This window comes from Barbus barbus, assembly GCF_936440315.1.
Source record: "Barbus barbus genome assembly, chromosome: 3".
Lineage (NCBI taxonomy): Eukaryota > Metazoa > Chordata > Actinopteri > Cypriniformes > Cyprinidae > Barbus > Barbus barbus.
The window spans coordinates 42,918,660-42,990,748 of NC_136731.1; the positions used below are offsets into that span (position 1 = coordinate 42,918,660).

Below are 72,089 nucleotides of genomic sequence, written 5' to 3' on the forward strand. Positions count from 1 at the left end.
GTGGTGAGAGATAGAGGACCAAAAAGCAAGATTAACGATAATTCAGTCTTTAATGGAAATGAGAAGTGAATCTCTGAATCAATAAGGAACATAAATCTTCTCAGGATTCTTAGGTAACAGTCCAACAGAAAACTTCGCTCGTAGAAATGGAACATAAACTGCAGGTAGCAAATAACTTATTACTGGAACTCTTGATGCGCAGCAATGCGAAGTTGAGGTCCCAGTGGAGACTGCAGAGAAAGGCTAAGCCCGCCGAGAGCGAGGGTACCGTAGACTGGGTACCGCGTCTGGTCAGGAACTCAGCGTCTGAATCGGCAGGAAAGAGTTCAGTGAGCGAGTAGAGAATGGATAAATATACCGGCTCGAGGAGAGGCTTCCACACGAATCACACAGGGCAGGACAGGATAGGGCAAGACTCGATTCGACTCAACAAGAGAGGTAAGAGAAGCGTCATCTGCATTGATAGCTTGGAATAAACTGACAAAGAGAAAGAGAGGGTTAGAAATAGTAGGAAGCATCAGGGGAAAATGAGAAACAGGTGAGAGGATAGAACGGAGATTAAGGTAAATGGGAGCAGGTGAAACGGATGAGGCTAAAGAGACGGTGTAGTGAATGAGTGTGATGTGCGGCCACAAGAGGGAGAAGCGAGGAACCCGGATCATGACACACGGATCTTAAAGAACGTTGTTCTACCTGTAGACACACTTGTGTCTACAGGTAGAAAAACCGGTGTTTTCGTGTTTTTTGTCTTGTAAGTCGCAATGTTTTTGCACATCTTCGTCTCGTCTACCTGTCTTTAAGCGCACATACAGTCGTGAGTTTCTGCTCGATGTCGGCAGAACCACATTTTTAGAGTTAAACTCCGCGCACGCTGAAGAGCTGCGGGACCTCGGTCTGCTCCGAAGGCCTTCTCCATCACCGACCCCCACTACTGCATCTTGCCCACAGCGGAGGCGCTACAAGCGGCATGAGAGGAAGCAGAAGAGGGGTAAGCGCGGAGGTATCCGAGCTAGGCTAGCGGCCAACCCACACAAGCCAGCTATCCCCACCATCGTACTGGCGAACGTACGCTCTTTGGACAATAAACTGGACTACATCCGACTACTCCGCTCTACTCAGAGGACTGTAAGAGACTGTTGTGTTTTTGTGTTTACGGAAACATGGCTTAACAACAGCGTACCGGACTGCGCCATACAGCTCGACCAGCTAACATGCTATCGAGCTGACAGAGCTCTCGTCGAGGGAGGTAAGATCCGCGGCGGCGGGCTTTGTGTTTACATCAATGATGCATGGTGTCGCGACGCTGTTGTGGTCTGCAAACACTGCTCACCCCTGGTGGAGTTTATGATTATTAAGTGCCGGCCGTTCTATCTACCGAGGGAATATACAGCCATACTGCTCGTTGCTGTATACATCCCCCCCAGCTCCAGCAACAACAACAGGAGTGAGGCACTAAATGATCTGTACCAGCACACCAGTGAGCAGCAGACAGCCCACCCAGATGCCTTTCTTATCTTGGCTGGGGATTTCAATCACGCAGACTTAAAGAGTGTGTTCCCAAAAATTCCCCAACACATAGACTTTCCAACAAGGGGAAAAAACACTCTGGACTTTGTTTACACCACCCAGAGAGGAGCTTACAAGGCCCTCCCCCTCCCCCTCCCCCACCTCGGAGCCTCAGACCACATCACTGTCATGCTAATGCCTGCATACAGACCGCTCGTTAAAGTCACCAAACCAGTTCACAAACAGATTCAAGTGTGGCCGGAAGGGTCGTCAGAGGCACTTCAAGACTGCTTTGACACCACTGACTGGAATATGTTTAAACAGGCTGCCACATACAACAATACTACAGACCTCCAAGAGTACTCAGAGACTGTTACTGCCTACATCTCCAAGTGCATTGATGATGTAACGGTCACAAAGTCCATCACTGTCCGGGCCAACCAGAAGCCGTGGATGACAGGGGAGGTCTACAGACTTCTGAAGGCTCAGAACGCTGCCTTTAGAGCTGGAGATGAGGAGGGCCTGAAGACAGCTAGGGCCAACCTATCCCGCGGCATCAAAGAGGCCAAGAGACAGTACTCCAGGAGGATAGCCCATCGTTTCAGCGACAGCAGAGACACGCGGAGCCTGTGGCAGGGGATACAGACCATTACGGATTACAAGCCCCCACCACAGACCTGTGACAACACCATCCCCCTGCTGAACGAGCTGAATGCCTTCTTTGCTCGCTTTGAGGCACAAAACAGCACCACTGCACAGAAGACTCCACCTCCTCCCGGTGACCAGGTGATGTCGCTGTCCCCAGACAGTGTGAGGAGATCCCTCAGCAGGATCAATGCACGCAAAGCTCCGGGTCCTGACAACATTCCTGGGCGTGTACTGAGAGACTGTGCAGTGGAACTCACTGAGGTCTTCACAGACATCTTCAACATCTCACTAAATCAGGCTGTTGTCCCCACATGCTTCAAAGCTACCACCATCATTCCAGTCCCTAAGAAGTCGTCTCCATCCTGCTTCAATGACTACCGTCCAATAGCACTCACTCCCATCCTCATGAAGTGCTTTGAACGGCTAGTCTTGCACCACATCAAGTCTGTCCTCCCCCCCTCCCTGGACCCCTTCCAGTTTGCATATAGGTCCAACCGCTCGACCGATGATGCCATCACCACTGCCCTCCACCCAGCCCTCACACATCTGGAGAAAAAAGACTCATATGTCAGCATGCTGTTCATAGACTTCAGTTCAGCATTCAACACAATCACCCCTCAACAGCTCACTCACAAACTGGCCCAGCTGGGGCTCAATACCTCTCTGTGCAACTGGCTGTTGGACTTCCTGACCGGGAGACCTCAAGCAGTACGGGTCGGCAGTAACACATCCAGCACCATCACACTGAACACTGGGGCCCCCCAAGGATGTGTGCTGAGCCCCCTCCTCTTCACTCTGCTGACCCACGACTGCACACCATCCCACAACTCCAACATTTTCATTAAGTTTGCGGATGACACGACTGTGGTGGGTCTCATCAGCAACAGAGATGAGACAAACTACAGGAGCGAGGTGAGCCGCCTGGCCGGGTGGTGCAGTGACAACAATCTCTCTCTGAATGTGAAGAAGACGAAGGAGATTGTTGTTGACTTCAGGAGAGTACACACTCAGCATGCCCCTCTGACCATCAACGGTGCGACTGTGGAGAGAGTGAGCAGCACCAAGTTCCTGGGTGTGCACATCACTGAGGACCTCTCCTGGACTAACAACACTGTAGCACTGGCCAAGAAAGCACAGCAGCGTCTCTACTTCCTCCGCAAACTCAGAAGAGCCAGAGCCCCGGCCCCCATCATGTGCACCTTCTACAGAGGCACCATCGAGAGCATCCTAACTAGCTGCATCACTGTGTGGTATGGCGCTTGCAACGCATCCTGCCGCAAGTCACTTCAACGCATAGTGAGAGCAGCTGAGAAGATCGTTGGTGTCTCTCTCCCCTCCCTCCAGGACATCTACAGCACCCGTCTCACCCGCAAAGCCCTCCGCATTGCAGGCGATCCCACCCACCCGACACACAGCTTCTTCAGTCTGCTGCCATCAGGGAGGAGACTGCGGAGTCTCCAGGCGAGGACCAGCAGACTGAAGGACAGCTTCATACATCAGGCTGTCAGGAAGCTGAACTCCCTCCCGTCCTTGCCCCCCCTCCCAATTTCACCCCCATTTAACACCGCAACACACTAGGAACTCTGACTCTGTGACACCCCCCCCCCCCCCCCCCCCCCCCCACCGACCAACAAACTGTGACCGGCACCTGTCACTTGTGCAGCATTGGCTGATCACTACCTATCCAACATTGACTGCAAATTACCTCTTCGGATAGTCTGACAAAAATCTATCCGAACTTGTCACTTTAACAGACTGATAAGCTCTTCTTGCACTACACTCATAACAAAACAAAACAAAACAAATCTGCACAGTTTTGTTATTGTACATTCAACTGGTTTGCACTCCATCTATTCTGCGATGTGCCTTATGCACTTTATCTATCTTTCTTTTTTTATTTTCTACAATGTCCTCAGACTGATAAGCTCTTTTGCACTACAAATATATCTACACAGTGTTGTTTTTATTTAACTGGTTTTGCACTCTATCTGCCATGCGCCTTATGCCACTTATCGATCTAATTCTTATTCTTTTTCTACAATATCCTCATTTGTATATTTGTATAGTTGTATGTACATATGTTTAAACTGTATTTATCTGTATCTGAACGTGTTTAATGTTAACTGTATGCACCAAGGGTCTGAGAGTTATGCAATTTCAATTCTCTGTATGTATGTGCTGTACATGTGGAAGAATTGACAATAAAGCTGACTTGAACTTGAAAAAGTGCATATGTTGCCTTGTTTATTTAAAAGTGCACTTTTATTTGTTTTAAACCTAGCCAAAAAGCCTGTGAAACACAGTAGACTTTAATTATATCTATTTATTCTGAAATTACTACATTTCCATGTCAATCCATGTTAATTTTTACCGTGAACAAAGTGCTGTCACTTTAATTCAGCGCGTGCAGCACAGAAAACATAGACTGAAAAAAAATAAACGATCGCTGCACTGCTGCAGACACATTGCTCCTGAAACGCACAGCCGGATCGCAACAGCATGCAGTGTGAACGCTTTAATCCGTTAACATGGGTGCAGAAAAAATACACATCGCAAACACACTGCAAATGGAGTATGTGTGAAACAGGCGTTAGAAAGTATAAGAGGGGACATTACGCTGTCTCCTGAGTAGCGAAGAGGTACACCAGCCCCTGGCCAAACACTCTCCAGGTCTACTTCACTACCTTGGGGTGAAGCATCCATTCCCAGGGCCTCAGCCCCTGCCTCGACAGGATGTCTGCTCCCATATTGAAATGCCCAGGAATGTGAACTGCTCCGTGTGACACATGGCGATCTCTTAGGTCTGGGAGGAAGTGTTTCAGTGCTCGAAACGCGGCCAACATCCCCAGACAACTGATGTGCCACGTGAGCTGGCAACCACTCCACAGACCGCGGGTAGGGTGGCCACTCATGACCGCTCCCCAACCGGTGAGGGACGCGTCCATCACTAGCGTTATGTGGCGACAAGGAGCTCCCAGCACCGGGCCCTGAGACAAGAACCAGGGTTGTCTCCACATGTCTAAGGCATGTAGGCACTGCCACGTGACCTTGATCATGCGAAGCGGGTTTCCCCTCAGGGAAAATCCCCTGGTCTTGAGCCACCACTGTAAGGGTCTCGTGTACAGCAGGCCAAGAGGTATCAAGTTGGATGCAGCTGCCATCAGACCCAGCAGCCTCTGAAACTGCTTTACAGTGAGTTACTGGCCTTCTCTCACTCTCGCAACTGCAATGAGGATTGACTCGATCCGAGCAGGTGATATACGTGCCTGCATTGTGGTCGAATCCCACACCACATCCAGATAAGTGCTTCTCTAAGCCGGAGAAAGCACACTTTCCTTGGCGTTCAGTCTTAACCCCAGCACTTTCATGTGAGCGAGAACGTCATCTCGATGTTTAACAGCCATCTGCTCCAATTGAGCGAGAATCAACCAATTCGTCGATGTAGTTGAGTATGCGGACGCCTTGCAGCCACAATGGAGCTAAGGCAGCATCCACACACTTTGTAAAAGTGCGGGGTGAGAGTGCTAGCCCAAAAGAAAGAACCTGATATTGGTTATTGCTTTGCCCCCGAAAGCAAACCTCAGGAACTTCCTCTGAGTGGGAAGGATGGCGATATGGAAGTATGCGTCTTTTTATTCTTTTTCTATTCTATCTGTCTTCTTTTTTTTTATTATATAATAATAATAAAAAAACCTTGATACATGTACTGCGTTATGCTAACTGTGACTTGTTATAGCACTTGTGTATCATTCCTTTTTTGTTTATTTTGATTGCTTCCATTGTCCTCATTTGTAAGATAAAAGAGTCTGCTAAATGATTAAATGTAAATGTAATATAAATGTAAAGGAAACACAGCACGAGTGGCAAAAAGAGTGGCTCTTTTGCATATTACTGTGCTTGAACATTGGATTCAGGAGAAATGGGCATGAATAGACCTCTCAATGCTTTTGACAAGGGCCAAATTGTTATGGCAAGGCAACTGGGTCGCACTCTGCTGCATATGGGGAGTAGCTTCAGACCGTATGATAACCCCCAGTCCACCCTTTAAAAGCAACTTCTATGGGCATGCAAAAAAAAAAATATTGATGGTCACAAATCATGATGGTCATGAATATTGATGTGTTGATGTGTTTTACGATAAAGGCACAGGTGATAATGGTTCAATGTTGTGAGGAAACTAAGAATATGAAAGATTTTTAGAGGTTTCTGTTCATCATGAAAAAATTTATGTGATCATGGTTCCTATTCAGTGGTCCTTTGTCATACAGTGAGAGAGGTTCAAAGATGGCCATGTCAAAGTCTTGTGACCAAAGATAGCCTACGCTAATTTGTTGACAGTGTTAGAAATTTAGCATGATCATCACACAGTGTGTTTGCTGCTACGACCCAAGTTTGCTGTCCAGCCAATAAAATGCAACATGAAATCAATGCTACATTTTTATCTTGGAATGTTACAAATCTGCATCCCTAGAATGTTAAGTTGGTAGTTAAAATCAAGCTGAAAGAATGTTTCAGGGACATAATTTTAATTTGTAAAAATCCATTCCACTTACATTAACCCTGTGCTGTTCGGTCATCTTCGACCGAAAAAAAAAAAAAAAAAAGTTTTGAATTTTTAAAAATTGCTACTTCATCGGAATGGTACAAAACTTGGTGACTTTTATGGCAGTCACTATGTGACCACAAAAAAAAGAAATTGTGGACTTGATTCAAAAAAGCCAAATGGCCGTAAAAAAAAAAAAAAAGTCACACTTGTGTTGTTCGCGGCTAAAAATACGAAAATACAGAGAATTTTTTGTGTACAATCTACAAATAATTCACGATGTAGAAAAAGAGTGCACAGCAATAAAGGGGTAACACTCTAAAATATCAAGAGCGCAAAATATACACACTCTAACCACCCCCCACATATATGAACTAGTGTGACTGTAACACAAAGCATGTTTCTGCAAATGCATGAAATAAAATCAATAATTCGGCCAAAAATGCAGTCAAAACACCGACACCAAGGAAGGGGTTACACACTAAAACATCAAGAGTACAAAACAGACACACAAACACACACTCACAGAGACACACATTGTTGAAGTTTGATGTTATGTGTAACAAACTGCCTTTCTCTGTGCTCAGGATTGACTCTAGTACAATTAATGCAAAAACTGACATTTCAAACAAAAAAAACAAAAAAAAATCTAAATCTTTACAAAAAGTTGTCTTTGAGAATGTCTAAATATATATCCAGATCCACAACTTAATAAAAATAAGTCTTTATGCCTAAAAACTGCTAGAGATTTTATAGGCCTTTTATATAGAGCTATATAGGAAACTGTCCCTTACCAAAAAGTATACTACTTCAAGTTTATTTTATTAAGTATACTAAAGTAAAGTTCAAGTATATTTTTTAAAGTATATTTTATGTAGTAAGTATACAAATATCAGTGTACTAGTAGTATACTTGTAAGTGTACTATTTCAATACTCCTTGAGACTAAATTGGCCCACTTTCTAGAATATAAATGTATACTTTTAAGTATACTTTGGGTACACAAATATTTTCAATGTAAATCAATGTTTTTAGCTTGTACTGCAGCTATACTAAAAGTTAACTCATAGGAATACTGGTAGTTTACTAATTAAACACTTGTACATTTTTAGTACACTTTGAAGCATAGTCTCAGTAAACGGTTACACTTTATTTCGATAGTCCACTTTAGACATTCTACTAACTATAAGTAACTTTGTAACTACATGTCAACTACATGTCAACTAATTCTCATTAATTTGCAACTACATGTCTACTAACTCTCAGAGTAGGCTGTTAGGTTAGGTTTAGGGTTAGTAGAAGAAGTTGACATATACTTGCAAAGTTTCTAATAGTCAGTAGGTTGTATGTTGTGGACCCATCAAAACAAAGTGTTAGAAAATATTAAGCAGACAGCCTACTAATACTCTAATGACTGCTAGTTGACGTGTAGTTGCAAAGTTACTTACTGTTAGGAGAATGTCTAAACTGGACTATCGAAATAAAGTGTTACCCAGTAAACTACTAGTTTAGTTTTAGTTTTATACTGAAATTATACTCGTAGGTTTTCTATAATTAAAGTACATCATACTTTAATTATACTACTGTTCCTATTTAGGTATTAATTTGTATATATTTGCTTATATTATTGTCTGAACATACAACATTTCATACATAATTTTTTTAAACACTTGAATGTGGGTTTCATAAATAAAGAAATAAACAACATTTTGAACAAAAAAGCTGAAAAAGACTATGAATTGGATTCAGAAATCAAGACGTAGATGGAGTTGATCAACACCCCAAAGCTTGACAGTCATTATTACCTCTTCATTGGTGACATTTTATTCCATAACGTTACACAGTTTTGATGCTGTTTTATGTCTGATTATCATGTTAGATAACGTGGAAGCATCTGTTGTTTGGGTTTCTTCTTCACTTGTGTTTTTGTTTTTGGAAATTCTGTACAGAAGATGTGTACTACCATATTACAATGAAAACACGGATTCTCGGAGCACAAGTATAGCTCAAATATATCTACTTTTTCTAAGTATAAGTCAAGTATACTTAAATGTAATTTTAAGTATATTTCTGAGAAGTACATAAAGTACTAAAAGTATACTTTCCTATTTTTAGTCTAAAAGAAGTATACTGTCACGGTGTGAGAGATAGAGGACTCAGATGCAGAGTTAGAGCAGGAGAAACTTTTATTTTCGCCACCAAAACACAAAGTAACATAAACAATATTTAACTGCTGCTTAAGGAAGTGGAGATTCCAGAGCTGGCCGGCAGCGTCTGCGAACCACACAAGCTGCTGGATCTCCGTACTACGAGTCCTGCAGCACAAGGGAACAGAGGGTCAGAATAAAGAAGCGAGATTCTCACACAGAACACTAGCAAGGACAATTTACTCACAACGAGGAACAGAAAAACAGGGACATATATGGGAGTGGGGGAATGAGCGACAGGCGGGGGAGAGTCAGCTCGTGATCCGTGCCCTCCTGCTGCACGATCAGCACTGATTGCCCAGACCACGAGCTGACGAACATGACAAGACAACACAGACAGCATGAGGAGTCGAGAAGGCACCCTGAACCGTGACATATACTAATAGCACACTTGGATAAACTTCTTTTTCGCAAGGGGTGACCAAGCCATAGAATTGCAGATGTTTTTCTTTTTTTACTCTGACCAGATGGCACTAATCTGACTTCAAAAAATGGATTTTAAAGACATTGTCTCTATTTTAACATGAAATAATGCCATAATTGAAAAGTAATACCAAAATCTTAGAATTTATTATTTTTATTTTTTTTTCAATAGGAAAATATTGATCATAATTATTAACATAAATGTTAATCAGTACCATGAAATTCTCTCAAAATACAAAAGAAAAAACAAAAAATATTATGGAACAAAAATATATTTTAAAATAGATTTACCCTAAAACACAAATGAGGAAATACTTTTTTTTTTTTTTTGAGGAAATACTTTTCTAAAGAAACTAGTTTTTGTCAAAACTAGTTTCTCTGCATTTCATTCTAATTAAACATTTTTGAGATTTATATCCTCTCTAACATTCTGTTCATATCAATAATTAAAAGAGTCATTACATATAGTCTGTGAATTATTAAAATCATAAAAATAATAAAGACAGAAATAGCGGAAATTAAACGTACACATCTTCACAAAAAAAAAAAAAAGAAAATGTTTATCTCAGCTCAAAGACATCCCCACCAAAATAACACAAAAACTTTCACTTTTATTGCTGCCACGACAGGGGATTTTAAGAATGCACAACAGTTTCCGCATCACATTGTATATATAGACATCAGCTTACAGAGTAGTTTACAGATGGAGGTCAAGATGGAGATGGGGAACTTCAATACTCAGGTTTGACTTTATTATTTCACAACTAAAAATAGTAGTGTTGTATTTTGTGTTTCTCTCTCTCTTTCTCAGAGTGGGTTTACATGAGTGGATGTGTGTGAGAGTGTTTCTAACTGTTAGATATATTGTTGATTTTCTACTTTTTCTTTATTTCTGAAACACATAGAGAGTGTGTTTCTTTTTTCTCATCTTTGTTTTCTTTTAAGTTTATGTTGGTTGTGGGGGAGGGGGTTTCTACATGTGTCCTTTTTGGCATCTCCCATTGAGGGAACGATGCCGTTTTCCCTCCAGAATGTGTTTAGGTGTGTACTAGAGGCAACCGCTTTGACTGAGGATGTGTTGGTTGTAGTCGGTGATCAGGTTGGTCACGAAAATATAAATTCAGCTTCATGAATGAATAAAGCTGTTGTGTTTTTTTCAACTTGTTAATCATATACAGTCATGGCCAAAAATATCGGCAGTGTAGGCTGTGAAAATTATTCTGCATTGTTAATCTTTTTGATCTAACCTTTCATTAGAGAATAAGAATTTAAAATGGGGGAGAAATATCATTATGAAATAACTGTTTTTCTCTAATACACATTGGCCACAATTAACGGCACCCTTTTATTCAATACTTTTTGAAGCCTCCATTTGCCAGTTAACAGCTCTAAATTTTCTCCTATAATGCCTGATGAGGTTAGAGAACACCTGACAAGAGATCAGAGACCATTCCTTCATCCAGAATCACCCCAGACCCTTTAGATTCCCAGCTCCATATTGGTGCTTCTTCTCTTCAGTTCACCTCACTCATTTTCTACAGGGTGCAGGTCAGAGGACTGGAAAGGCCATAGCCACAGCCATATCACCCTGCAGCCCAAGACTGGTTGACCATTGAAGCTAAGCAGGGTTGAGCCTGGTCAGTACCTGGATGGGAGACCTCCTGGGAAAACTAGGTTGCTGTTGGAAGAAGTGTTAGAGAGACCAGCAGGGGGTGCTCACCCTGCGGTCTGTGTAGGTCCTAATGACCCAGTATAGTAACGGGGACACTATACTCTCAACAAGCACCGTACTTCGGATGAGATGTTAAACTGAGGTCCTGACTCTCTGTGTTCATTAAAAATCCCGTGGCACTTCTCGTATAAAGAGTAGGGGTATAACACGGTGTCCTGGCCAAATTCCCTCCACTGGCCCTTGTCAATCATGGCTTCCTAATAATCCCCATCCATTGAATTGGCTCTCTCTCTCTCTCTCTCTCTCTCCTCTCCACCTGTATCTGGTGTGTGGTGAGCGCACTGGCGCCGTTGTACTGTGGCTGCCGTCGCATCATCCAAGTGGATGCTGCTTACTGGTGGTGGTTGAGGAGAGACCACCCCATATGATTGTAAAGCACTTTGGGTGTACAGCAATACACAATAAAAAGCGCTATATAAATGCCTCATTCATAGCAGAAGCTTGGTTTTGTGCTCAGTGACCCATTGTTGTGTTGTTTTTGAGGTTTGTGTTTGGATTATTGTATGGTTGGAAGATCCAAACATGTCCCATTATAAGATTTCTATAAATGTCTGATAAATGAATATGCTGGAGTTTGTTTTTGGATGAGCTAGGATAATTTTTCTTGAAACCCTCCCAAAGAACATGTGGTGATGTAGGTGCTGTTTGACAATTTTTTTTAAAAAGGGTTTCTAACCCCGAGACTATTTTCTGCAATTCTCCAGCTGTGGTCCTTGGAGAGTCTTTAGCCACTCAAACTCTCCTTCTCACCGTGCATTGGGATGATATAGACTTCCAGGAAGATTCATAACATTTTATGTTGATTGGAAAGTTTTAATTATTGCCCTGATGGTGGAAATGGGAATTTTCACTGCTCTAGCTCTTTTCTTAAAGCCACTTCACTAATTTGTGAAGCTCAATTATCTTTTGCTGCACATCAGAAATATATTCTTTGGTTTTTCTCATTGTGATGGATAATTTAGGGAATTTGGGCTTTGTTTTCCCTTATATTTATATTTCTGTGAAACAGGAAGCAAAGGCTGGATAATTTCATGTCCATAATCACCCTGGAGTGCTCAAAATTGTGAATATGAATGGGAATATACTTCAGAGATATTTTACTCATAAGAATTTCTAGGGGTGCCAATAATTGTGTCCAATGTGTATTTGAGAAAATTTTTTATTTCTTAATGATATTTCCCCCCATTTTAAATTCTTATTATCCAATGAAAGGTAAGACTTTTGTTAATCTTTTAAATAAAAGATCAAAAGGATTAACAATGCAGATTAATTTTCACAGCCTTCTTTGATCAAGGGTGCTGATATTTTTGGCCATGACTGTAATTGAAAGTGGACTTTGGGTGAAAGAAATATTTATGCCGGTGACTCCATTGTGTGCACCGGCAATCAAAGTCACAACTTCAAATGTTCCTCCATTTATTAAAAATTAAGCGATTGACCCTTAAAGACCCAAATATGGGGGAGGGGGGGACTTTCACCTATTAAATGTTCTTGTAGGAGGTCTCTAATGGCTCGGCACGGCTCAGAACGGCACGACACGGCTCAGTTCGGCTCGTTTTGTGTTTCCACTGCAGTTTAGTACTACTTTAGAATGGGCAGGATTATTCACGTGTCGAAACTGCCTGTAATTGACCATAAAAACTCATGCTAAATATTTTTTAAAGTACATATGAAGTTATAGTGAAACTACACGTTTATTATTATCATAATTTAATAAATATCATACATTTTGAAAAATTGCCAGTGTAGGCCACAGTTGAAAGTGGGTGGGCCACTGCCCACCAGGGCTTCGACACTGACTTAAACCTGAAAAATGTTGTGTATTGATGTTTTTCCATGGTTGAAATAAAATACGATCTAATGTTCATTCATTCATTCATTCAGTAACAAATTCCTCGTATGTGTAAACATACTTGGCCAATAAAGCTCATTCTCATTCATGTTTATTTCAGTGGCGGCTTGTGGGTTTTAAAATAGATGAGGCACACTAATTGGTCTGGGGATCCCTGCCGATTAATATTATTAATGTATTTGCTTAACCACTTTAAAATGGCTTTTTGGTTGCTTTTAGTCAGAAAACGTAAAGAAATTGACTCATACAGCAACATAATATAATTCCACATACCTGGCTTATCACTTGAAGCAAACATCCATCCCCTCGGCCATTTAATTAAGCCAATGAATGTCACATGGAACAAAGTGATAACTGATCAGAAAGCAAGCTGATGGAAGATGAAAGCATTACTCACCTCCAGCTGTAACATGTAAAGACCATGATAATGCCATCTGTACAACTTCATTCAAACCTTTTTTTACTCAAATATTCTGTAAGAAGTAGTCCAAACATTATTATCGCCATTCATTCTTGCCCATTTTACTTGTTTGTTTACTCTAAAGTCGCATTTGACGACAAGATGTTTTGCAAGATTTCACAGCTGGGAATGTTTGTTTGTGAATGGAATCTGTTATTGTGTGGTGTGCTGTCTTGGACACATCATGGTATTCCACACACTATCGGGCCAAAACTGTTTTTTTTTTTTTTTTTTTTAATCATCATGTTTGTTGTCTCTCTTATTTTTGAAAATCAGATAAGGCTATTTAGTGTGGGCCAGCCTTTACATGAATCCTGAACAGCTTGCAGATCGTTTAAAACTTTAATCATGTGCTTTCATGTGCTGTGGTTTGCCTGGAAGCCAAAGAGAAATGTCTCAGTGATTATATTGGGAGTGTATTGCTGTACGTTAAACACAGGTGATTTTGCTGTGCATAAACCATAAATGAATCGAGCGGTCCAACCTGTTTTTTAGAGACTGAATTCAAATACACTACCATACTATTTTTGAAAGCAATGTCTACTGAAAGTGTGATTTTTGTATGGATATATATGGTTCAGATCACTCAAATTATGTGGGAGGTGGGTGTCAAAGTCTTGCTCCAGATTTTCTTTTATACTTCTGTCATTTCTGCAACATTTTCCTGTTCCACTGTTAGAACTTTTTTCATGTAAACAATGAATAATAATCTGCCAAGTGTCTTACCTCAAAAGAGTCCAAAATTAGGTCTCTACTTCAAGGCATTCATGATTTACAAGCATTTGAGTTGGATATATTATTCCCAGGTCTATGCTCAGAAAGTGGCACTGACACTAAATCCTATCAGACATCTAAATAATCAAAATGCTATCAGACATAAAATGTATGAGTGTACAATTATTTAATTGTTTGAAACCAAATTAAATAATAAAACTTAATGAAATTTTTATTTCTTCAACAGGCAGAGAACAGGCACCATGGAAAATCTGAAATCAGTACAGATCAACACAGACAACAGGAAGTGTTGAATAAAAAAAAAAATCTATTTCACAGACTTAATCTTGAAGTCACACATCACAATAAACTGAGAGCTGCACATGTTCTTCAGTTAACATCTGCACATTTATTACAGTCCCATAAATCATGTACTGAAAACAAGCTGGTTCAGACTTTCATACAAAATCTACTAATGATGAACTACAGAGCAAGACATATTAAAACTAAAGACAACAATAAGGAAGGTCACAATAAGCAAAGTGGCGATGATTCGTTACAAAAAAACACTGATTTTCAAGATTTTTTCTTCAATTCAGGGTCAGTGTCTGATGAAGGAAAAAGCCAATCTGAGAAAATTCACTCGATGGATGTTCAGATGGCTGTGTTTCATTGTGCTGATAGTTTCCTGAAGCAGCTGATGGTGACTAAACTGTCCCAGTGTCAGTACGCTCTGCCTCTGCTTGTTCCTGATCCATTCACACAACAGATTGAGTTTCCTCTCTGGACATTCAGACAAATCAACAAGAGCTGGAAGATGAGAAACACCAACAATGACATAATCAGTCAAACCCAGCCAATCTATAAGGCAGAAACTCCAATGGTGTTTTTCTTCAGGTTTGGCTCTGTATCTTCATCCAAGTCTCAGCTGATAAACAGTCTGATCAATGAGAAGCACAACACGTTCTTCCACAGGAACTGCCCAGGCAGCAGTAGAACCAGAGTCCTGATGGATGGAGTGGTGGAGATCACCTGGTTCTGCCCCTCTGGATCAAATGATGATAAATTCACTGACTGTGTTGCTTTCTGTAATCTACACGGTGATGCAGGAGACCATGAGAAACAGCTGCAGATCCTCACTAAAATGGCCTCAGTCAATGTTGTTTTTCTGCCACACACAAATAACAAAAGCATGATACATCTTCAAGAACTCTATAACATCTCAAAGCCACTCATTTGTCTTTTTACTGAGGATGTTTCAACCATTACTAGGAGACAGAAAGGACCATTCAAAATAGGGTTGAAAGACAGAAGTCAGGCTGATGTATTTGAGGAACTCAGAAGAGCTATAAAGCTTTGTCTCTCAGAATCAACTTCCACTTTCAGGCTTGAAGATGTGTCCAAAAACTCAGACATCAGAGTAGATGAAGTAGATGATGATGAATGCAGGAAAGGAAGAGAAGCAGCACAGCAGATGATGAGTTTACTGGACAAGAAAGATCTGAGAGAAATCAAAGAATCATTTCTGCCTCATCAGGGGAAACTGTGGCATCAGTGGAGTCAGAAGAACAAAGAACTACATCGACCTCAAGCAGATGAGACAGAAATGGACATCAGCAGAAAACAAACAGAAATGAAGAAAATCCTTGAGCAACAGTATGAATCTGATATAAGTGAGTTTATTAAGTTATTCATCGAAGAAATGAACTTAGATACTGGACATAAGATGTTTTTCATAAAATGGCTCATAATCCTCCTGGGTGAATATATCTCAGATGACTTTGCTGCTCTACATCAAAAGTATAATGAAAAATGGTCAACAGTCTTAAGACTGAAAGATAATAATGAAAAAGCTGAACAACTCAAAGCTGAAAAAAATGAATTTGAGAGAATATCTGAACTTCAAGCCGCATCCTTTGGTTTGGAGCACATAATGAGGGAGATCAGTCAGATTTATGAATCATGTTCATCTGTGAAGAAGAACAAGCGAGACCTGCATGTTCACTTCTCTTCTCTCCCGAGTCTTGCAGCAGAGATGATGATCTCTGGATTTCCACTGGAGCTGATGGATGGAGATGCTGCTCATGTTCCTGTGATCTGGATCTCTGCTGTTCTAGATCAACTCATCCAGAAACTGGGAGACCAGAGAGTCTTTGTGCTGTCAGTTTTAGGGATTCAGAGCTCTGGGAAATCCACCATGCTGAATGCCATGTTTGGACTCCAGTTTGCCGTCAGTGCTGGCAGGTGCACCAGAGGAGCTTTCATGCAGCTGGTCAGAGTGTCAGACGATATGAAAACACAGATGAACTTTGACTATATTCTGGTCGTTGATACTGAGGGTCTTCGTGCTCTAGAACTTGCTGGAAGATCTACAAGATATCGTGACAATGAACTGGCCACATTTGTTGTTGGTCTTGCAAATCTGACATTAATCAACATCTTTGGAGAAAACCCATCTGAGTTGCAGGACATTCTTCAGATTGTTGTTCAGGCCTTCATGAGGATGAAGAAGGTCAGACTGAATCCCAGCTGTGTGTTTGTGCATCAAAACGTTTCAGACGTCACAGCTGGAGAAAAAAACATGGAGGGAAGGAGAAGACTGCAGGAGAAACTGGATGAGATGGCAAAACTTGCTGCTGAAGAGGAAGAATGTGATGCAGAATGTTTCAGTGATGTGATTACATTTGATGTTCAGAAAGATGTGAAGTATTTTGCTCAGCTCTGGGAAGGCAGCCCACCCATGGCACCACCAAACCCAAAGTACTGTGAGAATATTCAAGAATTAAAGGAAAGCATTATGGCTCAAGCATCAAAATCACATGGAATGGTGCTGTTAGATTTTAAAGACCGTATTAAAGATCTCTGGGAGGCTTTACTGAATGAACAATTCATCTTCAGCTTCAGAAATTCTCTGGAGATTTCAGCCTACAGGAAACTGGAGACCGAATATAGCAAGTGGTCCTGGAGTCTTCGCAGTGCTATGATGGAAACTGAGAACAAACTACACAACAAAATAGAAAATGAAGCAATTCATGAGGTTGAGGAAACTGGTCTTCACAGAGAACTGAAGGAGACAAGTGAAGAAGTGGCAAAATCAATATCTGAATTCTTTGAGAAAGACAAAGATAAAGATATACTGATTCAATGGAAAACACAATTTGAAATCAAAATCAAAGAGCTTCAGGAAAACATTGTGAGAGAAACAAAGAGGAAATTGATTGCGATTCTTCAGCAGCGAAATCTGAAGAAAAATATTGATGCTCAGAGGACACATAATGAAAACACTCTCTATGAAAAGAGCATAGACTTTCCGTTAAAACTCAAAGACAAAGCAAATAACGAAGAAGCACAGAAGAAACAGTTTGATTTGTTTTGGGAAAGCAGCATACATAAGATTGCCTCAGACACACTTCCAATCAATGACATTGACATAATGAGAGATGTGACAAAAATCCTCAGTGAGGTTTATAAGGGGCATCTTCTTGCCGACTACAATAAAGAGAACAGTGAGTACATCAATATTTTCACAGTTTGGAGTTTTTTTGATTATGTTATTTTTAAGAAGTCCACAAAAAAAGGGTTTAAAGGGGCTGTGCAGGATGCTTGCAGAACAGTGAGAGGAGCATTTAGATATGATCGAACTCTGTCTCCAGAGACTGAAGCTCAAATAAGTTCATTAGTCACAGATGTTGACCAGCAGACAGACAAAATGATTCAGTCATTTAACATTTCAAAGATGGGCTACAACACCAGTTACATCCAACAACTCATACACTACATCATCAAGAGAGTAAATGAACATGAGAAAGAATCAGTGAAATATGAGTTCAAGAAGGAATTCCTTATTGATTTGATTCTTTCCATTTGTAAGAAAGCAAACAAGATGATCACTGACCAATACAGACTGTTCAGAGATGCCAATGATCCTGTAATATATGTTGAGAAGAAGAGACAAGAGCACTATAGTATCATCCAGAAATGCTGTCATGGAGCACCGTCAGCTTCCATTTTTGGTGAGATCATCTGCCAGAAACTTAAAAAGCCCATTGAGCAGAGTCTCTACAAGAAGACTGCCAGAGATTTGGCAAATGAAATGAGAACAAAATGTGAACCACTGAATGGAAACCGATCAAATCTGGAGAAACACATCCTGAAGACACTGGCAGAAGAGGAGGATTTTGTCAAATACATGGATTACATGAATTATCCCAGGCATCACTTCAAGAGTTTTATCAGCAATGAAGTCAGTCGGTACATCACTGATAAGTTTAGTGTCAGTGTTTCACCAAAGATGAAGGAGAACATTAAACTCCTGCAGCAGAAGATCATGAAAGCAGCTCATGAATCTACTGAACATGTTCAAGTGAACAGAGGAGATGTTGGTTTGTGGTTGAAGCGTTTCACACAGCAGCTCTCAGATGAGCTGATCTTCTCTGAAAAAGACCTCAGTGGAGTCAAACATGATGATGTTGATGATTTCAGCCTCCTAGAAGATGTGATAAAACAAGAACTTCCTGCTATAATGTCTGACATCAGCAGTAGATTCAACACAGAGACATTTCCAGCAAATCTGGACTATAAATTCAGGCCAAATAATGTTCTGGCTGATCACTTTTGTCAGTGCTGTTGGGTTCAGTGTCCGTTCTGTAAATCCACATGTACCAACACTATAGAAAACCACGATGGAGATCACAGTACTCGTTTCCATCGTAGTATTGGTCTGAATGGGATATATTACAATAATACATCCAACTTGTCTACTTATATCTGCACATCAGCAGTAGCAAACAGCAATCTGTATTTTTATACCAATGACTCGGATGATGAAGTTCTCTGGAGAGATTACAGAAGAGCAGGAGGAGTTTATGCAGACTGGAGCATCACCTCTGATCTCTCTGAACAGCCGTACTGGAAGTGGTTTGTGTGTCGATTCCAGGAATATTTGGAAAAATACCACAATAAAATATTTGAGGGAGAGGGTAAGATACCAGATGAATGGAAAAAATACTCAAAACTGGAAGCTATTGAGAGTTTGGATATTTTCATTTAATTGAACAAGCAAAAATTAGGTTCTTTTTTCAGTGAGTCTGAAATCAACTAAACCTCAATTCACAGAATACATCAGAGAGAGGAGTTAATGATTTAAAGTTTTCTGTTTTAAGTATATTCCTTATACCGCAGCATGTGAACCGTTCTCTAATTAAATGCTCCATTCCAGATGTACAGCTCTGAACTCTAAATTTTCCCAGTTCTTCAAAATAATGTGAAATGTAGCTCAATCAACCCAGACTTCCGTCAGAAATGTAATTTGATGTAATTGTAAAAAGACAACCAATTAGCATAATTTTAACGCTTAAAATGTTTTTTACTTTTTTTGTTGTTGTTGTTGACTTTTTGTTGGCTGTTTTTAACCCTAAAAAAGCATTTTGTGTTTATTACTTTTGATTTAGTTAGCTTAAGAACACAAAATGTTCTTGCTGAGTTATGGGAGCATACATGTGACTGTGATGTGTGACTGAAAGAATCATTGACTTTAGATGTTGGAAATTTGAAGTCAAATATCTCACCTCCTACTTCATCAGGAACACTGTAGAAGAATTGTGAAGAAAACAACTAAATGATTTTGAGTTTTATGTGCTCAAATCAGTTTTATCATTATCTTCTATTTTTGTTATATTTAGCTTTGTTTTAGATTTAATATTTTATGGGTGCCAATTTAATTGTTTAAATCAAGTTCTTAACAAAAGTTCGGGAGGAATATTTGAATTGAATCCAAGCAATCGGTGCCAGAATAAGTGTATACTCTATAAAACCATTCCGGTATCCCAATGCCACCTTCTTAGGTGGTTACTACTAAACCAACCAAGGTAGTCCAGGGGTACTTCAGGTTCAGCTCAGGTCAATTCTCGAGCTTGAGCCCTCCACCACAGCCAACAAGCCAAATTTACACTCTCTTCAATTCAAACATTCAATTATATGTTGTCATTTTTATTTGCTTTGTGGTGATTAAAATATTTTACTAATTACTTTAGTTTGAAGTTACTTTCTAAAAACACAAATATAATACCCAATAGTGCTTTCAGTATGATCCAGTAAATTCCTGCAAAGGTGTATCTTTGAATCTGCCCATCAAAACTTACTATTGGATTTAAATGTGTGCAAGTTGTAGACCACGTGTTTGTGAATATGCATAAGACAGAAACAAAACGAAAGAAAGAAAGAAACTTATTGTATCCATGTGCATTTATTTATGTTTACCTCTGTGTGTGTTTTCAGTTATGGGTGTTCATGTAAAACAGTAATGGAGTTGTTTTTCAATAAATTCAACAAATTTACCAGTAACAGACATTATGGAGGTTACACATTTTTACAATGACACCAAAGTTATTCATTAGAGTGTGTTTTGAGCCTACCTAAGGGGTTAATCCATGAAGCTGTTTTAGGTGGCTAGCAAGGTAAATTTCAAGCTAGTTTGTGCTATAACCCTGGGTTTTTGGAACCAAGGAAGTAGCTCAGCTTTTACTAGTGTCCATCGCCACGGTAACTTGTGCTCCATGGCTAACCAGGTCCAGAGCAGGTAAGAAGCATGTTTGACTTGAAGTGGTGCTACAGAGACCATGGGAGTGATTAGGCCATGTGTCCACCAAAAGCATTTTAGCCAGCTGAAAATGCCAGGTGCTCTGCTGAAAACTCTTAGCTGTGTGTGAGCACTTGAGAGCATTTTCTTTAGAGACGCTGGTTGCTATGATTAGGAATATATGCTTGTAACGCAGTTCGTAGGTCGGGAAGAAGGAGGCGGGAACCGGCAAACGTTTAAAGATTTAATAACCAAAATAAACAAACGTAAAAGTACAGCGGCAGCCCCTCACGGACGACTGCCGCACACAAAACATAAAATAATATCCAGGCCTGGTCCTCTCTCGTCTTCCACTGTCGTCACTCCTCCTTTTATCCTTCCGGAGCTCCTCCGTGGGACTCGAGACCGGTGAGTGTCGCAGGTGTCGCTCATTATCATTAACTCCACCGGCCTCGCTCCGTTCCCACGGCTCTCGGCCCCGCCCCACTCACCACAATGCTTAAGTTATATGGCAGACACACTGCAAATGAAAAGCTTCAACAAACATTATTTTTCATATCAATATTGTAGTACTCTGGGAATAGTGTGGTGAAGACATGAATACTCAGAATCAAGCAATATTGCTCATTTGTAATACAAGTAGGGTGTGATGGTTGGTCAGTGTGTTATTAGTCCCGCCCCTCCTCCACTGTCATTGGTTAGCTGACTAAAAGTTGACAGTGATGAGCATTGCGTTTTACCCAGAGTTGAACACTCTTCAATTCTCAATGTTGAGCAAAAAAACTCTCAGTGCATCGTCACGCTCCTGGTGTTGTAAAAAAACAAAAAAACAAGGTGCTCCTATTGAAAACAAGTAGAAAAAATACGTTAGACTTGGGATACACTTTGGTGGACATATGGCCTTAGAGCAGACAGCTCCAAATTATTTTGAATCGCTCTTGTAGTGCTTTGATGTCATGCACCAATCGATCTGCGCAGTGTCATTTCAAGTCAAACACACCTTTTGTTCTGGGTAAAGGTCATTACTTTGACGTTTGGGGGGCAAACCAAGCCAGTTGATTTGGTCAGTCAAACTTTTAAATCCATTTTAGCATTTCTGTAGTAAACGTACAAAGTCACAATCCGTGTACCATTAAACATGGTTTTACTATGATTAGAGCATCAGCAAGTGCATGAAGTTGCCATGGCAACCAGATACATTGCACGCAAATTACTTGTAAAGACTGCGCTGTCTATTTCTGCTGCACTAGCAATAAACACATTGAATATATGCACCTTAAACATGTTTGCCAACAGAATCACAAAGTAGATTTTAAGCAAATCAACAAGTGAATTACCCACTGCTCTAAAACAGATATCTGTTGGACATTATTCAAGTTAAATGTGCAGGCACACAAACACATCTAGTAACGTTAAATCTTACTGAAAATGGCCGATTAAGCAGTTTATATTCTGAAATATATTTCTAGGTTTTGTTCTGTGCATTAAATTACATTTGGATGCAAATGGTCCTTTTCCTGAAATAAATGTAAAACACTGAGCTGCTAACGAGCGTCCAGTGGATCACCTTTATGAGGCTGTCCGGTTCTGGGGTCGGGCATCTAGCTTCATCTCTCTTTATTTTGGTTAGGTTCAGATTCCTCTGCAGTTGTTTTATGTTGTAAAAGAACCCGCTAAATATCCAACAGCATGCAACAAGCAAGCATAGGCTATTATCTGCCAAAATTCAGATTCGTCATGCGCCAACTTCTTATGCAAATAAGATTGGGAAAGCCTATTAGTAAGTTTGATTTTATTTATTAATTTATTTACAATGAATAACAGTTAAATATATTAAAATTACTACATTATGTGCATATTTACTTTTGAGTTGAAAACATTATTAATTAACAAATATTTAGAAAAATCTTTCAATCGTTAGGGGGGCAAGGCCTCCCTGGGCCCCCGTAATCTCCGCCTATGACTGCGTCCGAAATTTACATCTGAAATTTTCGCACGTTAAAAAATAACTACAACCTCACGTTGTGTCAATCACGTTTACACATTGGTTCCAAAACTTTCGTCCATCATAAAAAAAATTGGATTGGGTTCGACTTTCTGCATTTTCGCATCTGTAACAAGCCTTTTGAAAGCTGTTTTGACAGTTCAGAGCCATCGTACAAGCCAAAAATACAGAACACAAAGCGCTGTAAAAGGTCTTTCACACTGAGTTCCCAAGTTGGTGGTCTTCTTTTTAATATTGGCTCCAGTAACACTAGCAAAGCATCAAAGTTTACTGACTTCCTGAAGTAAACTTTGAATTGCCTGGGACAATCCTGCAGCTCCTTCAAGTCTGTGTGAACCGGACGTTTCTGCCGATTTTATCAAAGCCACTAGAAGGCAAGCCTGCAACCATCAGCCAAATGAACGTAACGGCTAATGCTAACGGAAAGGAGATCAGAAGCTTCTTTTTTTTTTTTTCAACGCATGTCAATGGAGGATAGGCTTCACTACGCTGAATAAACAGCTTTTTAGAGAAAAGAGTCCATTTAATGAATTGACAACCTATCAGCTATTCTTCAACATGTTTTACACTAAATTTAAAACTAAACTAATACGTTTGGATTGAACCGTTGTTACAGTTTACCAAAAAGTAAGTTGTTTTATAAGAGAATATTTCATCTGGTGTTATAAAGATGTGTTGTACTGTATTGTAGACAATATGTTGTGCTTTGGAATTGTTTTGAGTTAAATGTTTTATGAAATCATTTTTATTTTATCTTGTAGAGAAATCTTTTTTGTATAAATAAAGAGGTTTTGAAATCTAAAATCTCTCTCTCTCCCACACACAATTACATAAAGAAGACTGTCATAGGATTACATATAAATACATAAAATGAATGCAATAAATAAATAAATAATATATAACACATACACAAAATAGTTTGCGATAAAAAAAGGCAATTGAAGGATGACATTCATGGGATAAAATCGAACAGAATATAAATGTTATAAAAAATATTAAAAAAAAATCATAGAGAATGAGAATGAGCTTTATTGCCGGGTATGTTTACACATACGCAGAATTTGTTATAGTGACAGAAGCTTCACAGTGCAACAGAAAGACAGCAACAGGACAGGACACATATAATAAAAAGAATAATATACAAAATAGGCAATGTACAAAAAAGGCAAAAACACTGTTCACCGTTCTGGTGCTCAGAGCTCTGTAGCGTCGACCAGACGGTAACAGTTCAAAGAGGGAGTGTGCTGGATGTGAGGGGTCCAGAATGATTTTACCAGCACTTTTGCTCACTCTGGATGAGTACAGTTCTTGGAGACTGGAGAGGGTTGCACCAATGATTTGCTCAGAAGTCCAGACTACCGTCCGTAGTCTTCTGAGGTCAGATTTGGTAGCTGAGCTGAACCAGACAGTTATTGAGGTGCAGAGGATGGATTCAATGATGGCAGAGTAGAACTGTTTCAGCAGCTCCTGTGGCAGATTGAACTTCCTCAGCTGGTGAAGGAAGTACAACCTCTGCTGGGCCTTTTTCACAATGGACTCAATGTGATTGTCCCACTTCAGGTCCTGAGAAATTGTGGTGACCAGGAATCTGAATGACTCCACTGCAGTCACAGTGCTGTTCATGATTGTGAGTGGGGGGAGTGCAGGGGGGTTTCTCCTGAAGTCCATGATCATTTCCACTGTTTTGAGCGTGTTCAGCTCCAGGTTGTTAAGACTGCACCAGACAGCCAGCTCCTTAACCTCCTGTCTGTAAGCAGACTCGTCACCATCCTGAATGAGGCCGATGACTGTGGTGTCATCTGCAAACTTCAGGAGCTTGACAGAGGGATCTTTATATTCACAGTCTTTGGTGTACAGGGAGAAGGGCAGTGTTGAGAGAACGCAGCCCTGAGGAGCTCCAGTGCTGATAGTACGGGTGCTGGATGAGAATTTTCCCAGCTAGCTGCTGTCTGTCTATCAGGAAGCTGTTGATCCACTGACAGACGGAGGTGGGGACGGAGAGCTGTGTCAGTTTATTCTGAAGGGTGTCCGTGATGATGGTGTTAAAAGCAGAGCTGATGTCTATAAACAGGACCCTCACATAAGTCCCTGGTCTGTCCAGATGTTGCAGGATGTAGTGCAGTCCCATGTTGACTGCATCATCCACAGACCTGTTTGCTCTGTAGGCAAGCTGCAGGGGGTCCAGTAAGGGTCCAGTGATGTCCTTCAGATGAGCCAAAACCAGTCTTTCGAATGATTTCATGGCTACAGACGTTAGGGTCACAGGTCTGTAGTCATTAAGTCCAGTAATTTTGGGTTTCTTTGGGACGGGGATGATGGTGGAGCATTTGAAGCATGATGGGACTTCACACAGCTCCAATAATCTGTTGAAGATCTGTGTGAAGATGGGGGCCAGCTGGTCAGCACAGGATTTCAGACAGACTGGTGTCACACCGTCTGGGCCTGTTGCCTTCCTTCTCTTGTTTTTTCTGAAGACCTGGCGCACATCATCTTCACTTATTTTCAGTGCAGGTGTGGGGGAGAGGGTGGTTGCAGGAGGTGTGAATGGTGTTTTTTCAAACCTGCAGTAGAACTAATTCAGATCGTCTGCCAGTTGTTGATTCTCCACAGTGCTGGGGGATGGTGTCTTGTAATTGGTGATGTCTTTCAGACCTTTCCACACTGAAGCAGAATCACTGGAAGAGGATTTGTTCCTTAGCTTTCCAGAATAATTCCTCTTTGCCACTCTGGTCTACTTTTCCAGTGTGTATTTGGCCTGTTTGTACAAGACATTGCCCCCCTTCTTGTAAGCATCTTCTTTAGCCTGATGGAGCTGTCTGTATTTTGCAGTGAACCACAGTTTGTCGTTGTTGTAAGTTAGGTGAGTCCTGATAGGAATGCACATATCCTATGGCAAGCCATTTTGACTTTCATTCATTCGCAGGAAATGAATTCTTGATATCAACAATTAAATTTTCACTAGTTAAAATGTTAATTCTTGATATCAGAAATTATATTTCTACTAGTAACAATGGCTATTTTGGATATCAGCAATTACATTTTCACTAGTTAAAATGCTAATTCTTGATATCAAGAATTAAATTGTTGATATCTGTAATTATATTTTCACTAGTTAAAGGTCACCATAGGCTGCCATTCAAAATCAATTGTTGATATCAAGAATTAATTTCTTACTAGTTGAAATTCCAATTTCACATAACAGAAATACAATTCTTACTAGTAAAAATTTTTATTCTTGATATCAACAAGTAAATAGTTGATATCAACAATTTAATTCTTGATATCAAAAATGTAATTATTGATATCAGCAATTTAATTCTTGATATCAACAATTAAATTGTCACTAGTGACAATGATCATTTCTGATATCCTGAATGTGATTGTTACTAGTAAGAAAGCTATTTTAGATAACAGAAATTATATTGATATCAGAAATGCATTTTCAGATATCAGAAATAACAAATGTAACGTGTTGCAATAAATTGACTGATATCAAGAATTCACATTTTTACTAGTAACAAAATAATTATTGATATCAACAAAGGCAGTTGATATCTGAAATTACCCTTGCAACTAGTGAAAATAGAATTACTGATATCTTAACATTTTAACTAGTAAAAATACTTTTACAGATATCTAGAAATGCCATTTTCACTAGTAGGAATAGCTATGGTTATGAGTTCATGAATATTAATGCGATCTGGTTTTCCAATAATCCTCTTTTTAGCATCAGCATTGGCCAAAGATTGCGGGAGAACGTCCTTTTCAGTAGGGCTGGGTATTGTGACCAATTCTGCGATTCGATTCTTATTTTTATGGTTTCGATTCGATTCGATTAGATTCGATTCGATTCAATTCGATTCGATTCGATTTCGATTCGATTTCGATTCGATTCGATTTCGATTCGATTCGATTCGATTTCGATTCGATTCGATATCGATTAGCTATCAATATTTCATTTAAAATGTTAGTTTTGCAGACATGGGATCCATATTTTGATATAAATGCTGGTAACTGAAACTCTCCTACTTAAGTTTATTACTGAAATACACATCTAAATTAATAATAGGGTGCACACAGTTGTTGTTTTTAGTGGAGCAATTCGAAAGATAAGTGAAGTGACATTCAGCCAAGTACTGTGACCCATACTCGGAATTCGTGCTCTGCATTTAACCCATCCAACGTGCACACACACAGCAGTGAACACACACACAGCAGTGAACACACACACAGCATGAACACACACCCGGAGCAGTGGGCAGCCATTTATGCTGCGGCGCCGGGGAGCAGTTGTGGGTTCGGTGCCTTGCTCAAGGGCACCTCAGTCGTGGTATTGAGGGTGGAGAGAGCGCTGGACATTCACTCCCCCCACCTACAATCCCTGCCGGCCCGAGACTCGAACCCACAACCTTTGGATTACAAGTCCAGCTCTAACCATTATTTTGACTAGTAAATAAGTCAAAACGGCTTGCCATACTGCGATACTTAAGGGGTTAAACTTCAACGTCAACGTCAGTAAGCCAATTAGCATGCAGCACTTAATGTGTTCGACTTGAAGCGGAGCTGCGCAGATCGATCTGTGTTTGACATCAGAGTAAAGTGCACGCGATTCGAAAGCATACGGAGTAGTCTGCTCTTTATAGTTCTTGTGGTACTTTGATTTCATACACAAATCGGTCTGCACAGAGCTGTGTTGTCGAACACACCTACTAGTTTATGCCGGTTACATCCAGAGACGTGGCTCACATGTGAGGCTGTAGTGTGAAAGCATCCAAACACCCATAGATGTAAGGCTATGAATACACTGATACATTTTTGTTTTAAAACTGCATTTAAAATGAAAACAATCCTCCCCATACTGGCTATCACACTCTGAAAACGCATGTTACATGGCCATTCATGCACACTTTTGTAAGGTAAGGAATTACTTTTAAATAACAGTAATAAGTAATTTGTAATGTATTATAGTTTGGAAGTGACTTGCACAAAACTGATTGTAACTGCTAGAATTGGAATTTAAAATGAGAAGTATGTTTTGTGAAAGATAACTTTTTTTTTATTATAAAAAAAATTAAACATGAATTCGTTAAAACCCCAAACAAATGGATATGCAATTATTGTAGTAGCTATGACATGCAGCAGATGATAGTACACCAGAATATTTAATGATCCAAGTAAAAATGATTACTGTCAGAAGTAGCCTTTTCAGAGTTTCTTTCAGAAAGTAAATTACCTGAAAGAGAAATATTAAGAAAATTTAGGAAGAGCTCAAGAATAACATGTGCTGAAAAATATTTTGTAATTTTAGATTTGTTAAACATGTCCTCTGAGTACCAAAGGAAGTGGAGATAATGATGCCTTAGAGGAACGTGATAGTAGCTCTGAATCCGAGCCATGGAGCCAGCCTTGGAGAGTGAGGGATCAACACATGACGAATTACATTCCACATTACAACAAACAACAGCGTCACTCCTTGAGTGTTTTAGTAAACAGCTGGACTGTCACACTTACAGGAGGAAAGAACAGGTATGCCACCAAAAATGACTGTGAATGTAGTGCAATTCTCATTCGATTTTTATATCATCGTTAATGGGTTATGGAAGTAATGTCACTTTCCATGGAAATTTAAGTACTTTAAACACTTCATTCAGCAGGCATGCAAGTTTTGGATGCAAGATATTGTTTGTTAGCTTTGGTTTCAGATAATAGGGTCCTCCCTCCATTATGTAGATGCATAGGACAAATACATGTTATTGTTATAGCATTTAATAGTAAAATTGGACAGTGAAATGCTTCAAAACTAACACATCCTATGTAATATTTCCAAGAAGGACAATTTACTCAGAGCCTGCTGGATCTCCAAGTAAGACGGAGGCAAAGGCCCACATCTCATGAAACAATGACAGCTACCTCCAGCAGTATGTCCCTGTTTTTTTAATTTTCACAATGTCCTAATGTATAAAATTTAACGTAAGTGGTTGCAAAGCTCTTTATAAACATCTTCAAAATTCCATAGATAAAATGGCTCTTTATTTCCATTACTTGTTTTGCTCTTTTCAACAGTGGATGCACAACATAACACCTTTGTAGGTCAGCATCAACAACACAGAATCCCTGAATCTTCACAGACCTGTGGGTATATGTTGAGGCTTAGGTGCTAATCTTTTGAAAACATTATATCTGAATGTGCACAACTAAGTTGATTTTTTTCCGTTACAGGGCAAGACATACACAGTCCTGTCAATTACAGAATTTTTTTAGAAGAACTATATTTTTCCCTGAAATACCAGCTCCAGCATCTAGAAATATGTGATGAATATGTTCTGATTTTGAATGTCCAAGTGACAATTTTAAAATGTCGTAGTAGTTATCAATAGGTTAAATGCTTAATGACACCCGATGGCGTAATTCAGAATGTAATGCAGTTTTCCTCCACAAATCCAATAAACAGAAATGTTAACATTTACTTTCAAAGTTGAAATCCATCTCTAGAGTGTAATGAAAATAATCTCTTTCTTCTGGAATAAGGTCTGATTGTTGCAGGGTTTGATAGTGCAAGTGTAACAACAATTTTATAGTCATTTATATATTTTGAGATATGAATTTCAAAATGAATATAAATTGTTTTGTTGTATTTTTTCCACAGGTGATAACAGGCTTCATGTCAGTGAACATCAGTATCAAGGTGGTGTGATTGATCTGTCTAGAGTCGGTGGATCTTCTGTCAGAGGCAGGTATGTTTTTACCTTGCATTGTTTGTGTGTATTGCTGCATAATATTTCAGTAAATTATATATATGATTGCCACAATAATAAAGCCAGCCTTTGATATTACTTGAATTCAGGATTTAACCTGTCACACACCATTATGTCTCCTTATATACCTGCCTGATTTCTTGCTCAGACGTTTTATGATGTCTAACTCGGACAGCTACACCTTTATACTATGTAATTCAAGGTAATGTTGGTCTTGTAACATTCAAAAAATCTCTTGTTCCTTGTCTTATGTAATTTTTATTGGTATTTATTCAGGGGACATTCTCTAAAAGACTACCTGTCTTTATCAGAAATGTCCTGTTCAGTTTTACAGTTACACACCTAGTTAAGGGTCTTTCTGAAGGGCATCACAGTGGGAATGAAGAGGGAGTGGAGAAACGGCTAAAAACACAGCTAAAATCTAACACGCATTTAATGCAGAAAATCTTTTACTGACATAAGATTATTGTAGAGTAAAATATCATATAAATACATGTTGATTACTTTTTTCTAATGCTTCGTTCATAAAATGGATGCAAATCTTGATGCAGCACTGGCGCACGCTCCAGGAACAGCTGGGGGTGGTGGATATAAAAATTGAGCCATAAACAACTTTCACAGACTCTCAAAAACATTTACATATGTGTTAACCACAATCCAGTATTTTTGCTGTTTACTTGTTTGATTTATGGCTGTTTAACAGTAATGCAAGGCTATTAGGAAAAAAAGTAGTGCTTCCACAGCTCTGACTTCATGCATCTATGGTGGAACACATGAATCACACTCCACTGGAAGAGCAGGTGGTCGTGGACCAAGAAAATGAGAGTAAATATTTAGATTTTTTTTTTTAAAGACTCTAATAATTACATATGTGTTAACCATGATCCTGTACTTTTGTTTTCTTGTTTAAATAATGTCTGCTTAACATTAATGTAAAACTGTTAGAGAAAATGCCATTGCCACAGATTTAGAATGAACCACATTCCACTATTTTTATTTTCTTGTTTGAATAGTAGCTGTTTAACAAATGGAAGCCATTTTTCAAAAAATGTAATATTCTAATGTAATTAGAACACTATTCTTCTTGCTGAAGTCCACGAATAATGTGTTAATGTTTGTGATGTACACGTGATTATAGTAACGTTTTATAGACATTCAGGTCTGACTTGACCAATTTTGGACCTTTTTAGAACCTTTGTCAAGCTCAGATGTATAAACCTTGAGACATTATTGAATGCCTTTTAAAAATGTTACGCAATGGGTGTGTGATTATTTTAGATGCAATCTTATGTATACACTTAAATTATGCAGCAGCACAAAAGATGACATATTTAGACGTCCAGGGACACGCAGCAAAGACGTGCAGTTCACGGCCAGATAACGTCAAAGACGTCCGTTCAACTTTCATTTTGGAACTATTTTTCAACCATGACGGGACGTGACGGAGGGACGTCTTTTCAACGGTCATTAAATGTCCAAATGTTTGCTGGGATTAAACTGACTTAAAAAATCAAGTTGAATCTAGTATAACTTACAAAAATTTAAAACAAAAATCATTGTTTAATTTTACTGCATTCTCTATTTTCTTTGTAAAATTACATTTATTTCACTTCCTTGAACTGCTGCACAAGCATATTCATTTTTAAAGCTTAATTGAACTGAGACAGAAACACAGAACAGGAATGAGTCTTTTAATGTTTTTGCATGACTTTAATAAACATGAATCTGATTGGCTTTGCTTGTGTTCCACATCTTCTCGTGTAAATAAGATTAATATAGTAGTATGCAACAATTAATATACCTGATTAAACAATAATTCACTTATTATACCACAGTTATAACAGCTATAAAGTAAAGAAACATTAAGAAACCCACAATCAGTTTGGCATCCCCCAGCATCTTTAAACTGACATTGGAAATATGTAAAATGCAGATTTTCTTTTTCTTTTTTTTTTGGAAGAATATACTAAAAAAAGATAAAGACACTTATCAGAGGAACAAGTAACACCATCAGAAAAGCACAAAGAAAAGAAGCCTTCGATACCGTCACTTTGTCTTTGACCCTCTTATCTGTGAACAGGGAATATAATGCATAGTGCAGTGAAATGTAATGCATTCATGACAGAAATATTAACTTATTAATGATTAAAAGTGAAGTGAATGTTCACCTGTGTTTCCTTCTGACACCATCAGAGGACCCATGGATATGGAAGAACTGTCATGGAAGTCCAGAGACCTGCGCTTTCTCCAGTGCTGTCCAGAGCCACAGTCCTATAGAAATAAAAGACAAAATCCAGGTTTGTAAGAACCTGTTGAATATAACTGAACAAAAATGGAACGTAAATTGTGCACAAAGTCTCTACAAGAAGAAGACGGTAAAATAAGTATTGTAGCATCCCTGGCATTAAACCTTATCACTATTGGCTGTGGTGATGGAGATATTTCCCTGCCAGTGTTTAGATTGATGTTTGATCAACAGGAGGTTTTCAGTGGCTGAATCTTACATCTTTTACATTTACAACCATCCTTTATATTCATCACATCTCACCACTGAGCAGTGATTGCTTGACAGAAGGCAAATGTGAACAGCACAGTGCAGGTAAATCTTAGAGGAGTTTGCAGTGAAGATAAACATCCTGAAGGAGAAACGGCTGGATGTCGAGACGCCGTTCTGCAGCAACTCCACTGTGTCGTCATTAGAATTGGAACACCTGATGATATCAATGATTAATAATGAAAATACGTTTTTTTAATATTGTTTTACAGTGACATGAGACTGGTCTTTTTTGAATAGAAAAGAAGCATTTCTTTACTCTTGAGTGATGAGATCCCAGCGGAGACTGTAATCAGGATCATTCACAGGTGTAGCCCAACATGTGTCCATCACCAGGGAAAATTGTCGGCTGTCAACCCCCTCAACACGAACTTCCACGTGCATCTCCTGGTTGAGCTCTGCATCCACACTACCGGTGAAGGGCCGGGTAAACTTATCATCCTGATATGGAATCATCCGAACCCGATATCTGCCTTCACCTGCGGGAAGGCTCTTGTGCACAATGCTGTTAAAATTAAGGTTATATGAAGGTTTTAATAATTATGTTTCTGCCTAAAGAATTATTTCCCACACACACACACACAAATCTTTATTCACTGAAAATTTTGACATCTGCACTAGCTCTTTTTGGCATGTTTATGATAGGACATCAGAAATTTGAAAATGGACTTGCACCTCTCCAGTGGGTTGATTTCCACATTCATGGAAAGCGTTTTTGTTTGGGGGTAAGCACAGCTGAAAGAAAGCTTCAGAACCTTCTCTCTGCTGATCAGGCCTTCTGACCTCGGTGTTCCCAGAATAAAGTTATCATAGATGAAGTGGGTGCCATTGGCCTGTGGACAATAAATAAATAAATAATTAATTCAAATTGTGTAATTTAGCCTAACTGAATTCAAGTTAAATATGTAGTAATGACATAGGTAACACTTTATTTTGACTGTCCCTTTTGAGCATTCCGTCAGCTATAAGTAACATTGCACATGCATGTCAACTTACTCTCATTAGAGTATTAGTAGATTGTCTGCTTAATATCTGTAAACTCTTTATAGTAATGGTCTCCTAACAAACATTCTATTGACTATACATAGTTTTGCAAGAATATGTCAACTTATTCTAACCCTAAGCCTACCAGTCTACTAACACTCTACTAGTTAGAGTTAGTAGACATGTTGGTGCAACGTGACTTATAGTCAACAGAAAGTGCTAAAAGGAACCATCAAAGTAAGGTGAAACCACTACATAACCCAAACAGTTGCATCAGTCAAATATTTGTAATTTTTTTTGTCATGAACGACAGGTTATTTACACATATACAGAGTGGGCTAGTAGATTTGTATTAGTGGTGCTCACAGCAGAGCCAAATACGTCAAATGGATGCAGCATGACCTAGTTGGTTTAGGGCAGGGGTCTCCAACCCTGATCCTGGAGACCCACCATCCTGCAGATTTCAGCTCCAGTCTCACTCAAACAAACCTGAACCAACTGATCAAGGTGTTCAGGGTTTCTTGATAATTACACTGATGTACAAGCACCAAACACTGATTGTAAGCCTAAACTTCACAAAAACTATAAACTAGTTCTTCAAATCTGGTTAATCACAATGTTGTTCCAGGGCCAACAAAGATGTTGATCCAGGAACATGTCGGACCTGGTAAAATCAGGTTCTGCGCCACACTTTATATCAAATAAGGGGAAGCTGGACATCAAGCTCCACACCAACTGACTATTTAGTTTCTAGATCTGTGTGCCATTAAACACTGATTCTTTCTATGTAATTGTGGTCCAAGTTATGAGGACATGGTACACACCAATATTTAAGAATGATGAGGGGATCATTTTGGTATGAGTTATGATACATATAGGTGTACCATACAAATGCACAATGATACAAAAGTGTTTTAAATTTGTTTTAATGAAAGCAACATTAAAAATCATACAACTCAAAAAGGTGTATAAGTCAAGTGTGGTTATGGTCTTGGTGTCTTTTTTAGCATGTTATAAAGGGAATGTGTTGTCACTCTCCAGGCTAACATCAGCAGAAGAGTAAAACACTAGTATCCCTGAGCCCTTCTCAGTGTAAGGTCTGTTTTTGGTTCTGTGTCTTGTTCTTGTTTTCATGTCTTTTATTTTGAAGTTCAGTTATGGTTCCTGTTTGTGTCTTGCTTCCCTTGCCCTCATCTCTCTTTGCAATGTCATGCCACACCAAGTAAAGTCTGTTTCAAGCCAAGTCTGTTTCATGTCAAGTGAAGTCAAGTCTGTTTGGATTATGTTTGGATTTCATGTTTGTAAATAAACTGCACTTGGGTTCTCACTACGCTCGCCGTTCAGTGGACTCAGATGCAGAATACACGAACTGCACCATCAACCCAGCAGTTTCACGTCACCTCTGCCTGTGTCAGGGCGGCCGGGCTATAGAAGAGTATGTGGCCGATTTTTGTGAGGTATGTCACTTGGTGGATTTTAATGACGTGACCCTCAAAGACATTTTTTGTTTTGGTGTAGAACCATTCGTAAAATGGCCGCCGTTCTAGAGTCTCATCACATCTCAGCTGATCTTCCAGAGTCTCATCATAACATGGCCACCGTTTCAGAGTCTACTCACATCATGTCTGCCACGCCAGAGTCTACGGGGCCTGCCCATGTCATGGCCGCCATTCCAGAACCTCATCGCAAGATGGCCTGAGTCACCGGCCAAAATGGTCGCCACGCCTGAGCCTCGCCATGTCACGGCTGTCACCAAAAAGGGATTTTTTTGGTGGGGGCTATAATACTCAAGCTCCTGTGGATGCGAAGCTTGGGCCAAGATGGAACAGACTGATAACTATTGTTTTGGACCCACCACTGATGTCAGTGTGAGCGGCTGACATCCCAGTGGTCTCTTTGCTCTCAAGCCCAGCAGGCATCCCACTGCTGCACTGCCCGCAATGGCGGTCGCCAATTTGAGCATGTGGGCTGCACACTGCACTCCTGAGATCTCTTCTGTCCACGAGTCTGCTCCTGAGACCTCTTCTGTCCACGAGTGTGCTCCTGAGGCCTGTCCTGTCCATGAATCTGCTCCAGTGCAGAACCACCAGAGGTGGCGGCTTCCGCTGCTGCAGAACCTCCCGAGGTGGTGGCCCCCCCTTATGAACCCAATGTTTGTCATGTCACCATTATGAACCCAATGTTTGTCATGTCACAGCGATGGAGGCCGCTCATGAACTCACTGTCTGTCCTGTCACGGCCACGGAGGCCGTTCCTGAACTCACTGTCTGTCCTGTCACGGCCACGGAGGCCGTTCCTGAACTCACTGTCTGTCCTGTCACGGCCATGGAGGTCGTTCATGAACTCATTGTCTGTCCTGTCACGGCCACTGAGGCCCCTGCTCTGCCATGGCTCCCTGCTCTACCATTGCTCCATGGGCCTGGCCCTCCATCCTTCCCCCCATTCTGCCTATGCTCCACCACCCTCCTGGACTTTTTGGGTTCTGTTTTTGTTTTGTTAGAGGGGGGAATATGTAAGGTCTGTTTTTGGTTCTGTGTCTTGTTCTTGTTTTCATGTCTTTTATTTTGAAGTTCAGTTATGGTTCCTGTTTGTGTCTTGCTTCCCTTGCTCTCATGTCTCTTTGCTATTGGTTCCCTTGTTTGTTGTCATGTTCTCATTGGTTCTCTTGTTCATTGTGTCATGTTCTCATTGGTTGTTTCATGTCATGTGACCCTCTTTGTTTGTTATAAGTAGCCTTTGGTTCTTATCGTGTGTTAATGTTGTAACCTGCTGTCGGTGAGTCTAGTCTGTTCATGCCATGCCAAGTCAAGTCTGTTTCAAGCCAAGTCTGTTTCATGTCAAGTCTTCATCTGTATGGATTATATTTGGATTTTGGATTTCCTTTTTTTTAAATAAACTGCACCTGGGGTCTCGCTACGCTCGCCGTTCATTGGACTCATTACACTCAGATTGACTAGTGAGGTTTTTTAGAGTCCTTTGTTTTGAAGTTACAGATTGATTCATCAGTGAGAGTTTGACCCCCAGTTTGCATGGTTTACTTGAAGAGATTATACATAAAAGGATCTTACCACAAGGTTTGTACCACAGATGTGTTCATCGTTGTCAAAATGAAATTCCACCCTGCCATTCTGCACTGTTCCTTTGCAGCTGGGATCGTTGAGATGTAAGATGTCAGCTGGAAAACCAGCCTCAAAGAGCTGACAGCGAGAGACAGACATGGAGCCAGAGCTGCTTTCACAGCTTTCTGAGAAATCTGAAAGAAAACATAAAAAATATATATATATATATTTTTTTAAATGTCATTAAAGGCCATAAAAATGTTGTTAAACAATACCAACCAAAAGATTCAGAATGTCGTCTGTAATGGTTCGTGTTACATAAACAGCCATAAACACCATTTTTTTCCCCACAGTGTTCATCTTCAGAGCAGATGAGTTCAGAACAGCGATCCCTCACACCTAAGAGGAGAAGCACAGATAAATGAAATACAGCACAAAAAGAAATTTTGATCAGAGTCATATCTAAACATTCTGAGCCCCCGAATGATCATTGCTCTAGATCCCCTAATGCATTTTTTCCCCTAGTGAATTACAGGAAATCTTTCTTCAATTTCAACTTCCAGACTATCATCCACCAATAGAATTACTCTGAGAAGCAACTCTTACTCATTACTAGGAAGCGGCTGAAGTATATATTTGCTAAAATATAGTTTATTATTTCATCGTTTCCAGGTGTTCTCCTCCAGCCACTGTATGCCACATGCTTTAATTTATGATGAGCAGCATGCTGTGATGTGAGCGTGTTCCACTCACACATATACTATATATGCATCTAACATGCTGTTTATACAATAAAAGTAATCTTATTGTTAAAATACACATTTAGTTGTAATTATTTAAAAAGGTTTTTGAAGTTTGAGCAATAATGTGTCTTCTCGAAACATGGAACAGCTCACTTATACGATGTTCAAAGTGTTTATTTTTCATGTTAACTCACATGTATTTTGACCAAGAACAATGCACTGAGGCTTTAAGTATTATCAGCAGCTTTATTGTGTTGCTCAGGAGCTAATTACCCCCCTCCATCCCCAGCTCCTCCTCTCATCCACAGTGAGGACTTGGCCTTGTGATATTCCTCTTTGAATTAGACTGTAATTCCTCTTGATACATGTTACGTAAAATTATTCTCATTACGAATCTGTAACTTGTAATACATTAATGTTGTTTCTGTTCCATTTACCTGGGAGGGTGGGGGTGGTGTGTGTGTGTGTGGGGGGGGGGGCCTATCACTCCGCCTGCTTTTTGCCATGCTAAGCTGCATGGTTGGGGTTGGGAGTTTTTGCCCAGAACAGAACCACACTGCCAATCCACACTGTATGCTGATTGTCAGGCATCTTTTATGTTAGTGGTCTTTACAAAAATGACTTTTGCTATGGATTGACTGCACACATGTGTGATAGTGGGATGAACAGAAAAATGTGGAGAGTTCAACTAATTAAAATGCATGTCCAAAAATATGCTCATGAGAGTTCATGAAATAAGCAAGACATTACTTTACCAGTGGTTGTGATTGGTGGAGTCATTGATGCCGGTGTTGTTGCTGTTCTTGGTGTTGATGTTGTGGTCGAAGAGGCTGCACTAAGCCTGGTGACATCTAATATCAGGAACAATTGTTTAGATCAATATAATTTTAAATAACACAGAAAGGTAAATTACTGAAATACACATTAATAAATGCTCACCTGCACAGTAAGCTCCATAGAATATTGGCCTGACAAACTCATAAACATAATAATTTCCTGGACAGGCTTTGACCTGTATAGGGTGAGATCTGTAAGTACAGCAGTCAGTCGAAGTGGAACCACAGACATGACGGGTGACCACTCCATCTTCCAGCTGCGGATGAGAGCCGTTGAGCCACATTGGGATGTAAGTGCCACACATGTATTGATTAACACATGATTCTGGCATCTGGACACTCTGACCGTTGTAGAACAGCCTGTACCAGCCCTGGACATAATCACGCCTCATATTACTATTGTTAGAATTGTTTGTTGCTCTCCAAGTCTCATTCAGACTGTTATAGTTGTAGCAGGGGTCAACACTTGGGGTGGTGAAACGTACTGTTATGAAAAAAATAGAGAACATAGAAAGAGAATATTATATACAGCAGATTAATTTATTCAAGATAGTAATGTGAAAACCTACAATAATTCACAAAAAAGCCTTGTTTACACCAAGAACGAAAACCATAAAGATAACTACAAAGATAACGATATTGTTGTCCATACCATCGAATGATATCTTCTGTTTATTCTAAGAGCATGTGTGCATCTCTCGAGCTTGTGATAGCAGGATGGATTCTGATTGGGTGTCAATGTTTGTATCGTTCATCAACCGGAAAAAAAAATTCATTCTGAAAGTGATTCCAACAATATTGTTTCCCTATGCCTTTATATCACCGCTGTGCTGTGCACTCTGCTGTTCTTTAATACTGAGAACGATTTTTAGAACTATATATTTAGCGTTATCATCCTTGGTGTGAATGGGCCTTAAGCATACAAATACAAGTAATAGGGTATATAGAAAAATGAATGTACCTGCACAATACGTAGGAGATGGGATTGAAAGAGATGGCCTTGTAAGTTTGTAGACATAATAGTTTCCAGGACAAGCTTTGACTTGGATTGAGTTGGATCTGTAGTAACTGCACTGCTCAAAGTGAGAGCCGTAAATGTCACGAGTTACAGCTCCATCTTCCAGCCGAGGATGAGAGCCAGCAAGCCACAGAGAACTAAGACCTCCACATGCCGAGTAAGACACACACCATTCAGGCATCTGAGCACTCAATCCATTAAGGAAGAGTCGATACCAACCATCCCAGTTAACACCTGTGTCATCATAATTAGCATTGGATCCATACCGATGCCCGTAACCAAGTATGTTTCTCCAGTTGTCATTGAGTGTGTTGTAGTTAATGCATGGGTCGTAGTCTAAAAGTGAGTGATGACAAGATCAAAACAAACAAGGCTTTTTTTAAATGAGGAAGTTCATGAGAGCAAATCTGAACAGCTCAAAGATCATCAGCTTCCTAGAGCATTCATACGTAACATGACTGTGCATTAGTGATGATACATGCTAAGACACAAAAGCTGTGATTTTAAATTGCATTGCAAGAATTCAGTTGCAAATTTCACAGTTTTTATTATTTATAGTAACTTAAATAAATAACCAGACAAATGTATTATTTTTACAGTCTAATATATTGAAGTTTATTGATTTGGTTAAATTTAAAACTGCACAAATTATGTTTAAAGCAAGAAATAGTTACTTCCGGGAAACTTGCAAAAAATATTTTTGGAAAGGCAGGGTGGTTATAACTTAAGGGAAGAGTTAAACTTTAAAAAGATTTGTATAAGAACAACTTTAAAAAGTATGTGTGCCTCTGTTTGTGGGGTGTGGTTGTGGAATGGTTTGGAGCAGGTGTTAAAGCATTGTGGAAATATTAGGCGGTTTAAAACATTGTATAAAAACTCTTTATTAAAAGGATATGTGGATGTATAGGGTGATTGTGAGGGTGGAGAGGGTTATAAGGTTCATTGTGTTAGGTGACTATAGAATGATGGGTTATTTTGGATGAAAACAATGTGGTTGGGGTTTGTTTATTGTGGATTTGTTAATTTGGGAGGAATATATAAAAATAATATAGGGATTGATGTAATATTAAAAGATATACTGGAACATTATGGAATTGTATAGGGGTGGGAAAAATAATAAGCTTTTGCTTCATCCCACTCCTTTTCGGACACGTTATGTATAACGTGTTTTTTTATTTTTTTTATTTGGTAATAATTTGTTGTCATATGGATATATGTGCATGTATGTGTGTGTATATACAATGTATATAGGTATATATATTTTGTTTTTATTATATATATATTGTGTTTTGTTCAAAATAAATATAAAATAAAAATAAATATATGCATTTACAAATACTGATTAACAACTTACTCAAAGTGTTGTTGGTTCTAGTGGTTATAGCTGGACTTATAGTGGAAATCGGCTGTGAAATGGTGCTAATATCTGAAAAAGATAATTCATCATATGATAGAAATCATTTTAAATAGTTCAATTTAAAATGATCAAAGACTTCAAAAATGGTAAAAAGCACCGTACTTGTACAGTATCCTGCACACGACGAGCCTGGCCTCACAAGTTCATAGACATAATAATTCCCTGGGCATGCTTTAACTCTGATTGGTCTTGTTTTGTAATTACAGCATTGAGTCCCATAATATCCTCCACACACCTCCCTGATCACCACTCCATCCTGAATCCGAGGGTGAGGGCCGTTCAGCCACAGGGTGATATCTGTGTTACATCTGTATGAGCTAACACAGGTCTCTGGCAACTGGATGTTCATTCCATGGTAGAAAAGCCGGGTACCAGCCGTTCCAGGAGAAAGAAGCATCACAAATGCGATTTCCACTTTCATTGTTGGCTCTCCAGGGACGATCCAGAGACTTATAGTTGTAGCAGGGATCACTGCTGATGTTTTGGAAAGCAACTGTCATGGAGTTTGCAAAAGTAATGTTAAAACACTGTAATTACATTGAAGACAATTTAGCTTGTGTGTAATGTTATCTGCTTTACACATGGTCAATTTTGAGATTTTTGAGATTTTTTTCAGACTAGTGGAAAGAATATTTCCATATTTCATTTGCATATTTAAACCTAACATTTTAGAAAACTTGTAATACAATTTTTTTTTTCAATTATCAATGTAATCAATCAACTAGGTAAGTAAGGTGATAACTATTAGTTATTTTTTTACCCTATTCACCTGCACTGTCTCGCCTTAAAGATGTAAAACAATCTAATACATAGAGCATTTATTCTTCATATTGACTTTTGAAATTCACCTGCACAGTACATTGGCCTGGGGATTGATGCGTTGGCTTTGACAAGTTCATAGACGTAATAATCTCCAGGACAAGCTTTGACTCGAATGGAGTTGGACTTGTAGCTGCCACAAGTGGAAGACGACCACAACCAAGCACTAGTTCCCACCACTTCACGGGTCACCACTCCATCCTCAAGTCTTGGATGAGAACCATTGAGAGACAGTCCAGTTTCACCACCACAACCTGAAGTAGTCACACACCACTCAGACATCTGAGCACCGAGTCCTCTCAGATACAGCCGATACCAGCCTCTCCATTCAACATTAGAGTCATTCCATGAAGAGCTGTAATAGTTTGTCTGTATGTCTCTCCAGGATTCATCAAGAATGGTATAATTATAGCATGGATCAGAGCTTGAAGCTGTAGAACCTGATGCCAAAAAAAAACATTGTCTGACACATTGTCTGATTATTATTCAGAATACAGATGACAAACACACTAACACTACATTACAGGTAAACATCTGTGTCTGTATGACAGAGAAAGTGTGGACAGAGGATGAGCTGGATAAACTGACTACACTTACAACAAATGTATCATTTACACTCTTCTCTCACTAATTACCACCTAGATCATAAGTGAGCATTTTCTAAGAAGCACACCTGCATTTGTTTTCTCCAGTGCAGTAAAATATTTAGGTAACACTTTATTTTGATGGTCCCTTTTGAACATTCTGTTGATACTAAGTAATGTTGCAACTACATGTCAACTAACTCTCATTAGAGTATTAGTAGACTGTCTGCTTCATATCTGCTAACTCTTTATTGCGATGTCTCCCAACAGACCTTCTACTGACTGTAAGTAACTTTGCAAGTACATATCAACTTATTCTAACCCTACCAGTCAACTAATACAATACTGACACTCTAATGAGAGTTAGTAGAAATGTAGGTGCAATGTTACTTATAGTCAACAGAATGTGTTTAAGGGACCATCAAAATAAAGTGAAACCAAGATTTATAGCAGAAAGTTGCATAATGCTTAAATATATCAAATCAAATCAAATCACTTTTATTGTCACATCACCACAGCACATGTGCCTTCGTGAGTGAAATTCTTGAGAGCGTGCTCCAGACAGTGCAGAAACAATTTACATATAGACATTACCATACATACGTACAGACTTATACAGATGACAATGTGTAATATACACATACATATACTCAGTGCACACAGTGTACTATTAGACAGACATACAGTTACCGATACACATTATACACAGTATGTAGTACACATTCTACGTTATATACACACAGTAATATGCGAAGATGCAGCAGATTATATATACACCGGATGTGCAAATGTCATGGATGTGCATTGGATGGTATCCAGTGCTGGCAAAAAGATTGTTGTATTTGTGCAGTAGTGTACTGGTAGTCCAGTTTGAACTGTATGGAATTAAAGTGCAGTGCGTGGTATATTGTAAAGTGGGAGTATGCTGTAGGGTGTATTAGTTTTGACTGTTCATTAGCCTGATAGCCTGAGGAAAAAAGCTATCCCTCAGTCGGCTAGTGCGGGATCGGATGCTGCGGAGACGTCTTCCTGAGGGCAGCAGAGAGAGCAGTCTGTGGGACGGGTGGCTGGAGTCACTGATGATCCTCCGGGCTTTCTTTATACACCGCCTGGTGTAGATGTCCTGGAGGGAGGGAAGCTCACCTCCAACAATGTGACGGGCAGTTCGCACGACCCTTTGCAGAGCTTTGCGGTTGCCAGCAGTGCTGTTTCCAAACCAGGCGGTGATGCAGCCTGTCAGGATGCTCTCCACAGTGCAGGTGTAGAATGATCTGAGGATGCTGGGGCTCATTCCAAACTTGCTCAGCCGTCTCAGGAAGAAGAGGCGTTGGTGTGTCTTCTTCAGCACTGCATCTGTGTGAGCGGACCATGTGAGATCCTCAGTGATGTGAACACCGAGGAATTTGAAGCTGTTTACTCGCTCCACAGGTGTCATGTCGATGGTGATGGGTGTGTGTTCTCTGCTCTGTCTCCTGAAATCCACCACCAGCTCCTTGGTCTTATCGATGTTGAGTGAGAGGTGGTTCTCTTGACACCATTTAGTCAGGGTTCTCACCTCCTCTCTGTAGGCCGTCTCATCGTTGTCAGTGATCAGGCCTATCACCGTTGTGTCGTCAGCAAATTTGACGATGACGTTGGAGCTGTGTGTTGCTGTACAGTCATGTGTGTACAGGGAGTACAGGAGTGGGCTGAGGACGCAGCCCTGAGGAGCACCAGTGTTGAGGGTCAGCGGGGATGAAGTGTTGTTGCCCATTCTGACCACCTGACATCTGCCTGTCAGGAAGTCCAGGATCCAGCTGCACAGAGATCCGTTTAGTCCAAGAGTCTGGAGCTTCTCAACCAGTGTGGCAGGCACTATGGTATTGAATGCTGAGCTGTAGTCCACAAACAGCATTCTCACATAGGTGTTCTTATTTTCCAGGTGGGAGAGAGCAGTGTGCAGGGTGAAGGCAATAGCATCGTCTGTGGAACGGTTTCTGCGATATGCAAATTGTAGGGGATCAGTGAGTCAGGCAGCACAGAGCAGATGTAGTCTCTGATGAGTTTCTCAAAGCACTTGCTGAAGATGGGTGTCAGAGCAATGGGCCTCCAGTCATTCAAGCATGTGATTTTATTTTTCTTTGGTATGGGCACAATGGTGGATTTTTTGAAGCATGCGGGAACCACAGACAGAGAGAGGGAAAGGTTAAAAATGTCTGTGAAAACCCAAGTTGGAATGCGCATGCTCGGAGTACACGGCCTGGGATGCCATCGGGACCCACAGCCTTGCGGATGTTCACACGTCGGAAGGATCGGGTTACATCTGCGACAGAAAAGGAAAGTGCGCTCGCCTCTTCTGCTACAGCTGCGGGAGCGCGCTCTGTGTGGGCGGTGTTGTGAGCCTCGAAACGAGCATAAAAGTGATTGAGTTCGTCCGGTACAGAGGCGGCAATGTTCACAGTAGCTGGTTTATTCCCTCTGAAATCTGTGATGTTATTGATACCCTGCCACATGCTTCTTGCGTTGTTGGTTTTGAATTGTTCTTCAACTTTGTTTTTATATTGTCGTTTGACAGCTTTGATTGATTTCCTGAGATCGTAACTGGCTTGTTTGTGATCGTCAGAGTTTCCGGATTTAAAGGCAGATGTCCGCGCTGACAAGGCTGCTCGAACATCGCTGTTAATCCACGGTTTTTGGTTGGGGTAGATGCGGATTGTTTTTGTTGGTACTACATCCTCTACACACTTCCTGATGAAACACGTTACAGTATCTGAGTACGCCTCTATGTCGTCATCAGACGCTGCCCGGAACATGTCCCAGTCCACGTGATCAAAACAGTCCTGTAGTATAGCGTCTGATTGGTCCGACCAGCGTTGAATTGTCCTGAGGGCGGGTGCTTCTCGTTTCAGTTTCTGCCTATAAGCAGGCAGGAGCAGAACGGAAGTGTGATCTGATTTGCCGAAAGGTGGGCGGGGGAGCGATTTGTAGGCGTCCCGGAATGGAGAGTAGCAGTAGTCAAGTACACGATCACCACGCGTGTTGATGGTGATGTGTTGAAAGTATTTTGGAGCTATTGTTCTGAAGTTGGCTTTGTTGAAGTCCCCCTTAACAATAAACGCCGCGTCTGGGTACGCGGTTTCCTGCTCGCTTATATTCCCATGCAGTTCCTTGAGTGCCTGGTCTGTGTTGGCTTGAGGGAGAATGTAAACAGCTGTGATTATGATCGCTGTAAATTCCCTCGGTAGCCAGAATGGTCGACACAGAAGCATATGAAATTCCAGATCAGGGGAGCAGGAGGATTTAATAGAGTGTAGGTTCCTTTCATCACACCACGAGTTGTTGATAAAGAAACAGACGCCCCCACCTCTGCTTTTCCCTGTGAGCTCTTTCGTTCTGTCCGAGCGGTGCACGGAGAACCCCGTAAGCTCGATGGCTGAGTCTGGAACCACTGCAGACATCCAGGTTTCTGTGAGGCAAATAATGCAGCAGTCCCTTGTTTCCCGTTGGCATGAGATGCGTGCCCGCAGTTCACAGAATTTGTTGTCCAGTGACTGAACGTTAGCCAGCAAAATAGTTGGGAGAGGAGGTCGGAGGGGACGGCGTCTGAGTCTGACAAGGACGCCGGCTCTCTTCCCCCTTTTCCGGCGGCGTTTCCTCGGTCGCGATCGTGCAGCCCAGACAAAGGGCTCTGATGCGGTGTCTGTAAACAAGGCGCCGGCGTTCAGGAACTCAAAGTCCGGTTTGCGTTGCGCGACGAAGGAACCAATGTTTAAAAGCGTGTGTCTATCGTAGACAGTTATACTGACAACATCTAACACGTGAAACAACAAAATAACAAATAAAACATAAGAAACATAAGAAAAACTGCAGAGTTTTCTTGGAGCTCGCAACACAGCTGCCATGCTCGGCGCCATCTTGGATACATAAGACAAAGCAAAAAAAAACAAACAAAGAAGCTACTTTGACACAATTTGCATTGTAAAAAGCGCTATATAAAAAATGGTGATTTGACTTGACTTGACCTAACTGAATGAGTCTTCAACAGTTTCAAATTCAGGCCTGAACTCTATCCATATCTGGGTAATGGGAAAAACAAATTTGGCATTCAGATTTATCTCTGTTAGTTCGTGGTTGGGGAACATAGACAAATGGTTTTGTTTTAGGGGGTTATCGCTGCTCTCCATGCTCTTATCCATGCTAGGCTGTATGGGCTGGGAGTTCTTGTCCAGAACAGAAACATACCGCCAGTCCAAACTGTATCCTAATGGGCATTAATCTTTTATGTCAGTGGTCCTTACAGAAATTACTTGTGATATGAATTGACATCATGCATGTGTATTAATGGGATGAACAGAAAAATGCTGAGAGTTCATGTACTTAAAATGCATGTCCAAAAAGATGCTGATGAGAGTTGATGAAGTAAACAAAGCAATACTTTACTTTTGGTTGTGACTGTTGGAGTAATGGATGCCGATGGTGTTGTTGCTGTTCTTGATGTTAATGTTGTTGTCGAAGAGGCTGCACTAAGTCTTGTGACATCTGATATCAGGAACAATTGTTTTTATCAATATAATTTTAAATAACACAGAAAGGTAAATGACTGAAATACACATTAATAAATGCTCACCTGCACAGTAAGCTCCACAGAATATTGGCCTGACAAACTCATAAACATAATAATTTCCTGGACAGGCTTTGACCTGTATAGGGTGAGATCTGTAAGTACAGCAGTCAGTCCATCCGGAACCACAGACATGACGGGTGACCACTCCATCTTCCAGCCGCGGATGAGAGCCATTGAGCCACATTGGGATGTAAGTGCCACACATGTATTGATTAACACATGATTCTGGCATCTGGACACTCTGACCGTTGTAGAACAGCCTGTACCAGCCCTGGACATAATCACACCTCATATTACTATTGATAGAATTGTTTGTTGCTCTCCAAGTCTCATTCAGACTGTTATAGTTGTAGCAGGGGTCAACACTTGGGGTGGTGAAACGTACTGTTATGAAAAAAATAGAGAACATAGAAAGAGAAAATTATATACAGCAGATTAATTTATTGAAGATAGTAATGTGAAAACCTACAATAATTCACAATAAAGCCCTGTTCACACCAAGAACGAAAACTATAAAGATAACAATATTCCACACCATCGAATGATATCTTCTGTTTATTATAAGCGCATGCATGTAATTCTCGAGCTTGTGATAGCAGGATGGATTCTGATTGGGTGTCAATGTTTGAATCGTTCATCAACCGGAAAAAAATAAAAAAATTGTTCTGAAAGTGATTCTAATGATATTGTTTCCCTATGCCTTTATCATCACCGCTGTGGTGTGCACTCTGCTATTCTTTAATACTGACAATGATTTTTAGAACTATATCTTTAGCGTTATCATCCTTGGTGTGAATGGGCCTTAAGCATACAAATACAAGTAATAGGGTATATAAAAAAATTAATGTACCTGCACAATACGTAGGAGATGGGATTGAAAGAGGTGGCCTGGTAAGTTTGTAGACATAATAGTTTCCAGGACAAGCTTTGACTTGGATTGAGTTGGATCTGTAGTAACTGCACTGCTCAAAGTGAGAGCCGTAAATGTCACGAGTTACAGCTCCATCTTCCAGCCGAGGATGAGAGCCAGCAAGCCACAGAGAACTAAGACCTCCACATGCCGAGTAAGACACACACCATTCAGGCATCTGAGCACTCAATCCATTAAGGAAGAGTCGATACCAACCATCCCAGTTAACACCTGTGTCATCATAATTAGCATTGTATCCATATTGATGCCCGTAACCAAGTATGTTTCTCCAGTTGTCATTGAGTGTGTTGTAGTTAATGCATGGGTCGTAGTCTAAAAGTGAGAGATGACCAGATCAAAACAAACAAGGCTTTTTTAATGAGGAAGTTCATGAGAGCAAATCTGAAAAGGTCAAAGATCATGAGATTCCTAGAGCATTCATACGTAACATGACTGTGCATTAGTGATGATACATGTTAAGACACAAAAGCTGTGATTTTAAATTGCATTGCAAGAATTCAATTACAAATTTCACAGTTTTTATTATTTGTAATAACTTAAATATATTAATTTACAAATACTGATTAACAACTTACTCAAAGTGTTGTTGGTTCTAGTGGTTATAGCTGGACTTATAGTGGAAATCGGCTGTGAAATGGTGCTAATATCTGAAAAGGATATCATATGATTATATGATCTATCATTATTCATCATATGATAGAAATCGTTTTAAATAGTTTAAAAGACTTCAAAAATGGTAAAAAGCACTGTACTTGTACAGTATCCTGCACACGACGAGCCTGGCCTCACAAGTTCATAGACAAAATAATTTCCTGGGCATGCTTTAACTCTGATTGGTCTTGTTTTGTAATCACAGCATTGAGTCCCATAATATCCTCCACAGACCTCCCTGATCACCACTCCATCCTGAATCCGAGGGTGAGGGCCGTTCAGCCACAGGGTGATATATGTGTTACATCTGTATGAGCTAACACAGGTCTCTGGCAACTGGATGTTCATTCCATGGTAGAAAAGCCGGTACCAGCCGTTCCAGGAGAAAGAAGCATCACAAATGCGATTTCCACTTTCATTGTTGGCTCTCCAGGGACGATCCAGAGACTTATAGTTGTAGCAGGGATCACTGCTGATGTTTTGGAAAGCAACTGTCATGGAGTTTGCAAAAGTAATGTTAAAACACTGTAATTACATTGAAGACAATTTAAAGTATTCTTAAAACATATAAGCATGACAATTTTAATGTAACCTTACATCTGAGTCTGGATTTGAAAATTATATCAATATCATCACTAAACTACAGAAACGTGGATTTGTGAAATCGCTGACATCATGTGCATGTGTTACGTGTTCAGTCTATAGGAATTTGCACAGGTGCAATGTATTTCTTTACAAAGTGATGTAATTGTAAATACAGCATTTTTAGCTGCTTTCACAGATCTGTGTGAACATGGCTCAATATAACATCATCGTCATCTGTCTGCCTGTCTTAGTCCTTGACTACATTTGTTTCTTCTCAGAGTGATAGTTCAGCAGTTCAGCGCTTGTGTTTACTGCTTTACACATGGTGTGTTTAGCTGTTAGGAAGATGTACGAAAGCAAAACCTATGTTTTTCCAGTGTTCTGGATTTACTTTATATTTTTGTTTACTTATTTTTTTAATAGCAGCGGCTAATTGCTCGAAGTGTAAATATATCCTGTTTACACCAAGTGAAAATAGCAGTATTTGTTTTAACGACACGCTATTTACACAAAGTGCAAACATATAAATTCTATTTACCCTATTTTAAAATAGCAAGATTTTCTGCTATTCATATTACTATGTAACGGAACTGCAGGACACAGAGGTGAGTGATTCAAGTGAAAGGGTTGATGAACACACAGCAAAGGTGGACGACGTGGAAATAGGTGAGTGGTGATTCTTCGTGAATAGAATGTCAGGTTTCTAACAGTCTCTCCTTTCTGTGCAGATCCGTGGATAACTGGAGTCCCAGAGAGCTTGGGGAAAGACGGTGTTCAACCGGGAGCTGGATTCTGTGAGCGAAGAGGATGAAGAGGAACAGGGCAGAAGGTAAGTATAACAGGTAGGGAATTTCAGGTAGTATACTCAGCCAGTAGCTTCGTATGATGTCGGTCCTTGTAGTCACAACAGCTTGCAGCATGTTACTTCAAGATCGGACAAGGAAGTGAACTGAGGGAAGTGCTTTTATGAGCATGGTGATTGGAGATTGAGGAGGTGCAGGTGCGGGTGATGATTGAAGACAAACAGGTGATAGTGATGAGTGACGGGGAAGACGGGCCATTCTGTGACATTACCTCCCCCTCCCGGACGGCGCGTCCCGCGACGTAACAACAATAATAGGGCAGGACTGGAGACTCGGGAGGACTGGAGACTCGGGAGGCCGTGGCGGAGCAGGAGACTCGGGGAGCCGTGGCGGATCAGGAGACTCGGGGAGCCATGGCGGGACAGGAGACTCGGGGAGCCATGGCGGGACAGGAGGCTTGGGCAGCCATGGCGGATCAAGAAGCTTGGGCAGCCACGGCGGATCTGGGAGCTTGGGCCGCCACGGTGGATCAGGGAGCTTGGGCAGCCACGGCGGATCTGGGAGCTTGGGCCGCCACGGCGGATCAGGGAGCTTGGGCAGCCATGGCCATATTTTTTGGGAAGCCCAAAGGGAGTCATGAGGTCATGAGGAATGAGCCATAGTGGCCCTGACCAATGTCCCTAGCAAGGCCACCATGGCTACCAGGATTACAGGTATATAGCCCCCCCAAAAAAAAATTTTTTGGGAATGTTCCCCACAAGGGGTCTCACTGGAGGAGCGGGCTCTAGGGGGCGCTCTGGAGGAGTGGGCACTTGAGGGCGCTCTGGAGGAGCGGGCACTTGAGGGCGCTCTGGAGGAGCGGGCACTTGAGGGCGCTCTGGAGGAGCGGACAATTGGAGCCGCTCTGGAGGAGCGGATTCTTGGAGGCGCACGGGAGGCGCGGAGCTGGACAGAACCAGCGGAGACGAAGGAGAGCTGGACGGGACCAGCGGAGACGCAGGAGGGCGCTCTTGTAGCGCGGACACCTGACGGCTGGGCGGAACCAGCGGGACTTCAGGACGGCTGGGCTGGACCAGCGGGACTTCAGGGCGGCTGGGCGGCTGGGCGGGACCAGCGGGACCAGCGGGAACTCAGGTGGGCTGGACGGGACCAGCGGGAACTCAGGTGGGCTGGACGGGACCAGCGGGAACTCAGGTGGGCTGGACGGGACCAGCAGGAACTCAGGTGGGCTGGACGGGACCAGCGGGAACTCAGGTGAGCACTTGCAAGGTGCAGAAATAGGTGGGCGCAGACGAGGAGCAGGAAATGGATGGCACTGGCGAGGAGCTGGCACTAGAGGGCGCTTGCGAGGAGCAGGCACTGGAAGGCACTGATGAGAAGACATTGGAGAAAGAACGGGAGCCGAGAACTCCGGGGGAAGAGCCTCATCCATTAGCCCCTCGTTCTGCGTTGGCGGAGCCTGATTGTATGTGGGCTGTGGAATCATCCCCAACGTTCATCGCCGCTGACGGAACATACTTCGCCGTGGGCAGCAGAAACATCCTCCTCGCCGCAGGCGGAACATTCATCGCCGTGTACGGCAGGATCCTTTTCTTCGTGGCAGTAGGAAACCTAAGGCTCGCGGCGTGTGGAGGAAGCGAGCTGAGGATCTCCGGAGCTTCCCTCCGGGAAACCAAAACTAACCGCCTTCTCATCTTCGGTTTAGGTCTGATCTTCTGTAACAGAACTGCAGGACACAGAGGTGAGTGATTCAAGTGAAAGGGTTTATTCACAGAGTTGATGAACACACAGCAAAGGTGGACGTCGTGGAAATAGGTGAATGGTGATTCTTCGTGAATAGAATGTCAGGTTTCTAACAGTCTCTCCTTTCTTTGCAGATCCGTGGATAACTGGAGTCCCAGAGAGCTTGGGGAAAGACGGTGTTCAACCGGGAGCTGGATTCTGTGAGCGAAGAGGATGAAGAGGAACAGGGCAGAAGGTAAGTATAACAGGTAGGGAATTTCAGGTAGTATACTCAGCCAGTAGCTTCGTACGATGTCAGTCCTTGCAGTCACAACAGCTTGCAGCATGTTACTTCAAGATCGGACAAGGAAGTGAACTGAGGGAAGTGCTTTTATGAGCATGGTGATTGGAGATTGATGAGGTGCAGGTGCGGATGATGATTGAAGACAAACAGGTGATAGTGATGAGTGACGGGGAAGATGGCCATTCTGTGACAACTTATTGCAAATAGTGGCAATTATCTGCACGTCAGTATTGTAGTATATTATAAAACAGTACGCAATAATAATGTATTGAGTGTAAATTATAATTTTAATTCAAATTATTAAATGGATGCCGCCTTATTGAGACAATAAAGCCGCCCTACACCTGCACTAACCCTACCCGATACTTTATTTTCAACATTTTGATTATTTCCTTCATTTATATTGAACACAAAAGCCTTTCCGATGTGATATGAGATTTGAGGTTTAGAGTTGTGAGACTGTGAGGGAATATTACAGTAATGGTGGGTTATAAATTGACTGCACAGCACTGATTCTGACTGTTTAAAGATGTAAAACAACCTAATACATAGAGCATTTATTCTTCATATTGACTTTTGAAATTCACCTGCACAGTACATTGGCCTGGGGATTGATGCGTTGGCTTTGACAAGTTCATAGACGTAATAATCTCCAGGACAAGCTTTAACTCGAATGGAGTTGGACTTGTAGCTGCCACAAGAGGAAGACGACCACATATACCACTGAACACTAGTTCCCACCACTTCACGGGTCACCACTCCATCCTCAAGTCTTGGATGAGAACCATTGAGAGACAGTCCAGTTTCACCACCACAACGTGAAGTAGTCACACACCACTCAGACATTTGAGCACCGAGTCCTCCCAGATACAGCCGATACCAGCCTCTCCATTCAACATTAGAGTCATTCCATGAAGAGCTGTAATAGTTTTCTTGTATGTCTCTCCAGAATTCATCAAGAATGGTATAATTATAGCATGGATCAGACCTTGAAGCTGTAGAACCTGATGCCAAAAAAAACATTGTCTGACACATTGTCTAATTATTATTCAGAATACAGATGCCAAACACACTAACACTACATTACAGGTAAACATCTGTGTCTGTATGACAGAGAAAGTGTGGACTGAGGATAAGCTGGATAAACTGACTACACTTACAACAAATGTATCATTTACACTCTTCTCTCACTAATTACCACCTAGATCATAAGTGAGCATTTTCTAAGAAGCACACCTGCATTTGTTTTCTCCAGTGCAGTAAAAGATTTAGGTAACACTTTACTTTGATGGTCCCTTTTGAACATTCTGTTGATACTAAGTAATGTTGCAACTACATGTCAACTAACTCTCATTAGAGTATTAGTAGACTGTCTGCTTCATATCTGCTAACTCTTTATTGTGATGTCTCCCAACAGACCTTCTACTGACTGTAAGTAACTTTGCAAGTACATATCAACTTATTCTAACCCTAACCCTACCAGTCAACTAATACAATACTGACACTCTAATGAGAGTTAGTAGAAATGTAGGTGCAATGTTACTTATAGTCAACAGAATGTGTTAAAGGGACCATCAAAATAAAGTGAAGCCAAGATTTATAGCAGAAAGTTGCATAATGCTTAAATATAAGACAAAGCAAAAAACAAACAAACAAAGAAGCTACTTTGACACAATTTGCATTGTAAAAAGCGCTATATAAAAAATGGTGATTTGACTTGACTTGACCTAACTGAATGAGTCTTCAACAGTTTCAAAGTCAGGCCTGAACTCTATCCATATCTGGGTAATGGGAAAAACAAATTTGGCATTCAGATTTATCTCTGTTAGTTTGTGGTTGGGGAACATAGACAAATGGTTTTGTTTTAGGGGGTTATCGCTGCTCTCCTTTCTCTTATCCGTGCTAGGCTGTATGGGCTGGGAGTTCTTGTCCAGAACAGAAACATACCGCCAGTCCAAACTGTATCCTAATGGGCATTAATTTTTTATGTCAGTGGTCCTTACAGAAATTACTTGTGATATGAATTGACATCATGCATGTGTAATTATGGGATGAACAGAAAAATGCTGAGAGTTCATGTACTTAAAATGCATGTCCAAAAAGATGCTGATGAGAGTTGATGAAGTAAACAAAGCAATACTTTACTTTTGGTTGTGACTGTTGGAGTAATGGATGCCGATGGTGTTGATGCTGTTCTTGATGTTAATGTTGTTGTCGAAGAGGCTGCACTAAGTCTTGTGACATCTGATATCAGGAACAATTGTTTTTATCAATATAATTTTAAATAACACAGAAAGGTAAATGACTGAAATACACATTAATAAATGCTCACCTGCACAGTAAGCTCCATAGAATATTTGCCTGGCAAACTCATAAACATAATAATTTCCAGGACAGGCTTTGACCTGTATAGGGTGAGATCTGTAAGTACAGCAGTCAGTCGAAGTGGAACCACAGACATGACGGGTGACCACTCCATCTTCCAGCTGCGGATGAGAGCCGTTGAGCCACATTGGGATGTAAGTGCCACACATGTATTGATTAACACATGATTCTGGCATCTGGACACTCTGACCGTTGTAGAACAGCCTGTACCAGCCCTGGACATAATCACACCTCATATTACTATTGTAAGAATTGTTTGTTGCTCTCCAAGTCTCATTCAGACTGTTATAGTTGTAGCAGGGGTCAACACTTGGGGTGGTGAAACGTACTGTTATGAAAAAAATAGAGAACATAGAAAGATAAAATTATATACAGCAGATTAATTTATTCAAGATAGTAATGTGAAAACCTACAATAATTCACAATAAAGCCCTGTTCACACCAAGAACGAAAACTATAAAGATAACAATATTCCACACCATCGAATGATATCTTCTGCTTATTATAAGCGCATGCATGTAATTCTCAAGCTTGTGATAGCAGGATGGATTCTGATTGGGTGTCAATGTTTGTATCGTTCATCAACCGGAAAAAAATAAAAAAATTGTTCTGAAAGTGATTCTAATGATATTGTTTCCCTATGCCTTTATCATCACCGCTGTGGTGTGCACTCTGCTATTCTTTAATACTGAGAACGATTGTTTTTAGCGTTATCATCCTTGGTGTGAATGGGCCTTAAGCATACAAACAGAAGTAATAGGGTATATAGAAAAATGAATGTACCTGCACAATACGTAGGAGATGGGATTGAAAGAGGTGGCCTGGTAAGTTTGTAGACATAATAGTTTCCAGGACAAGCTTTGACTTGGATTGAGTTGGATCTGTAGTAACTGCACTGCTCAAAGTGAGAGCCGTAAATGTCACGAGTTACAGCTCCATCTTCCAGCCGAGGATGAGAGCCAGCAAGCCACAGAGAACTAAAACCTCCACATGCCGAGTAAGACACACACCATTCAGGCATCTGAGCACTCAATCCATTAAGGAAGAGTCGATACCAACCATCCCAGTTAACACCTGTGTCATCATAATTAGCATTGTATCCATATTGATGCCCGTAACCAAGTATGTTTCTCCAGTTGTCATTGAGTGTGTTGTAGTTAATGCATGGGTCGTAGTCTAAAAGTGAGAGATGACAAGATCAAAACAAACAAGGCTTTTTTAATGAGGAAGTTCATGAGAGCAAATCTGAAAAGGTCAAAGATCATGAGATTCCTAGAGCATTCATACGTAACATGACTGTGCATTAGTGATGATACATGCTAAGACACAAAAGCTGTGATTTTAAATTGCATTGCAAGAATACAATTACAAATTTCACAGTTTTTATTATTTGTAATAACTTAAATATATTAATTTACAAATACTGATTAGCAACTTACTCAAAGTGTTGTTGGTTCTAGTGGTTATAGCTGGACTTATAGTGGAAATCGGCTGTGAAATGGTGCTAATATCTGAAAAAGATATTATATGATTATATGATCTATCATTATTCATCATAGATAGAAATCGTTTTAAATAGTTTAAAAGACTTCAAAAATGGTAAAAAGCACAGTACTTGTACAGTATCCTGCACACGACGAGCCTGGCCTCACAAGTTCATAGACATAATAATTCCCTGGGCATGCTTTAACTCTGATTGGTCTTGTTTTGTAGTCACAGCATTGAGTCCCATAATATCCTCCACAGACCTCCCTGATCACCACTCCATCCTGAATCCGAGGGTGAGGGCCGTTCAGCCACAGGGTGATATCTGTGTTACATCTGTATGAGCTAACACAGGTCTCTGGCAACTGGATGTTCATTCCATGGTAGAAAAGCCGGTACCAGCCGTTCCAGGAGAAAGAAGCATCACAAATGTGATTTCCACTTTCATTGTTGGCTCTCCAGGGACGATCCAGAGACTTATAATTGTAGCAGGGATCACTGCTGATGTTTTGGAAAGCAACTGTCATGGAGTTTGCAAAAGTAATGTTAAAACACTGTAATTACATTGAAGACAATTTAGCTGGCGTGTAATGTTATCTGCTTTACACATGGTCAATTTTGAGATTTTGGGCTTTTTGATTTTTCATGAAGTATTTTTTTCAGACTAGTGGAAAGAAAACATCCAAAAGACAGTGTTAAGTGTTTCTTTTATAGCACTTTATCTATTTGTGTCAATAGATTTCAATTACAATATATATTTTTAAAAGCCGTTTTCTCAAAATGAGTTTTCTCTCCTACATTGAGCCATATATCTCCACTTCAGTAGCACTTACACACACCAAACTTATATCTTTATTCCTGTCTATATCCTGAAGGTTTTTACAGAGGGATTTGTTCATATATAATTGGCTTGATTATATACAACATTTTATTCCTCAAAAAATTGTGAACATTTATTGTTTTCTGTCTGTTCTAAGTATTTTCTGAATTATGGAGTGACAAAATAAAATACCCAAAATACCCTCTGTAAAAACTTGTGACTCTAATATGTCAATAAAATGAAATACGAATTATGAAACCAACATCATCCAGTGTTTAGATTTTTGTTTTAGAAATGTATGCAAATTAGCGCATATTTCATTAAATAATGCCTCATTTGCATATTTAAACCTAACATTTTAGAAAGCTTGTTATACAAAAAATGTTTGCAATTATCAATGTAATCAATCAACTAGGTAAGTAAGGTGATAACTGTTAGTTATTTTTTTACCCTATTCACCTGCACTGTCTCGCCTTAAAGATGTAAAACAATCTAATACATAGAGCATTTATTCTTCATATTGACTTTTGAAATTCACCTGCACAGTACATTGGCCTGGGGATTGATGCGTTGGCTTTGACAAGTTCATAGACGTAATAATCTCCAGGACAAGCTTTGACTCGAATGGAGTTGGACTTGTAGCTGCCACAAGAGGAAGACGACCACATATACCACCGAGCACTAGTTCCCACCACTTCACGGGTCACCACTCCATCCGCAAGTCTTGGATGAGAACCATTGAGAGACAGTCCAGTTTCACCACCACAACCTGAAGTACTCACACACCACTCAGACATTTGAGCACCGAGTCCTCCCAGATACAGCCGATACCAGCCTCTCCATTCAACATTAGAGTCATTCCATGAAGAGCTGTAATAGTATGTCTGTATGTCTCTCCAGGATTCATCAAGAATGGTATAATTATAGCATGGATCAGAGCTTGAAGCTGTAGAACCTGATGCCAAAAAAAAAAACATTGTCTGACACATTGTCTGATTATTATTCAGAATACAGATGCCAAACACACTAACACTACATTACAGGTAAACATCTGTGTCTGTATGACAGAGAAAGTGTGGACTGAGGATAAGCTGGATAAACTGACTACACTTACAACAAATGTATCATTTACACTCTTCTCTCACTAATTACCAGCTAGATCATAAGTGAGCATTTTCTAAGAAGCACACCTGCATTTGTTTTCTCAAGTGGAGTAAAATATGTATTGCAGAAAGTTGCATATTTATAGAAATATTGTTGGTATGACATAAAAACTTCTATAAAGCCCTCTAAAATGTAAAATGTATTTTAAATTCAAAAGCCATTATGTCAAGCAATGCATTTATCAGACACCTCTCTAGACGATGCTTAAATTTGACGGGAAAACAAAGCATCGTGTTGATTTGATCATTCTCAGTAGGTTTTTAAAAGTACTAAAGCAGCTTTGAATAATGTCTTCTGCATAAAGCCTAAAATGTAAATGCTTATTAATAAAATAAACTGAATATAAAAAAAATCCTTTTGAAACCATGAAATATTTATCTTTGAAAGTATTGCTGCGCACCCATTTTTGCTGGGGGAAAAAAAGTAATTTGATGTCAAATTTAATTCTAGAATTAGTTTTTGGGTCCTGCTGTTCCTCCTCTGTCCACCAGGTGAAGATGATGCTACTTTTCTGCTGTTAATCTAGATTGAGGTCTCTACAGTGCAAAAGTGGTCATATCTGATTTTTGGGGGTGTTTTCAAACTGCTGGGTGTTTCTAAACCATGCAATCAAAATGATCCCCCCTTACCTAACCCCACCCCTAAACTTACAGTCACTATGACATCAGCCAATCAGGTAACATGGTCTAAAAACACCCTGATCTGGTAACTCCCATTACTTTCCTGCAGAGACCTATACTTGCTTTAATCAGGGATCACACCAACTGTAACTCCACCCATTTTACATGTTCATTGTTATCATCTTTTGTAATTGTATGCCAGATAGTTCCAGTCTACAAGTGTGCTCCTTCTTGTTTGACATCAGGACATTTCTGTTAAAGTCATTACTGTCATCTTACATCAGAGTCTGTCTTTCAAAAGCACCTTCACTTTGATCATTGTTCCAATGGAAATCAGTTTCTACCACTATTTCAAATGTGGAAAATGTATCTTAGCAATAGCATATAAACAACTGTGTGAAATAAATTACAAAATAAATAATTATAGTAATAATAGTAAATTCTGAATGAGAAGGAATAAGAGCAACTGTTGATTGAGAAATAAAATACAAAACTTCTATATATTAGATACAAAATAAAAGGAGTTAATTTTGCTGCAATGATAACCTACACTACATGAAACTCAATTAATACTTTATATTATCTCTTACTATGATGAAAAGTCCATACTAAGAGTTCATACAGGAATTTCAGCTTTAATTCGATCTGCTGTGCATCCTTTATGTATATCAACCTGAAGTCTAAGAGGCTTTAATTCAGAAGAAAAACGGTCTTTGTCACTGAATTATTCATTTTTAATAAAAAACACATGATGGAAAGATTAGATAAAGTGACAAAACATTATAAACATGTTTGTCCATGGATCATTTCACCTGTTAAATGCATAATGCTTTAATATTGTCCATTGGTTCAATTACCTGCAGATCAATTCTGATGCAAATGACAGATTATAAAATGCTTACCATTAATCAACAACAGCAGCAGCGATGCACACAGTGAGATCAGAAACCTCATTGTGACAAACTCCTGCACACATAGACATAAAACATGTCTCTTCATTATTTTGCTATATTACATTGTTTATGGTGCACATTTGTAAGAGCAACTTAAGTTAGAACATTCAATGAATGTAATAATGTTAATAAAATGAAGACATAAGTCTACCTGAGGTCATATGCTGCTGCAGATTCTCTCTCTTCAGCAGCTGAATAAAGTGATGCTGAACTGAAACTCTCACAGTCTCATCAGTCTTTATTAAGAGTGGGTGGACTCACATTTAAACTGGGAGCAACCTCTAAACATCTTAAACCAGTTTTTCATGTGCGATTAACATAAATGAAATGCAAGTTTTATACAATGAACGTTTCGAACATTGTTTCGAAGCAGCTTTACTAATAATCATGAAACTTTTATTTCAAATGAAAGCATTTAAATCAAGGCCATAAATAAAAAACGTGCATGTTCTTTCATATCTGATCACTCTGTTAATCTGGCTCTCTAAATGTATCATACATTTTGGGGTAATACTTTAGAATGGGGTTCGTGGGTTAACGTAATGCATTAGACAACAATCAATAATACTTTTAAAGCATTTTCTTTTTTATTATTCAAGGTTATTCTTAATTTCCTCATTGCAAACATGATTTTGGCATTCTAAATGCACTAAATTGTCATTAATATATTAAGAGCAAACAATTAACAATAGTATATATCCTAAATTAACACTAACTTTGATTCACTAGTTCTGTAAAAGAAATGACATTTTATTGTAAAGTGTTATCTAGTTTTGATTTACACACAGTATGCAGTCATATGCATTCATTTATTTTGCAGCTTGTGTAAATTTGCAGAACTGTATTTATTGTACTGAATCTGCATCGATCTTCCTAAATAAAAAGCTTTATAATGATATAAAGGATGAAATGGGGTAAAAATAAAATAAAATAAAATAAAATAAAAAATCAGCCCCCTGACTGAGAGGGTGTTTTCTTGTTTGTTTAGTCAAGCTCGACGGTCAGCATTGCCATCATTTTTATACATTGCTAAGTTTCTTGCAGTTGCTTACATAATACACACATGCATAGGTGGTGATTGATAACAAGTGCAATTAATTAACTTAACTACTTGATTGCTTAGGGCCTTGTTCACACTAATATATTTAGTTTGAAAACATGAAAACATAACCGTCCTTTCACACTAAGACTGCGTTTTTTTTTTTTTTTTTTATGAAAACAAAGCTTTTTCAAAACACTCTCCAAAGTGTTTCTGTGTGCAATATAATGCGTATTGTATGTTTAGTCATGCGATGCCTATTGTATCTATGGATGTCTGTACCTGTGCCTGTTATGTACACACAGAAAAGACACAAATCTGGTTCACATTTAAATACATTATTAACAACTAGTTGTTCCGTTTGGTTCCACACACACTGCATGTATCTGTAAATGTGGTTTTCTCTACATTTTTCCCCATGATGTAGAAAGGGAATCTTATTATAATATTAATCTGCACATTTCCACCCACAGCACTGCCATTGTGTTTTCTCTAATGACAATGATGCCATGGTGAAAATTAGAGAAAAGCATTCTAACTGTTCTGTCTTTGGCTGCACTGACAAACACAAGAGTCCCAGCCTCAGAAGAGATAAGAGAGCAGTGGATTTATTGATTTACTTACTGATTATTATGCTGCTGCCACACAGATCTAATATAACCTGTTTTTGTAACTTGTGTTTTTAACATAAACTTATGCGTATGTGACAGTTTAAGCATAATATTAGAGAACTTAGTTTAGCACTCACATCCCGTGTGACAGCCGCTTTCTGTGTGTGTGCTTCGGATGTGTGATGTGCGTTTAGAAAACCGTATATCAGTTTAAACTAATATAGTTTAAAGGGGTCATGATGCTTTTTTTGAAGGTCATTATTTTGTGTATTTGGTGTAACAGAATATGTTGACATGTTTTAAAGTTCAAAAAACACATTATTTTTCAAATACTGTAGGTCCTCTATGCCCCGCCTCTCTCAAACGCTTTGGTTTCTACAGTCCCTACTTCCGACAAGCGCAGTCTGCTCTGGTTTGCCAACTGGTACAGTGTATTGTGATTGGCCGAACACCGCAATCACTCGTCGGAAATGTAAGGTCTCTTTCCATAATTGTGAGCTTCATCTTTCAAAACATATGTCCTTAGTTTTACCATCAGTTCATGCCCGAAAGGGGAACAGAGTCGCGTGACAGACACAGTGATGAAGCTCGTATGTGTTTGCACACAAGCCGCGGTTAAGAAAGCTGATTCCACTGTGATGTGACCCTCTCTCTCTTAGTGATGGGAAGTTCGGATCATTTTACCGACTCGGACCTTTGAGTCTCGTTCAGCAAAATGAACGAATCTTTTTTCGAGTCATTTTGTTCATTTCGTTCATTTTAGCAAAATATAATTCAAATGTTATCTGTTACTTTCCAAACACATCTACTACTTATGCAAACGTTTATCACACTACAAACAACACAAAACTATGCTATAAGAAACAGAAAATATTTCTTGTTTACCTGGGTCTTTAGTCTATGATTAGCGCATCACCTCTTATCTGACAAGTGTTCGGGTTTGAGTCGTTCGTTCATCACGTGACAGCCCCATACGCTTAACCAATGCAGCGTGAGCCGGAAAGAGAATAGATTAGTTCTTCGATCGAGTCTCGGGTTTGAGTCGTTCGTTCATCACGTGACAGCCCCATACGCTTAACCAATGCAGCCTGAGCCGGAAAGAGAATAGATTAGTTCTTCGATCGAGTCTCGGGTTTGAGTCGTTCGTTCATCACGTGACAGCCCCATACGCTTAACCAATGCAGCCTGAGCCGGAAAGAGAATTGATTAGTTCTTCAATCGAGTCTCGGGTTTGAGTCGTTCGTTCATCACGTGACAGCCCCATACGCTTAACCAATGCAGCCTGAGCCGGAAAGAGAATTGATTAGTTCTTGATCGAGTCTCGGGTTTGAGTCGTTCGTTCATCACGTGACAGCCCCATACGCTTAACCAATGCAGCCTGAGCCGGAAAGAGAATTGATTAGTTCTTCGATTGAGTCTCGGGTTTGAATCGTTCGTTCATCACGTGACAGCCCCATACGCTTAACCAATGCAGCCTGAGCCGGAAAGAGAATTGATTAGTTCGTCTATATCAAGTCTCGGGTTTGAGTCGTTCGTTCATCACGTGACAGCCCCATACGCTTAACCAATGCAGCCTGAGCCGGAAAGAGAATTGATTAGTTCGTCTATATCCAGTCTCGGGTTTGAGTCGTTCGTTCATCACGTGACAGCCCCATACGCTTAACCAATGCAGCCTGAGCCGGAAAGAGAATTGATTAGTTCGTCTATATCGAGTCTCGGGTTTGAGTCGTTCGTTCATCACGTGACAGCCCCATACGCTTAACCAATGCAGCCTGAGCCGGAAAGAGAATAGATTAGTTCTTCGATCGAGTCTCGGGTTTGAGTCGTTCGTTCATCACGTGACAGCCCCATACGCTTAACCAATGCAGCCTGAGCCGGAAAGAGAATTGATTAGTTCGTCTATATCGAGTCTCGGGTTTGAGTCGTTCGTTCATCACGTGACAGCCCCATACGCTTAACCAATGCAACCTGAGCCGGAAAGAGAATTGATTAGTTCTTCGATTGAGTCTCGGGTTTGAATCGTTCGTTCATCACGTGACAGCCCCATACGCTTAACCAATGCAGCCTGAGCCGGAAAGAGAATTGATTAGTTCGTCTATATCAAGTCTCGGGTTTGAGTCGTTCGTTCATCACGTGACAGCCCCATACGCTTAACCAATGCAGCCTGAGCCGGAAAGAGAATTGATTAGTTCGTCTATATCGAGTCTCGGGTTTGAGTCGTTCGTTCATCACGTGACAGCCCCATACGCTTAACCAATGCAGCCTGAGCCGGAAAGAGAATAGATTAGTTCTTCGATCGAGTCTCGGGTTTGAGTCGTTCGTTCATCACGTGACAGCCCCATACGCTTAACCAATGCAGTCTGAGCCGGAAAGAGAATAGATTAGTTCTTCGATCGAGTCTCGGGTTTGAGTCGTTCGTTCATCACGTGACAGCCCCATACGCTTAACCAATGCAGCCTGAGCCGGAAAGAGAATAGATTAGTTCTTCGATCGAGTCTCGGGTTTGAGTCGTTCGTTCATCACGTGACAGCCCCATACGCTTAACCAATGCAGCCTGAGCCGGAAAGAGAATTGATTAGTTCGTCTATATCGAGTCTCGGGTTTGAGTCGTTCGTTCATCACGTGACAGCCCCATACGCTTAACCAATGCAGCCTGAGCCGGAAAGAGAATTGATTAGTTCGTCTATATCGAGTCTCGGGTTTGAGTCGTTCGTTCATCACGTGACAGCCCCATACGCTTAACCAATGCAGCCTGAGCCGGAAAGAGAATTGATTAGTTCGTCTATATCGAGTCTCGGGTTTGAGTCGTTCGTTCATCACGTGACAGCCCCATACGCTTAACCAATGCAGCCTGAGCCGGAAAGAGAATTGATTAGTTCTTGATCGAGTCTCGGGTTTGAGTCGTTCGTTCATCACGTGACAGCCCCATACGCTTAACCAATGCAGCCTGAGCCGGAAAGAGAATTGATTAGTTCGTCTATATCGAGTCTCGGGTTTGAGTCGTTCGTTCATCACGTGACAGCCCCATACGCTTAACCAATGCAGTCTGAGCCGGAAAGAGAATAGATTAGTTCTTCGATCGAGTCTCGGGTTTGAGTCGTTCGTTCATCACGTGACAGCCCCATACGCTTAACCAATGCAGCCTGAGCCGGAAAGAGAATTGATTAGTTCGTCTATATCGAGTCTCGGGTTTGAGTCGTTCGTTCATCACGTGACAGCCCCATACGCTTAACCAATGCAGCCTGAGCCGGAAAGAGAATAGATTAGTTCTTCGATCGAGTCTCGGGTTTGAGTCGTTCGTTCATCACGTGACAGCCCCATACGCTTAACCAATGCAGTCTGAGCCGGAAAGAGAATAGATTAGTTCTTCGATCGAGTCTCGGGTTTGAGTCGTTCGTTCATCACGTGACAGCCCCATACGCTTAACCAATGCAGCCTGAGCCGGAAAGAGAATTGATTAGTTCGTCTATATCGAGTCTCGGGTTTGAGTCGTTCGTTCATCACGTGACAGCCCCATACGCTTAACCAATGCAGCCTGAGCCGGAAAGAGAATAGATTAGTTCTTCGATCGAGTCTCGGGTTTGAGTCGTTCGTTCATCACGTGACAGCCCCATACGCTTAACCAATGCAGCCTGAGCCGGAAAGAGAATTGATTAGTTCGTCTATATCGAGTCTCGGGTTTGAGTCGTTCGTTCATCACGTGACAGCCCCATACGCTTAACCAATGCAGTCTGAGCCGGAAAGAGAATAGATTAGTTCTTCGATCGAGTCTCGGGTTTGAGTCGTTCGTTCATCACGTGACAGCCCCATACGCTTAACCAATGCAGTCTGAGCCGGAAAGAGAATAGATTAGTTCTTCGATCGAGTCTCGGGTTTGAGTCGTTCGTTCATCACGTGACAGCCCCATACGCTTAACCAATGCAGTCTGAGCCGGAAAGAGAATAGATTAGTTCTTCGATCGAGTCTCGGGTTTAAGTCGTTCGTTCATCACGTGACAGCCCCATACGCTTAACCAATGCAGCCTGAGCCGGAAAGAGAATTGATTAGTTCGTCTATATCGAGTCTCGGGTTTGAGTCGTTCGTTCATCACGTGACAGCCCCATACGCTTAACCAATGCAGCCTGAGCCGGAAAGAGAATTGATTAGTTCGTCTATATCGAGTCTCGGGTTTGAGTCGTTCGTTCATCACGTGACAGCCCCATACGCTTAACCAATGCAGCCTGAGCCGGAAAGAGAATAGATTAGTTCTTCGATCGAGTCTCGGGTTTGAGTCGTTCGTTCATCACGTGACAGCCCCATACGCTTAACCAATGCAGTCTGAGCCGGAAAGAGAATAGATTAGTTCTTCGATCGAGTCTCGGGTTTGAGTCGTTCGTTCATCACGTGACAGCCCCATACGCTTAACCAATGCAGCCTGAGCCGGAAAGAGAATTGATTAGTTCGTCTATATCGAGTCTCGGGTTTGAGTCGTTCGTTCATCACGTGACAGCCCCATACTCTTAACCAATGCAGCCTGAGCCGGAAAGAGAATAGATTAGTTCTTCGATTGAGTCTCGGGTTTGAGTCGTTCATTCATCACGTGACAGCCCCATACGCTTAACCAATGCAGTCTGAGCCGGAAAGAGAATAGATTAGTTCTTCGATCGAGTCTCGGGTTTGAGTCGTTCGTTCATCACGTGACAGCCCCATACGCTTAACCAATGCAGCCTGAGCCGGAAAAAGAATTGATTAGTTCGTCTATATCGAGTCTCAGGTTTGAGTCGTTCGTTCATCACGTGACAGCCCCATACGCTTAACCAATGCAACCTGAGCCGGAAAGAGAATTGATTAGTTCTTCTATATCGAGTCTCGGGTTTGAGTCGTTCGTTCATCACGTGACAGCCCCATACGCTTAACCAATGCAGCCTGAGCCGGAAAGAGAATTGATTAGTTCGTCTATATCGAGTCTCGGGTTTGAGTCATTCGTTCATCACGTGACAGCCCCATACGCTTAACCAATGCAGCCTGAGCCGGAAAGAGAATTGATTAGTTCTTGATCGAGTCTCGGGTTTGAGTCGTTCGTTCATCACGTGACAGCCCCATACGCTTAACCAATGCAGCCTGAGCCGGAAAGAGAATTGATTAGTTCTTGATCGAGTCTCGGGTTTGAGTCGTTCGTTCATCACGTGACAGCCCCATACGCTTAACCAATGCAGCGTGAGCCGGAAAGAGAATTGATTAGTTCTTGATCGAGTCTCGGGTTTGAGTCGTTCATTCATCACGTGACAGCCCCATACGCTTAACCAATGCAGCCTGAGCCGGAAAGAGAATTGATTAGTTCTTCTATATCGAGTCTCAGGTTTGAGTCGTTCGTTCATCACGTGACAGCCCCATACGCTTAACCAATGCAGCCTGAGCCGGAAAGAGAATTGATTAGTTCTTCTATATCGAGTCTCGGGTTTGAGTCGTTCGTTCATCACGTGACAGCCCCATACGCTTAACCAATGCAGCCTGAGCCGGAAAGAGAATTGATTAGTTCGTCTATATCGAGTCTCGGGTTTGAGTCGTTCGTTCATCACGTGACAGCCCCATACGCTTAACCAATGCAGCCTGAGCCGGAAAGAGAATTGATTAGTTCTTGATCGAGTCTCGGGTTTGAGTCGTTCGTTCATCACGTGACAGCCCCATACGCTTAACCAATGCAGCCTGAGCCGGAAAGAGAATTGATTAGTTCTTCGATCGAGTCTCGGGTTTGAGTCGTTCGTTCATCACGTGACAGCCCCATACGCTTAACCAATGCAGCCTGAGCCGGAAAGAGAATAGATTAGTTCTTCGATCGAGTCTCGGGTTTGAGTCGTTCGTTCATCACGTGACAGCCCCATACGCTTAACCAATGCAGCGTGAGCCGGAAAGAGAATTGATTAGTTCTTCGATCGAGTCTCGGGTTTGAGTCGTTCGTTCATCACGTGACAGCCCCATACGCTTAACCAATGCAGCCTGAGCCGGAAAGAGAATAGATTAGTTCTTCGATCGAGTCTCGGGTTTGAGTCGTTCGTTCATCACGTGACAGCCCCATACGCTTAACCAATGCAGCCTGAGCCGGAAAGAGAATTGATTAGTTCTTCGATTGATTCTCGGGTTTGAGTCGTTCGTTCTTTTGTCACGTAACGTGACAGTTTTGGACAGAGAAATTAGTTAATTTACAACCTTCCTTACAAATGGGTGCCAAGTCATTATTAGAATTATTAGTATTATTATTTACTCTTACAGTTATGTGATGCTTTTCTGGTCTCAAATTATTGCTTTTAATTTCTGTCACATGGTTCTTTTCCATAACACCATGTGGTAAAAAAAGATAATAACGAGTTGGTTAACCTCTTCTTGCACTACACATATATCTGCACAGTTTTGTTTTATTTAACTGGTTTGCACTCTATCTATTCTGCCATATGCCTTATGCCACTTTCTCTCTTTTTTTATTTTTCTACAAACGTCCTCATTTGTATATCTGTATAGTTGTATGTACATATGTTTAAACTGTATTTGAACGTCTACTGTCAGTGTTTAATGTTAACTGTATGCACCAAGGGTCTGAGAGTAACGCAATTTCAGTTCTCTGTATGTATGCGCCGTACATGTGGAAGAATTGACAATAAAGCAGACTTGACTTATGCTTTGTTTTTATTTATTTATACATTTAGTCTAATCTTCATAAAATACAATACCTTGTTGTCTTTTGAGTTAACCCTTTAGATTGGACTATAGTGTTACTTGCTATACTTTTGTAACATATGACACTTTAGACATTAACACTCTGTACACACTCCTGAATTGTTTTTTATTGTTTATTTTTGTGCCAGAAAAAGCTATAGCAAAGAAGATAACTATTCCAAAATGAATTTAAACTATTTAAATAAAAAATACAAGAAAATTAAAATATACTAAAGCCACAGAGCCTTAAAAAACTAAAACAAAATACAGCACAACAAGCTAGGCTTTTTTTAATAATAAATAAAATAAATAAGCTTTAAAATAAATAACACTTTTGTGCCAAAAAAAGCTTTCTAGCTAAGAGAATAACTAATCCCAAATGAATTTAAACAATGAAAAAAAAAAAACATTTATATATATATATATATATATATATATATATATATATTAGCACAACAAGATAGGCCTTTTTTAAATAAATAAAAAATAAATAAGCTTTAAAATAACACTGTGCCTATATTTTAGAACATGCTTTAAGGCATGTTTGCATTAAAAAAAATGAACAGACCATTTTTATTTCTAGGAAAATGCTTATTACACATATTTTGATAATTTTATGATAATTCTTAAATATGATCCAACATACAAAAAATGCAGTTTTACTTTATGGTAGCCCATTTGATATGTATACTGATCCGGCAAGTGGTCACGTGACAAAAGAACGAACGACTCAAACCCGAGACTCAATCGAAGAACTAATCAATTCTCTTTCCGGCTCAGGCTGCATTGGTTAAGCGTATGGGGCTGTCACGTGATGAACGAACGACTCAAACCCGAGACTCGATATAGACGAACTAATCAATTCTCTTTCCGGCTCAGGCTGCATTGGTTAAGCGTATGGGGCTGTCACGTGATGAACGAACGACTCAAACCCGAGACTCGATATAGATGAACTAATCAATTCTCTTTCCGGCTCAGGCTGCATTGGTTAAGCGTATGGGGCTGTCACGTGATGAACGAACGACTCAAACCCGAGAATGCTGTGCAATGCGCATGCGCGACTGAACGAATCACTCCCCGAGACGACTCGTTCTTCCCGAGTCACATTAAAGATTCGTTCAAAATGAACGAATCGTTCAAGAACGACCCATCACTACTCTCTCTCTCTCTCTCTCATACACACACACCCACACACACACACACACGACGCTCAAATACTTTAATAACAAAACATACAGTAGCTGATTCAGAAGCGCCAGATTGTCATAGCAAAGTCAGAATTACCTCCTCTCCTAGGTTCACGAAACGGTCGTCCATAAAATGCGTTGTGATAACATCTGGGTTGTGCTGTTCTGTTGGAAGTAATCTTAATTATTCCTAAATGCATCTACTTTCGGAAGGCCAAATAAAGTGCTTTTGCTTTCACACACAGTGTCTCCTTGACATGGCTGCATCAACACTACTGCGGTTGCTGAAACTACACCTTCTTTCTTTGCATGAACATTTGGGCAGCATTACGCAAATAGTTCCACATCGTGACGTAGACATGTGGGGGCGTATTTGAATGAGCCATTTTAGGGGTCTTAATTTTGACTAAACTTTAGTCTTTGCAACTTCAGGGATCTGATCTATGCACAGTCAGCTTGTAACACTCCAAAGAGAAAGGAAAACTTGAATTCGCATCATATGACCCCTTTAAACTAATTTGGCTTTAAAACGCATGTTTTCAAAAGTTTATAAAAAGATTTCTAATTAAAATAAATGCTTTTAATTTGACCTCATCAAAGATTACTGAAAAAAGTATCAAAAATTGCATAAAATATAAACTGTTTCCAACATCAATAATAAATCAGCATATTAAAGCGGTCATGAACTGAGAAACCAAAATTCCCTTGGTCTTTTGACATATGAGAGGTGATTATACTATAGAAACATTCTATAAGTTTCAGAACTCAAAACTTTCTCATTAGTCTAAAAACAGATTACGTTGAAGGCAGTCTGCCAAAACAACAGCTTGTGGAATGTGCCACTTTATGATGTAATAGTGGCTAAACCCTGTTTCCGCAGAAGAAGATCAACGCCTGCTTCTACATCACCATCTGTTTAGCCCCACCCACAGATTCGTGCATGTAGTGTTTACAAGAGACGAACGCAGGTCTACACAAAAACCAAACGATAAAGATGCTCCGAAGAAAATGAGATGCTGTTCAGAGCCAAGCTGTGGAAAAACTGTGTTTGCGTTGCCTCCTTCTGATCCCAGCATTAGGAAAGAGGGAATGAACTTTATTTTTAATGAAGATCCATACTGCACCAGTAAGAACTCGGTCCTTTGTTCACTTCATTTTACCGCAGATTCATTTACAAACAAGGCACAATTTGATGCTGGATTTTCAAAAAGATTGAAACTAAAAGACGATGCTGTGCGACTATATTGGATCCGATAGTAATGTCACAACACAAGTGTGAGTAACTGTTTTTATTGCATGGTCACTATTGCTTTGTCTGTTAAACAGATTGTTTGATATGTATTGCGTTATTTATAGGCTGTCACACAACTATTTGCCAATCACAGCAGTGCGCGTTTACTTCCAAGTCTAAAAGCCTCCACTCCCATTCAAACATAGCGTTATGATGAGGGGTGTTAAAAACAAGGCAGAAAATAGCCTATTACTTCTAAATTATGATGTCTTTTGATGCAAACATTTTGATAACGTTATAAGTGGATCTGTCAGCAGATAGACACAGGACACAGAGGTAAGTGCAAAGGAGGAGGAGGTACTGCAGGCTCATCGGGTTCTGTGACAGATGGAGAGACAGGCTTGAGGAGTGAGACATGGAATGCTGGATGTATACGATACCGTGCAGGGAGTTGGAGACGGAAGGTGACCTCATTAATCTGCCTCTCTATCGTAAAGGGACCGATATAGCGGGGACTCAGCTTCCAGCAGGGCAGGCGGAGACGCAGATCCTGGGTAGAGAGCCAAAACTTATCTCCAGGATGATAGACGGGGGAGGAAGACCGATGGGCATCTGCATAGGTCTCTGCACTGCCTGCTGGAGTTGGACATGAGCTGAGTCCCAAACTCTCTCGCTCGGAACCAGTGGTCGACAGCTGGAACGTCGGAGGACTCTTCTGTCCAGGGAAACAGAAGGGGTTGGTAGCCGAGTATGCACTGGAAAGGGGTGAGGCCGTGGTGGTTTGCTTGAGGGAATTTTGTGCATACTCGACCCACGGGAGGAAGCGGTTCCAGCTGTGCTGGTTGTCATGACAGTAGGCCTGGACATATCTCCCAATCTCCTGAATCTTCCACTCAGTCTCCACAAATGTACTGAGAGACATCCCGGGCCGTACTGGGCCGCCAGTACCGAGCTTGGAGGAGTGAGACAGTACGCTGGCTGCCTAGGTGTCCAGAGCCCGGGGAAGCATGCAGGGAGCCCAGAAGGGAAGTCCTTAAGGAAGTGGGCACATAGGTTTTGCCCTCTGGACCTCCCAGCGGAGCAGGTTCGGTGAGGGAGGCGATGCAGATCTGTTCATCCAGGGCCCACCAGATGGGGCTTACAAGGACGGCTGGAGGGAGTATAGGTTCACGTGTGGAGGGTTCGTCGTGGGGCATGGATACGTGAAAGGGAATCCGCGTTGACATTCTTATCTCTGGGTCGATATGTGATAGAAAACTGGAACCGGGTGAAGAGGGCCCAGCGACCCTGCCGGGGGTTTAACCTCTTAGCACTTCGGAGAGATATTCCAGGCTTTTGTGGTCAGTAATGACCGTAAAGGGGTTTTGAGCTCCCTCCAGCCAGTGTCTCCATTCCTTCAGCGCCAGTTTAATGGCGAGCAGCTCCCGATTTCCAATATCGTAGTTCTGCTCCGCTGGGGAAAGCTTCCTGGAGAAGTAAGTGCAAGGGTGGAGTTGGGGAGGCTCTCCATAGTATTAAGACAGCACTGCTCCCACGCCGGTGGTGGAGGCATCCGCTTCCACTATGAATGGGAGTTGGGTTTCAGGATGGGAGAGGATGGGAGCAGTGCAGAAGGCTTCTTGTAGGCAGCTTGAGCTTCGGAGTTCCAGGACAGAGACTTGGGTTTCTGACGAAGCATGGAAGTAAGGGGGGCTGAGAGGAGACTGAAGTTCAGAATGAACCTCCAGTAGAAATTTGCGAAGCCGAGGAATCGTTGGAGTTCCTTTACTGACTGAGGCTGGGGCCAGTCCCGGATGGCTTGGACCTTCCCCTGGTCCATCTGAATCCCATCCGCATTGAGGATGTAGCCAAGGAACTGGACCGTGGGGCGGTGGAACTCACACTTATCGAGCTTCAGGTAGAGGTGGTGTTTCCTGAGTTGGATCTGCATCACGTGATGGTGATGTTCGGCCAGGTTCCGGCAGTAGATCAGGGTATCGTCTATGTACACAATGACAAACCGGTGGAGGAACTCCCGGAATACCTCGTTCATAAACCCCTGGAAGACGGACAGGGAGTTGGAAAGGCCATACGGCATGACCCAATATTCATAGTGGCCTGAGGGGGCAATTAACGCCGTCTTCCACTCATCGCCTTCCCGGATATGAACGTGGTTATAGGCGCTCCACAGGTCCAGCTTCGAGAAGATGTGGGCCCCACGGAGTTCCTCGAGGGCGGTCGGGACCAGGGGAAGAGGATAAGGGGGCTTGACAGTGTGATCATTGAGGGTCCGGTAGTCGATGCAGGGCCGCAAGACTCCGTCCTTCTTGCCCACGAAGAAGAAGCTTAATGCCGGAGAGGTGGAAAGACGAATTAACTGTTGTTGGAGAGCCTCCTTGATGTAATCCTCCATCGCCTTGCACTCCGGGATGGAAAAGGGGTATACTCGACCCTTGGGTGATATCGACGGTGGGTCCCTCCAGTACCAGAAAGGAAATCCTCTCCTGATGAAGACAGCCTACTTGCAGAGTGATCGGCGGAGACCGGAACTTGATGTGCCCACGCCTGAGCGGTTTTCCCTGTATGGTCTCAATCTTCAGCTTGGCCTGTCTCTGGCGGGGTAAATCAAGCTGTTTTAGGAGGGCTTGTGAGATGAAATTGCCTGAGGATCCCAAGTCCAGGAGGGCAGGTACTGAAATGAAATGACGTTGGGTGGGTAGTTAGCAGTGGTAGGGTAGACATAGCAGGCTCCAATTGGAGGGTACTCACCGCTGGGTGTGGGGGACGAGAGGGGCACACCCGAATGAAGTGCCCCGGAACCCCGCAGTAGAGGCACATCCCCGTGGCACGCGTCGAGAGACGTCGAGCACGCTCATTGCGTGAGAGGAGAT

The 72,089-nt window shown here is 41.0% G+C and overlaps 2 protein-coding genes across 2 annotated transcripts in view; one reads left to right on the forward strand and one right to left on the reverse strand.

The window, feature by feature from the left end:
- LOC306858997 (interferon-induced very large GTPase 1-like) overlaps window positions 1-19,134 on the forward strand; it is a gene marked incomplete at both ends in the record, with an annotated part of 25,325 nt that extends 6,191 nt beyond the window's left edge. The window contains one exon of the mRNA XM_079399812.1: window positions 14,332-19,134. Within this exon, the coding sequence (XP_079255938.1) occupies window positions 14,332-19,134 (4,803 nt within the window). The remainder of the gene's footprint in view (window positions 1-14,331) is intronic.
- An 11,963-nt stretch (window positions 19,135-31,097) lies between these two features.
- On the reverse strand, window positions 31,098-58,674 carry LOC306852151 (uncharacterized protein). Its single transcript, XM_079388815.1, has 27 exons — window positions 58,613-58,674; window positions 58,411-58,474; window positions 56,263-56,679; window positions 55,035-55,424; window positions 54,859-54,930; window positions 54,203-54,595; window positions 53,367-53,747; window positions 53,180-53,278; window positions 51,622-52,038; window positions 47,722-48,111; window positions 47,545-47,616; window positions 46,889-47,281; window positions 46,042-46,422; window positions 45,855-45,953; window positions 40,881-41,291; window positions 40,135-40,525; window positions 39,970-40,041; window positions 38,559-38,951; window positions 37,701-38,081; window positions 37,517-37,612; window positions 36,298-36,417; window positions 36,028-36,212; window positions 32,651-32,808; window positions 32,235-32,480; window positions 31,970-32,132; window positions 31,590-31,692; window positions 31,098-31,491 (listed from the first exon to the last, which is right to left on the reverse strand). Exons 2-16 carry the CDS (start codon window positions 58,460-58,462, stop codon window positions 40,350-40,352), a joined length of 4,143 nt encoding a protein of 1,380 aa, XP_079244941.1. The 5' UTR covers window positions 58,463-58,474; window positions 58,613-58,674; the 3' UTR covers window positions 31,098-31,491; window positions 31,590-31,692; window positions 31,970-32,132; window positions 32,235-32,480; window positions 32,651-32,808; window positions 36,028-36,212; window positions 36,298-36,417; window positions 37,517-37,612; window positions 37,701-38,081; window positions 38,559-38,951; window positions 39,970-40,041; window positions 40,135-40,349.
- Window positions 58,675-72,089: the final 13,415 nt, after the last annotated feature.

Coding starts and splice junctions, on each gene's coding strand:
- LOC306852151 (XM_079388815.1), bottom strand. CDS start 58,462: ATGAGGTTTCTGATCTCACTGTGTGCATCGCTGCTGCTGTTGTTGATT. Junction 54,931..55,034: donor GTGTGCAGGATACTGTACAA/GTACTGTGCTTT, acceptor TATCTTTTTCAG/ATATTAGCACCATTTCACAG. Junction 53,279..53,366: donor CTATGGAGCTTACTGTGCAG/GTGAGCATTTAT, acceptor TCCTGATATCAG/ATGTCACAAGACTTAGTGCA.